The sequence below is a fragment of the Hyperolius riggenbachi genome, chromosome 10, assembly GCF_040937935.1.
Source record: "Hyperolius riggenbachi isolate aHypRig1 chromosome 10, aHypRig1.pri, whole genome shotgun sequence".
Classification (NCBI taxonomy): Eukaryota; Metazoa; Chordata; class Amphibia; order Anura; family Hyperoliidae; genus Hyperolius; species Hyperolius riggenbachi.
This window is the reverse complement of record NC_090655.1, coordinates 268,499,686-268,571,774: the sequence shown is the minus strand read 5'-3', so window position 1 is coordinate 268,571,774 and position 72,089 is coordinate 268,499,686. Positions and strand designations below refer to the sequence as shown.

At 48.7% G+C, this 72,089-nt stretch overlaps 2 protein-coding genes across 2 annotated transcripts; both read left to right on the top strand.

The window, feature by feature from the left end:
- Positions 1-4,658: 4,658 nt before the first annotated feature.
- Positions 4,659-20,577, top strand: LOC137535413 (oocyte zinc finger protein XlCOF22-like). Its single transcript, XM_068257248.1, has 5 exons — positions 4,659-4,729; positions 10,594-10,677; positions 10,935-11,032; positions 11,514-11,949; positions 19,072-20,577. Exons 2-5 carry the CDS (start codon positions 10,644-10,646, stop codon positions 20,181-20,183), a joined length of 1,680 nt encoding a protein of 559 aa, XP_068113349.1. The 5' UTR covers positions 4,659-4,729; positions 10,594-10,643; the 3' UTR covers positions 20,184-20,577.
- Positions 20,578-39,460: 18,883 nt separating this feature from the next.
- On the top strand, positions 39,461-61,329 carry LOC137537185 (uncharacterized). Its single transcript, XM_068259297.1, has 5 exons — positions 39,461-39,538; positions 50,420-50,498; positions 50,619-50,716; positions 50,829-52,434; positions 59,660-61,329. The coding sequence occupies exons 1-5, from the start codon at positions 39,461-39,463 to the stop codon at positions 60,769-60,771; spliced, it is 2,973 nt and encodes a 990-aa protein (XP_068115398.1). The 3' UTR covers positions 60,772-61,329.
- The last annotated feature ends 10,760 nt before the right edge of the window (positions 61,330-72,089 follow it).

Genomic DNA, 72,089 nt, shown 5'->3' with positions numbered 1-72,089 from the left:
AACCCCCTACGGCCTGGAACCGCTGCTGCCTGTCTCTCTGTGGTGGTTGGCGGGGGGGGGGGGGGCTTGGGTGCGGCTGGTGGTGGTACTGGCAGATGCTGCTGCTGCTGCTGAGCCTGAGACACCAGCAGGCTGTGGGACCTGCCTACTGCTGCCAATGCTTGCAGTGATGCGCCTCCTTGCAAAGCCCACAAGCGCATCCTCCTCCTCCTCCTCAGAGCTGCTGATGACGACATCCCCTGGAACTGGTGGCACCCAGTCTTTGTCTGTCACCGTGTCATCATCATCCTCCCCCTCCTGAAACATGTCCTGCTGGGATGATGACCCCCCAAACTCCTCTCCTGATGCATGGATGGGCTGCTTGACTGTCGCCACAGTCTTGCTGTCCAATCCCTCCTCCCCCAAAGTGCCCATCAGCATCTCCTCCTCAAAATCGCCAACAACAGCAGACAATACCCTGATGGTGTCTGGGGTCAAAAGACTGCTGAGTGACAGGTCGGCGACTGACGGTGAACTGGCCTCCTACCCAGGCCCTGCTGGGCGGCTGCTGCGAACAGGGGTGGTGGTGGTGGTGGTGAGGGTGGAGGCCTCGGATGCAGAGCTGATGGCGGGCTGCTCATCCTCCGTCATCAGTTGCACCACAGTGGCTGCATCCTTTTCCTCAATGGGACGTTTCCGACTCGGCTGGAGGAAAATAGGAGCAGGTGCTACACGCTGCTGCTGTGTCTCTGCAGCGTGAGTTGCAGATGCTCCTGCTGGGCGCCCAAGGCGTCCACGGCCAGTGGCTATAGGAGGAATGTTAGCCACTGCTGCTACTGCTGCGGAACTGTGCATGGTGGCGCGGCTTGCCACAATGCTGCTCCCTCTCCTCCTGATTCCCTTGCTGCCCTTCCCTTTGCCCAAACCGCGCTGGCTGCCACTTCCAGACATCTTAGATGTTTTGGGCGTAAACACAAAAGTTTTTTAAAAGGGCGGGTGAAAAAGTGGGGTACTTTAATGGAGTGGGTTGGTGGGTGAGGTGACACTAATCACTAAGTGATTAGATCGCTAAGTGATTAGTACAGTACAAATACAAAATACAATAATCGGTATTGGTAATCAGTAAGTGTGAACAGTGAACACAGTGAGTGTTTCCAATGGTACACTAACTAGAAATTACAATAATCAGTAGTAATCACAAGGAAATAGAGTGTGTGTACACTACAGACAGTGAGTGCACGCACACACACACACGCAGGAGCTAGCCTATGAACAGTGACTGAGTGTCCCTAGTACAGTAAGTAGTAACAGCCAGTAAGTACAACTAGAAATTACAATAATCAGTAGTAATCACAAGGAAATAGAGTGTGTGTACACTACAGACAGTGAGTGCACGCACACACACACACGCAGGAGCTAGCCTATGAACAGTGACTGAGTGTCCCTAGTACAGTAAGTAGTAACAGCCAGTAATTACAACTAGAAATTACAATAATCAGTAGTAATCACAAGGAAATAGAGTGTGTGTACACTACAGACAGTGAGTGCACGCACACACACACACGCAGGAGCTAGCCTATGAACAGTGACTGAGTGTCCCTAGTACAGTAAGTAGTAACAGCCAGTAAGTACAACTAGAAATTACAATAATCAGTAGTAATCACAAGGAAATAGAGTGTGTGTACACTACAGACAATGAGTGCACGCACACACACACACGCAGGAGCTAGCCTATGAACAGTGACTGAGTGTCCCTAGTACAGTAAGTAGTAACAGTCAGTAAGTACAACTAGAAATTACAATAATCAGTAGTAATCAGAAGGAAATAGAGTGTGTGTACACTACAGACAGTGCACGCACACGCAGGAGCTATGAACAAACAGTGACAGTGAGTGTCCTAGTACAGTTACAGTATAACTACGAAATACAATCACTCAGTAGTAAAGGACAGCAGAAATACTGGTATAGATGAGAAATAAACTAACAGAGGACAGGAGAGAACAGCTGCCCACACAGGCAGGCCCTGAGGCCTAAAGCTGTAAGCTTTCCTGCAGCAGCTGGCTGTCTCTATGTAACACAAAAGCTACTAACTAAAATACAATGTCTATCTAACTAACAACAATATAGGTGTATATAGGAGGTGTATGTGAGCAAAAACGCTAGGTGATTGACCACAATAAAGCACTTGCTAAGCCAAAGCACAAAGGAGCAGATCTCTCTCTGTACAAAGTCAGGCAAGGACGGAAAAACCTAAAGTGGCGGCCGCTATTTATAGGGTAGGGGCTGGCCAGGGTCCCTATCTGTGATTGGCTGCCGTCAGAGGGCCTGGGAGCCCTCTGATTGGCTCTAAGGACATCAATCTGGGCTATGACGCTATTCGAGCTCGGTATTCGAGCTCGAATAGCGCTGTTTGCTCGAATAGCGCGAATAGTGAATGGGCTATTCGAGTTTACTCAAATAGCCCATTCGAATAGCTGCAGCTATTCGGAGCTCGAATACCGAGCTCGAATAGCTGAAAAAGAGCTCGAATATTCGAGCTACTCGAATATTCGAGCTCTGTTGAGCACCACTGTTCAGATGTAAGTTTTGTTTTGTTTGAAAGCGCTGCCATGTCTCCCACTGTGCAAATTGAACATAAGTATACTAGTGGTTAGCTGCATTCACTGCTTCACATTCACTTTCAAAACTTTTAAATTAGCACATAATTTGCATTCAGGGCATGTATTTAGTTCATGAGGGGCTCTGCATTGCCTCTGTTGGCTTGCATTTCAGGTGCACCTTGGAGCGCTGTCATTTGTCTGTCAGTGTCTGAATCACACAACTGAAACAAGCATGCAGCGAATCTTGTCAGATTTATCATAGACATCTGATCTGCATGCTTGTCCAGGGTCTATGGCTTAAAGTATTAGAGTCAGAGGATTAGCAGGACAGCCAGGCAATCTGCATTATTTAAAAGGAAATAAGTAGACAAAAACAGACAATATTTAGGGGTGACAAACAGCAATAAGGCAATACAGGAATACATGCAAACCAGATTGCGCAGCACAGTAGGAGTACAAGGTAATGCTTAGTCAGTCACTGGATTGGAGCATGGAGATTAGGCAAGTCGAGTTCACTCAGATCCATAGGATGTGTATACAGTCAGTAATGGAGGTGCGTGAACAGGTAGGAGACATAAAGAGGAGGACCCTGCCCAAAGGCTTACAATCTAGAGGGAGAGGTGGGGACATGAAAGGTAGGGGACCAAAGTTCAGCTGCGGGTTTAGAGCACTAGCGAGGAAGGGGTAGGCCAGAGTAAAAAGGTGCATTTTGAGGGCCTTCTTGAAGATGTTGAAGGACGGGGAAACTGTAATGGGGGAGGTAGGGAGATCCATAGTGTTGGAGCAGCTCTTGAGAAGTCCTGAAGGCATGCACAGGCCTGGGTGATGTGGGGGGCAGTCAAGTGAAGTTCATTGCAGGAGCAGAGAGAGCGGCTAGGTGTGTACCTCTGGGTAAGACTGGAAATGTAGATTAGGCAGGTATTGTGGACAGATTTGTAGGTCAGACACAGAATCTTAACTACCTTAAGACCGCTCCACGCCCATGGCCATGACCACGGAGGCAGCCCCAGGACAGCCTAACGCAGATTGTTGTCAAGTTCTGGGGCTGCAGTTTGCAGGAGATCACGCGCAGGATGCGCGCGCATCTCCTGCTTTGGGGGCAGAGTGCCGCTCCGCCTTCAGTTTCCAAGCAGCGATCGCCACTCGGGAGACTGTTAGATGGTGTGATAGCCGTCTATTTAAATGTACAGCGCTGCGATGGGGACAGTCGTGTGACACAGCTGTCCCCTTCATAGGCTGGGCAGTGATCAGCTGTCATAGGCAGAAGCCTATGACAGCTGATCACCCTGATTGGCTGGCGGGGGGAGGCAGGGAGGGAGCAGGGGATTCAAAATTTAAAAAAAGCCATTTTTATTAAAAAAAATAATAATAATAAAATAAATATTTACTGTATATAAAATAAAATAAACAACTGTGGAGCGATCAGACCCCACCAACAGAGAGCTCTGTTGGTGGGGGAATCACTCGTGTGCTGTGTTGCGTGGCCCTCCAGCATGGCCTTAAAGCTGCAGTGGACACTGGACAATTAATTACAAAAATAGCCTGGTCTTTAGGGTGGTTTAGCACTGTGGTCCTGAAATGGTTAAATCTGATTGTGGACTGGATAGGAAGCCAGTTGAGGGATTCAACAAGGGAGCCGATGTGGTGGAGTGATGGGAGGAGTGGATAATTCTGGCTTCTGCATTCATGACGGACTGCAGGGGGGCAATTTCGGGTCATAGGGAGACCAGACAGAAGGGTGTTGCAGTAATCAAGGTGTAAAATTATGAGGGCATGGAGGAGGAGTTTGGTTGTGACAGAGGTCAGGAAAGGGTGGATATTGCAGATGTGACAGAGGTGGAAGTTGCAGGACTTTCTGAGGTTAGTATTTTTGTTATTCATTTTTATTGTTATAACTATATGTAATACGTCTATAGATGAGGCTGTTGTGTAACAACAGAAAATGATAACAGCAATCATAGTTATACAGTAATTATAATAATAATAATAGATTGCTGAGTGCAGGAGATTCTACAAACTGAGGCTGCAGTTAGTCTATTCTCCACTAGATGGTGATATCACACATAGGAAGTGATGTCACAGGGAAGAAGTGATGTACCGCAACAGGAAGAAAAGTTGCAGGAAGTGTGGAGAGCTCCTTGTTGGTAGAGGTAATTGTTGTTATATATTGGGCAGAGCAGAGGTTGGGGTGGACATACTTGTTATATATTGGGCAGAGCAGAGGTCGCGGTGACATACTTGTTATATATTGGGCAGAGCAGAGGTCGGGGTGGACATACTTGTTATATATTGGGCAGAGCAGAGGTCAGGGTGGACATACTTGTTATATATTGGGCAGAGCAGAGGTCAGGGTGGGCATACTTGTTATGTATTGGGCAGAGCAGAGGTTGGGGTGGACATACTTGTTATATATTGGGCAGAGCAGAGGTCGGGCTGGACATACTTCTTATATATTGTTATATATCAGCGCTGCGTAATATGTTGTCGCTTTATAAATACAATAAATAAATATATTGACAGTGTTCTCCCCAGAGCCTTTTAACTGGGCGGAGCACCCGGCTGGTCTCAGTCCCGGCCCGACTGATGTGATTACTACTCCCTGTCTACGGCATATTTGCCATCCTCCACACTCATTCAGCACTGTGCACAGCAGCTCTGGCACTGGAGCTGTCCTGCTGTCAACTCTCAACACACACCATACAATCTTGGTTGTTTAATCTTACCAATTTCATGTAGTATAAGAGCTTATCAAATCAATCATTCAATGTATTTTGAATCTGTTGGTCCTTATACTACATAGATTTGGTAAATCTGTTCAACCAAGATTGTATGGTGTGTGTTGAGCTTCACACTATCTCCACCCTCCTCCCTTAGCTTTTGACATTACAAGCCAGACCGCGGGAGCTTTGAAGGAGTCAGAGCTTACAGAGAAAGCTGAAAGAACATGGGCTTGCTGTGTTCCCCTCTGGTGAGTCACTGATCTGCCTGAGTAGTGCAGAGGACGGGCTCTCCTCCTCCTGCCAATCTTCCAATCATGCAGGAAATTTACCAGTATGTGTTTCAGCGTCACCCGATCAGAGGTCAGAGCACATAGAGAACAGTGTGGAGCAGCGCTTGTTCATGCCGGGGAGAGCAACAGCAGGGCAGATGGTTATCTGATAGCAGTTATGGTACTGAGACGGGTATTGGACAACTTTACAGCCACTACTGCTTCCCTTTCCCCACTGCTCTGCTGGAGATGTTACAGAGCTGTGAATCTAGCTGTCCTGGACATCAGTCTGCAGACTTCCTGTGGTGTACAGTGCAGTGTGCACTCACATGCATTTTTTTTCCTGCATTAGTCTGTTTCTCACTCTACATTTTACACATTTCGCTCTGTCTCACACACTTTCTCCCTCCTTTCTCTTTTTTTCTTTCCCCTTTCCCAGTCCTTTTCACACACACACACACTCTCTCTCTCTCTCTGTCCCTCAAAGACAATCTATATCAAATAAACTTAGCATGGACATACAACAAGCATGTCTACACTGGGTTTACTACCACAAAAGTCAGACAAAACTATTGTGAGACTTTTTGAATGACATAACAGAACAGTCTGTGGGGATGTGTGGTTTTGGGCCTAAATTAGTCACCCAGTCTACAGCCCCTTTCTGGTATTAATCCGGCGTTGGCAGCACTTTATCGGCTTGCCCATCAAAACAGCACCACTCAGTGCAAGATGCCTCTTTCTCCATTAGCATCATTTAATGTACTCCTCTACTCCTATCAGCAGTGCCTATCATGACTACCTCACCAGGTAACACCTAGCGTGATCCACCTACTCTTCTCTCCAGAGAGCAGCACCAAGCATGATCCTCCCTGTCCATTCTCACCTAGTAGTAGCAGGCAACATCACCCTCCTTCTCGACCCATGGTGGCCTTAATTTCCCACCCGGCCACTTTTTCATGCCACCCGGCTGGAAAAAAATTCTGGGGAGAACACTGTATTGAGCAGAGCAGAGGTCGGGGTGGACATACTTGTTATATATTGGGCAGAGCAGAGGTCGGGGTGGACATACTTGTTATATATTGAGCAGAGCAGAGGTCGGGTGGACATACTTGTTATATAATGGGCTGAGCAAAGGTCGGGTGGACATACTTGTCATATATTGGGCAGAGCAGAGGTCAGGGTGCACATACTTGTTATATATTGTGCAGATTTCTTTTAAAACAAACTGCGCCAGCCACAATACATAAGTCACAGTGATGATGTCTATGCTTAGTTCAAAGTTTCGCTCAATACAATTGTGAAAAATTATTAGTTGTGATAAATAAATAAAAAGTCTTTATCCTGAGTGTTCGCTTATCACAAAGCCTCAATGTCAATAAGTATGTATAAGTGACAGCGCTCCTCTTCATAACCTATAGACAAAACATAGATAAAAATTGCACATAGTGCATTACTGCTTTTTCAGATCATAAACACACATGCCCCCAAAGCCGTGCAAAAGTGACAACGCTGTGCTCCACTCGTGATGAACGGCAACCCCCTCACACCAGCAGCTCACCAGATGGACACCACCTCAAATCCAGGTGGGTCTAGCGCAGAGCCTTAGAGCGGCCAACTTCAAATACCAGCCTCCACAATAGATGTATCCACAGTAGAAAACAGATCCTCTTTAATGAACAGTTCCACTTGTAAAATACATAAAAACATACATAGCGTAATACAGTTGAGATAATCAGCAACGTCTGCGCAGTGTCAGCGCACTCACGTGATTTAAGAAGTTATCAGGCATCTCGGGCCTCATAGCCCAACAGTATTCAGCTGCTTATGGCGGTGCCGGCGTCCCGATCCTCCGCTCCCCGTAGCTGCTAACTTGCTTGGTCTGCGCGCCTCTTCCCTGCTGCCCAGTGACGTCAGTGCTCCTGGTCACGCCCTACGCGTTTCGTCCAATGGACTCATCAGGGACTGACGTCACAGGGGCACCAACGGTGCGGACAATTACGATAGGACGTGAGTCACGCTGCCCGTGCGGGGAGGAGCCCGCAGCATAAGAGGCGTTGGTGCCCCTGTGACGTCAGCCCCTGATGAGTCCATTTCAACGAAACGCGTAGGGCGTGACCAGGAGCACTGACGTCACTGGGCAGCAGGGAAGAGGCGCGCAGACCAAGCAAGTTAGCAGCTACGGGGAGCGGAGGATCGGGACGCCGGCACCGCCATAAGCAGCTGAATACTGTTGGGCTATGAGGCCCGAGATGCCTGATAACTTATTAAATCACGTGAGTGCGCTGACACTGCGCAGACGTTGCTGATTATCTCAACTGTATTACGCTATGTATGTTTTTATGTATTTTACAAGTGGAACTGTTCATTAAAGAGGATCTGTTTTCTACTGTGGATACATCTATTGTGGAGGCTGGTATTTGAAGTTGGCCGCTCTAAGGCTCTGCGCTAGACCCACCTGGATTTGAGGTGGTGTCCATCTGGTGAGCTGCTGGTGTGAGGGGGTTGCCGTTCATCACGAGTGGAGCACAGCGTTGTCACTTTTGCACGGCTTTGGGGGCATGTGTGTTTATGATCTGAAAAAGCAGTAATGCACTATGTGCAATTTTTATCTATGTTTTGTCTACAGGTTATGAAGAGGAGCGCTGTCACTTATACATATATATTGTGCAGAGCAGAGGTGGGGGTGGGCATACTTGTTATATATTGGGCAGAGCAGAGGTCGGGGGGGGGGACATACTTGTTATATATTGGGCTGAGCAAAGGTCGGTTGCACATACTTGTCATATATTGGGCAGAGCAGAGGTCAGGGTGCACATACTTGTTATATATTGTGCATAGCAGAGGTGGGGGTGGGCATACTTGTTATATATTAGGCAGTGCAGAGGTCGGGGGGGGGGGGGGGGGGACATACTTGTTATATATTGGGCAGAGCAGAGGTCAGGGTGGACATACTTGTTATATATTGGGCAGAGCAGAGGTCGAGGTGGACATATTTGTTATATATTGAGCAGAGCAGAGGTCAGGGTGCACATACTTGTTATATATTGGGCAGAGCAGAGGTCGAGGTGGACATATTTGTTATATATTGAGCAGAGCAGAGGTCAGGGTGCACATACTTGTTATATATTGGGCGGAGCAGAGGTCGGGGTGGACATACTTGTTATATATTGGGCAGAGCAGAGGTCGGGGTGGACATGCTTGTTATATATTGGGCAGAGCAGAGGTCGGGGTGGACATACTTGTTATATATTGGGCAGAGCAGAGGTCGGGGTGGACATACTTGTTATATATTGGGAAGAGCAGAGGTTGGGGTGGACATACTTGTTATATATTGGGCAGTGCAGAGGTCGGGGTGGACATACTTGTTATATATTGGGCAGAGCAGAGGTCGGGATGGACATACATTTTATATATTGGGCAGAGCAGAGGTCGGGGTGGAGATACTTGTTATATATTGGGCAGAGCAGAGCTTGGGGTGGACATACTTGTTATATATTGGGCAGAGCAGAGGTTGTGGTGGACATACTTGTCATATATTGGGCAGAGCAGAGGTCAGGATGGACATACTTGTTATATATTGGGCAGAGCAGAGGTCGAGGTGGACATACTTGTTATATATTGGGAAGAGCAGAGGTTGGGGTGGACATACTTGTTATATATTGGTCAGAGCAGAGGTTGGGGTGGACATACTTGTTATATATTGGTCAGAGCAGAGCTCGGGGTGGATATACTTGTTATATATTGGGCAGAGCAGAGCTTGGGGTGGACATACTTGTTATATATTCGGCAGAGTAGAGGTCGGGGTGGACATACTTGTTATATATTGGGAGAGCAGCGGTCAGGGTGGACATATTTGTTATATATTTGGGAGAGCAGCGGTCAGGGTGGACATATTTGTTATATATTGGGCAGAGCAGAGGTCGGGGTGGACATACTTGTTATATATTGGGCAGAGCAAAAGGGGTGGACATACTTGTTATTTATAGAGCAGAGGTCAGGGTGGACATACTTGTTATATATTGGGCAGAGCAGAGGTCGGGGTGGACATACTTGCTATATATTGGGCAGAGCAGAGGTCGGGGTGGACATACTTGTTATAGATTGGGCAGTGCAGAGGTCGTGGTGGACATACTTGTTATATATTGGGCAGAGCAGAGGCTGGGGTGGACATACTTGTTATATATTGGGCAGACCAGAGCTCGGGGTGGACATACTTGTTATATATTGGGCAGAGCAGAGGTCGGGGGGACATACTTGTTATATATTGGGCAGAGCAGAGGTGGGGGTGGACATACTTGTTATATATTGGGCAGAGCAGAGGTCGGGTGGACATACTTGTTATATATTGGACAGAGTAGAGGTCGGGGTGGACATACTTGTTATATATTGGGCAGGGCAGAGGTCGAGGTGGACATAGTTGTTATATATTGGGCAGAGCAGAGGTCGGGGTGGACATACTTGTTATATATTGGGCAGAGCAGAGGTCGGGGTGGACATACTTGTTATATATTGGGCAGAGCAGAGGTCGGGGAGGACATACTTGTTATATATTGGGCAGAGCAGAGGTCAGGGTGGACATACCTGTTATATATTGGGCAGAGCAGCGGATGGGGTGGTCATACTTGTGGGGGTGGTATAGTTGTCATCTCATCTTCCTAGTATTAATTCAGCTCAGTCATATGATGGAGACAGGATAGCATGTCCATCTAGTATAGCCATTTCCCCTCTGTGTCCCCCAACATCACCACTATACTCCAGTATGTAATGTCCCCCACCCCCACCCTCTGTGTCCCCAGCATTGCCAATATTCTCCAGTATGTAATGTAATTTTATGTGAGGGACACAACAAGCAGAAGATTCTGGAAGTCATCAGGAAGGTGATAGACCCTCTGACAGGAGAGGTGCTGGGAATTATGGAAATTATCCAGTAACAAGAAGGGGAGTGTCTGGGAGGTGACTGTATCATTGTTCTCCTGTTGGGTTCCTATACGGAGTCAGAATGTTACCGTCTATTTCTCCATGCAGGAGAGGCAGTATAGAGAAGGACAAGACCATGATGTAGAGACAAGGACACCATGATGGAGAATCAGCCACCCCTCACATCACCGGGTAAGTGGAGACAATCATTTCATACAAATGGAGACAGCAGTATGGAGGGTCCTCCTAGCTCCCCCCATAATCTGCTAAACACATAGAGACAATGCATTCAGTCAGTGTGTATGCTTTCTACGGATGTGTCCAGTAACAGAAACCCACCAGAGAGATGTACAGGTCCTCTATATTCCCAGGATTGTCCACCTAGATCCTCCATCATCTGATAGACATATAGGGACAATGTATCCAGTCATTGTGTGTGTTTCCTACAGATGGATCCAGTAACAGAGACCCACCAGAGAGATTTACAGGTCCTCCTTATTGTGAAGATTGTCCACAGGAAGACCACGCCATCCCTCACCATTATCAGGTAGGAAAAACAAAAGTTTGCTTTCTTAAAACAGAAAGAATTTGCGATAATTCAGGTTGGAGTGAGCTTGAGATGTCTCCCAGTGCAACACTGCTGAATATATGCAAATTAACCATTGTTACCTTTAGAAGCTAAACAGACCTCCAGAACCGCTGGAATGCAATGATGTGTCAGTTTGTTAATTTGTACAGAGCCAGAATAATCCAACATGCATACAGACTGTTTCGGATTGTTTGATCCTCATCAGTGCATGGCATGGATTAATTTGGCTCTATGGAGTAGGGCTTGTAACACCGAGAGGTACAGACTAATCAGCAAGCTCATGGTGAACCAGAACTCATTGGAGTGTGTAAGGGACTACATTATCAGGTAGATGGGGTTAAAAGTTCCCAGAGACCACAAGCTGTGTGACATTGTTTATTTCTGCATATGCTCTTATCTGTGTTCACAATTTAAATTATCTATCATTTCTTATAATCAGGGCGGAAATCTGATATGTATAAATGCTGGAGTTATAGAGGAAGAAGAAGAGACGTATGTGAGGAGTGATCAGCAGTCTGTGGAGGAGGGTGACATGATGAGGACAATTAAAAAGGAAGAAGAAGATGTGTATGTGAGGAGTGATCAGCAGTCTATGGAGGAGGGTGACATGATGAGGACAAATAAAGAGGAACAAGAAGAGACATATGTGAGGAGTGATCAGCAGTATAAGCAGGAGGGTGACATGATGAAGAAAATTAAGGAAGAAGAGGAGACATATGTGAGGAGTGATCAGCAGTCTATGGTGGAGGATGACATGATGAGGTCAATTAAGGAAGAAGAAGAGACGTATGTGAGGAGTGATCAGCTGTCTGCGGAGGTTGGAGATGTGATGGGGACAATTAAAGTGGAGGACTCTCTTGCAGAGGGCAGAGCAGGTGAGTCAACGTTCCAGACTTGCACCTGGAGCACAACTAAATTCCACTCTTTGCCCTTTCATGCTCCTGTAATGTGGAGCCAAAAAAAAATGAGTTTTACTCACCTGGGGCTTACCTCAGCCCCCTGCAGCTGATCGGTGCCCACGACGAGTCGCTCTGATGCTCCGGGTCCCGCTGGCGGCCACTTCCGGTTTCGCCGTCAGGACCCGTCAGGCTGGGGAACGCGGCTGATACTACGCGTTCCCAGCCAAAATAGCTCCCCTATGCGGCCATATGTCCGCATACGGGTGCCTATGCGGACATATGGCCGCATAGGGGTGCTATTTTGGCTGGGAACGCGTAGTATCAGCCGCGTTCCCCAGCCTGACGGGTCCTGACGGCGAAACCGGAAGTGGCTGCCAGCGGGACCCGGAGCATCAGAGCGACTCGTCGTGGGGACACCGATCAGCTGCAGGGGGCTGAGGTAAGCCCCAGGTGAGTAAAACTCATTTTTTTTTGGGACACTTAAGGTTCACTTTAAGCTATGGGAGTTCTGTGGAGTCACTTGTTGGCTCTTTATTCGTTCCCCCCACCACGATTGGTTCAGTTGACCGGCCATTTAGAGGCAAAGTTATGATGATGATTCTGCAGTAAGAAGAGGCCCCGCCCCCCTTACATATGTAGCCTGTGTAGAGCGGTCTCATGGGCTGTAAGGGAGAGAGTAATGCGCCCCCTACATGCAGCTTTCAGCCTGGCTCCCAGAGAGGATGAGGAAGTTTTGCAGGATATTCCACCCACCACCGCCAGGGAAATGTAAACTTTAAAAATATAAACTCTCACTACTTACTGTCACCAGCCAGCATCACCCACCACCTGCTGCTAAACCCACCACCTGTCACTGCTCATCAGCCAGTGCAGACCACCCAACTTTTACAGCCAGCAAAAAAGGGACACTAAGACCCACCGCCTGATGCATGTTGGAGCCGATCGGCTTCTATATAGGAATTGTTCATTGTAAACGATCAGCTACAACTGGCAGTTATTTGGGTACTGGGTTATGAGGTGAGGATTTGGCATTTAGAGGGTGGATAAGAACGTAAGGTAGGGGAGTTTCAGTTTAGGTACATACAGGGGAGGGGAGGCTATGCATTAGGGCACACAGGATTAGCAGAGGAAGAAATGAAGGGGCTTACAGGAGGTGCAGAGGAAGAAATGAAGGAGACATATAGGAGGTGCAGAGGAAGAAATGAAGGGGACATACAGGAGGTGCAGAGGAAGAAATGAAGGGGGCACACAGGAGGTGCAGAGGAAGAAATGAAGGGGGCACACAGGAGGTGCAGAGGAAGCACTGATGGGGGCACACAGGAGGTGTGGAGGAAAATATGAAGGGGGCACACAGGAATTGCAGAAGAGGCACTGTAGACGGCACACAGGAGGTGCAGAGAAACCACTGAAGGGTGCATACAGAAGGTGCAGAGGAAGAAATGAAGGAGCACACAGGAGGTAAAGAGGAAGCACTGATAGGGGGAACACACAGGAGGTGCGGTGGAAGACATGAAGGGAGCACACAGTTGGTTCAGAAGAAGAAATGAAGGGGTACACAGGAGCACAGGAGGTGTGAAGGAAGAAGTGAAGGGGTCAAACAGGAGGTGCAGAGGAAGACATGAAGGGGGCACACAGGAGGTACGGAGGAAGAAGTGAAGGGGGCACACAGGAGGTGCAGATGAAGAAGTGAAGGGGCCATACAGGAGATGCAGAGGAAGACATGAAGAGGGCACACAGGAGGTGCAGAGATAGAAATGTAGGGGACACAGGAGGTACAGAGGAAGAAATGAAGGGACACACAGGAGGTGCAGAGGAAGAAATAAAGGGGCACACTGGAGGTGCAGAGAAAGAAATGAAGGGGGCACACAGGAGGTGCATTGGTACAAATGAAGGGGGCACACAGGAGGTGCAGAAGAAGAAATGAAGGGGGCATACAAGAGGTGTGAAGGAAGAAATAAAGATATCACGCAAGAGGTGCAGAGGAAGACATGGAGGAGGTACACAGGAGATACAGAGAAAGAAATGAAGGGACACACATGAGGTGCAGAGGATGAAATAAAGGGGCACATTGGAGGTGCAGAGAAAGAAATGAAGGGGGCACACAGGAGGTGCAGTGGATGAAATGAAGGGGGCACACAGGAGGTGCAGTGGAAGAAATGAAGGGGGCACACAGGAGGTGCAGTGGATGAAATGAAGGGGACACACAGGAGGTGCAGAGGAAGAAATGAAGGGGGCACACAGGAGGTGCAGTGGAAGAAATGAAGGGGACACACAGGAGGTGCAGAGGAAGAAATGAAGGGGGCACACAGGAGGGTCAGTGGAAGAAATGAAGGGGACACACAGGAGGTACACAGGAAGAAATGAAGGGGGCGCACAGGAGGTGCAGAGGAAGAAATAAAGGGACACACTGGAGGTGCAGAGGAAGAAATGAAGAGGGCACACAGGAGGTGCAGTGGAAGAAATGAACGGGGCACACAGGAGGTGCAGAAGAAGAAATGCAGGAAGAAAGAAACACAGGAGGTACACAGGAAGAAATGAAGGGGGCGCACAGAAGGTGCAGAGGAAGAAATAAAGGGACACACTGGAGGTGCAGAGGAAGAAATGAAGAGGGCACACAGGAGGTGCAGTGGAAGAAATGAACGGGGCACACAGGAGGTGCAGAAGAAGAAATTAAGGCGATACATAGGAGGTGTGAAGAAAGAAAGAAAGGCGGCGCACAGGAGGTGCAGAGGAAGATATGAAGGGGGCACAGGAGGTGTAAAGGAAGAAGTGAAGGGGGCACACAGGAGGTGCAGAGGAAGAGATGAAGAGGGCACACAGGAGGTGCAGAGGAAGCAATAAAGGGGCACACTGGAGGTGCAGATGAAGAAATGAAGGTGGCACACAGGTGGTGCAGAGGAAGAAATGAAGGGGACACACAGGAGGTGCAAAGGAGGCACTGAAGGGGGGGAGGCACACAGCAGGTGGAGAGGAAGAAATGAAGGAGGTACACAGAAGGTGCAGAGGAGGCACTGATGGGGGCACACAGGAGGTGCAGAGGAAGAAATTAAGGGGGCACACAGGAGGTGCAGATGAGGCACTGAAGGGAGGGGGGCACAATGCAGGTGCAGAGGAAGAAATTAAGGTGGCACACAGGAGGTACAGAGGAGGCACTGAAGGGGGCACGCAGGAGGTGCAGAGGAAGAAATGAAGGGGGCACACAGGAGGTGGAAATAACTCTGACTTGTATGTAAATGTAATGCAGATTGTATGCACCTAATCACGTGTTAGGAATAGAAATGATCAATGAGATGCAAATTGTTCTAAAATTATGCTAATTTGTATGCAAATGTATGCAATTTGAAAATGGACCAATGAATTTAAACTCAGGTGTAAATTGATTGGTCCATTTTCAAGCTGCATACATTTGCATATAAATTTGCATCAACTCAGAAAAATGTGCATATCTGTTATCATCTGTGTCTGATGGTTATAATAGGACGTCTCTGATTCCCCAGCACATTCATTGCAGCTCTCATCACGTGGGTTATGTCATTCCATGTTCTGCTTTTTGTGTGCAGTATGTGGGGGGCATGACTGGGCCTCTCAGGATAAGGATTGCTGAACATTTCAGGGGAGCTGCTAAGACTTCTGGGAATATAATGTATGGAAACACTTTGCTGAAGTCCATAAAGCTTAAAGAGACACTGAAGCGAGAATAAATCTCGCTTCAGTGCTTATATTCAGCAGGGGCACATGTGCCCCTGCTAAAACGCCGCTATCCCGCGGCTAAACGGGGGTCTTTTACCCCCAAACCCACCCCCCGCAAAATCTACGACCAACTTGGTCGTAGATTTTGCTGCTCTTGAGGCAGGGCTAACGGCTGCAGCCCTGCCTCTAAGCGCCGTCTATCAGGTACAGACTAACCAGCAAGCTCATGGTGAACCAAAACTCATTGGAGTGTGTAAGGGACTACATCGCCGCCTCTCCCCCGCCCCTCTCAGTGAAGGAAGACTGAGAGGGGCGGGGAAGAGGCGGAGATACGCGCTGACAGACGCGCGTGAGGCAGGTCTGCGGCGGTTAGCCCTGCCTCTATGCGAAAGAGGGGATGCGCAGCACGGAGGGGGATTTGGGGGTGAAGGGACCCCCGTTTAGCGGCGCGATAGCGGCGGTTTAGCAGGGGCACGCATGCCGATGCTATGTATGAGGTCTGAAGCGAGATTCCTTCTCGCTTCAGACTCTCTTTAAATGGAGAGGTATAGAGGAAAGTATTCATGTGATATGTAGAGGAGATATTTATCTTAAGCTGTTGGTATGTGAGGCGATAGGTGTGGATTTTCTGCCTTTGTACACGAAGACCTCATGGTCTCAATGCATGCTGAGAGTTTTTAAATCTGATTTATTGATTTTATAGTGTTATTTCCCCCCCCCCCCCCCTCACTTTTAGGTTTGTTGATATGGATGTTAATTATTCCTCTCCATTTTCTCTGTGTGTGCCCAATTTCCTGTGGGAGGGGTTATAAACATGTATGTATTTCCTGTGGGAGGTTTTATAAAGGTGTATGTATTTCCTGTGGGAGGGGTTATAAACGTGTATGTATTTCCTGTCTATACATGTCAGGGTCAGGCTATGACTAAACACACATCACTTTGAGAGACACGTCAGCCATTTCTGTCTGTCCTGCTTTGACCATTTTATAAAGAGAGGAGTTTTATTGGAGCCATCGATGTGTTGTGGATTTGCTTCTACAGTTTGTGCAGATTACCAAGAGGAAAGGCTCCTTTTCCAGCCCCATTGTGGTGAATGGGGGTAGGAGCGGTACTACCTGGCTTTACACTTAGGTTGCTCAGTTGATGCCAAGGTGGGTGAGGTTAACTGGCTTAAAGGGAACCCATTGTGAGAGGGATATGGAGGCTGCCATATTTATTTCCCTGTAAACAATGCCAGTTGCCTGGCAGCCCTGTTAATCTTCTAGCATAAGTAGTGTCTGAGTCACAAACCTGGAACATGCATATGGCTAATCCAGTAACACCAGAGTCAGCTGAGTCAGTCCCTGATGTGCTGCATGCCTTTTCAGGGTCTATGGCTAAAAGTATTAGAGACACAGGATCAGGAGGACTGCCAGGCAACTGGTATTGTTTAAAAGGAAATACATATGGCAGCCACCATATACCTCTCACCTCATGGCCACATGGTGTCACTACATAAAATCTGTATCTCCTTCTCTATAGGATATTTGCTCCCTATTCCCACCCCTAGAGGGGGTGCTAGCTGCATTTGTTCTATGACACACCTTGGGGACCCTCATACATTGAGCTTTGCCAGTGTATTACATGTCAGCCCTTTGTAATGTTGGTAATAGGGATCAAACACTCCTAAGAGAAGCAGCAGCAGTAATTTTACATATAGACGCCATGTGGCCACCAGGCCTTACTGACTACATGGATCTGTCTTCCTTGCTACAACCTAACCATAAAACACACTGCTGACTATTCCAGCCAGATTCTCTGCTCTGCATTGCCTGACCTATATTCATCATGGGATATTATGTTAGTGGCTTGTATAATTACCTTCAATACATAAAAGGGGTGCTGGCACTGCAGCTTAACCAGTTCAGGACTAGTGATGGGCGAACACTTAAGTGTTCGGCATAGAGAAGGTTCAGGTGACGTCATTCAGCGCGGCTGCCCCCTCCCGCCACCAGGGGGTGCCGGTCCTCCCGAGAGCCGGCCGGCCCCTCCACAAGCCCCCCCGCGCCATGATACAGCGGGCGTGGGGGGGCTTGTGGAGGGGCCGGCCGGCTCTCGGGAGGACCGGCACCCCCTGGTGGCGGGAGGGGGCAGCCGCGCTGAATGACGTCACCCGAGCCTTCTCTATGCCGAACACTTAAGTGTTCGCCCATCACTATTCAGGACCATTGGCTTACACTCCCCTAGAGACCAGGCTATTTTTTTTACAATTTAATGCTCTGTAGCTTTAAGGGTTCACTGCAGGGCCACACAACTAAGTGTACAAGTAAATCCTCCTCCCCTTTTCTGCCCACCAGCAGAGATTTCTGTTGGTGGGCTCTGATCGCCCCCCCCCCCCCCCTCCTTCCCACCGACAGCCAATGACAGTGATCGGCTCTCATAGCCCCCAGTACAGCGCTGCCGTAGATCGCAGTGCTGTACGATGTAAATAGACAGCAAAACGCCATCTAACAGTCTCCTAGCAGCAATCGCCACTGGTAAACTGATGACAGAGCTGAGCTCCGTCTTTCAGGCGGGGATGCGTGCGCCGATGCGCGATCCCATGCAAAACCCCGCCCCAGGTACTTGATGCCTTTCGGCGTTAGACGGTCCTGGGGCTGCCACCTTCCCGATGCCTATCGGTGTTAGGCGGTTGGGAAAGGGTTAAAGAGCAGTGAGGGAAGGGGGAGTTTTCAGCACATCACCACCTGGTACCGTCTTAGGTGCAAGCCAGCGTGCTCTGACTGGAAGCTAAGTGTCTGTAAGGCCTACAATAGAGGAGAAAGAAGCCGGCACTGCTGAATGCTGGGTTATTCAATCATGCATATAAACGTAGTACAGGGACATGTCTTAAGTATTCATCATAAATGGCAGCCTCGGTAGCAGCACAGAAGCGTGAAATGGCCATCAGGCTTTTAGTGCTCGGCACCCACCATCACCCTCCTGCCCACCTACGTACCAGTATGTGCAATCTATGGTGAATACTTAAAGAGAACCCGAGGCAGCATACTGACATCCTAATAGGACCCAGAGGCATGTCATGTGCACAATGACATGCCTCTGGGTCATTGTATAGCTGCTGACACCCCCCCCCCCCCCTCCGCACTCTGCTGTCCCCACTTAAAAGATCACCAGGCTACTGACAATCTGCTTGTCACTAGCCTGCTATGTTTATGTGAGGCTTGTCAATCAGCTCCACAGCATCTTCCCCTCAATAACACGCTCCTCCTGCCACTCCCTGCCTCTGTTAGCTTCCTCCAATAGGAAGCCAATAAATAAAGGAAGTTGTACAGCAGTGCCGACCATCCTCTTTCCTTTCATCCCCTAATGATAATTGTTCCTCCCCTCAGAATTCTCTAACAGGAAGTGATGATGTTTTTCTATTTGCAGCACAGAGTCCCGGCATCAGGAACCTCTCAGAGACTCGTCTCTCTGTATCCACAGACTGTACAACGGATGGTGATGTCACTGGACAAGAGTCTCCTGCGGATATCCTGGTGACCCCAAATATTCCCCCAGACTCCCCTCACCTGTCTAACCCTGAGGGGCCTCATATCCAGCACAGCTCTCCCCCTACTGGAGGGTCTTATTCCTGGAAATGTTATGCATGGAAATCCAGTCTTGTCACACATGAGAGATCTCACACTGGTGAGAAGCCCTATTCATGTGCTGAGTGTAGGAAATGTTTTGGATGTAAATCACTGCTTGTCAATCATGAGAGAATACACACTGGTGAGAAGCCCTATTCATGTGCTGAGTGTGGCAAATGTTTTGGGCAGAAAACAAATCTTGTCAATCATGAGAGAACTCACACTGGTGAGAAGCCCTATTCATGTGCTGAGTGTGGGAAATGTTTTGGACGTAAATCACTGCTTGTCAATCATGAGAGAATACACACTGGTGAGAAGCCCTATTCATGTGCTGAGTGTGGGAAATGTTTTGGGCATAAACTAAGTCTTGTCACTCATGAGAGAACACACACTGGCGTAAAGCCCTATTCGTGTGCTGAGTGTGGCAAATGTTTTGGGCAGAAATCAAATCTTGTCAAACATGAGAGATCTCACACAGGTGAGAAGCCCTGTTCATGTGCTGAGTGTGGGAAATGTTTTGGGTGTAAAGCGGATCTTGTCAGACATGAGAGATCTCACACTGGTGAGAAGCCCTATTCATGTGCTGAGTGTGGAAAATGTTTCGGGTTTAAAAGAAGTCTTGAAAATCATGAGAGATCTCACACTGGTGAGAAGCCCTATTCGTGTGCTGAGTGTGGGAAATGTTTTGGGCAGAAATCAAATCTTGTCAGTCATGAGAGATCTCACACTGGTGAGAAGCCCTATTCATGTGCTGAGTGTGGCAAATGTTTTGGGCAGAAATCAAATCTTGTCAGTCATGAGAGATCTCACACTGGTGAGAAGCCCTATTCATGTGCTGTGTGTGGAAAATGTTTTGGGTTTAAAAGAAGTCTTGAAAATCATGAGAGAACACACACTGGTGTGAAGCCCTAGTCGTGTGCTGAGTGTGGGAAATGTTTTGGGCTTAAAAGAAGTCTTGAAAATCATGAGAGAACACACACTGGTGAGAAGCCCTATTCGTGTGCTGAGCGTGGCAAATGTTTTGGGAATAAAGCAGATCTTGTCAATCATGAGAGAATACACACTGGTGAGAAGCCCTATTCATGTGCTGAGTGTGGGAAATGTTTTGTACAGAAATCACATCTTGTCAGACATGAAAGATCTCACAGTGGTAAGAGTGTGGTAGAGGTAGTCCTCAGTTAACCAACCAGATAGGGACTGTAGGCTCATTCTTAACCTGAATCTGTTCTTAAGTCGAAACAGTGTATGAAACGCCCCGACTATTGCTCCGCCCCATCGATGACGTCACGGCGAGTGCCGGATTGCGGCGATTTAAATGTTTTAAAGTACATTTACAGTGATCTAAAGACGCCATGTGTGTGTGGGGAGGTGAGCAGATACATACCGCACACCTCCCATGTCCTGGCGCCACCCTCTGCAAAACACCTCCGTGTCGCTTAACAGATCCGCGCCCTCTGACGCAGGCCAGGAGGTGACCTGGCATACTGAGCATGTGCAGCGCAGTACAGTATCCGGGTCAGAGGGCGCGGATCTGTTTGGCGACACGGAGGTGTTTTGCAGAGGGTGACGCCAGGACATGAGAGGTGTGCGGTATGGATCTGCTCACCTCCCCCCACACACAAATGGCGTCTTTAGATCACTGTAAATGTACTTTAAAACATTTAAATCGCCGCAATCCGGCACTCGCAGTGACGTCATCGATGGGGCGGAGCAATCATCGGGGCGTACGTATCGGCGGGGCGTTCCTAAACCGAGGACTACCTGTAAATGTTTTTTCTGGAAGTCACATTTTATCTCACATGAGATATCTAATATTGGGGAGAAGCCCTATTCATGCCTGAGTGGGGGAAATGTTTTGTAGCAGAATCAAGCCTTTTTTGTATATGAAAACCCACACTGGTGAGAAGCCCTATTCATGTGCTGAGTGTGGAAAATATTTTGGTAGTAAACCAAACCTTGTTGTACATGAAAAATCTCATACTGATGAGAAGCCCTAATCGTGCTGACTGGGGGAAATATTTTAGGCATAAATCACTGGACCTTAAGGGGTGTTTTTTTTACAAAGTCTCTTATTTCTTGCAAAGTGTATAAGGAAGTATATTTACACAGAATCCTGAGGACTTTTTCCAGTTAATTTAAAGTGTTAACGTCCCTGAGCTGAAATGACATAATGAGGTAGACATGGATATACATAGTACCCAGCTTAGTTTGAACTTTTTATTTTTTCCCATTGTAAGGGTTAATAAACCAAGTGTTTTATCTATGCAAATGAGTCTGGATCAGCAGCCACGGCTCTCCTGAAGAGTACATAAAAGCCAAAACACTTCTATCTGGCTGAACAAACACATCTGACAACAAGAAAGTGCTGAATGATAAGTATTTGGTTTTCATTTGAGTTGAATAAAAAAAGTTGTTGTGTCACTATGGCTGCTGTGCATAATTCAGAATGTAACCTGTTAACTGGAAATAAGAATGTGAGACTCCAGGAAAGTTCTATATAACATTGTTATTTAGCTACTGTGAGCTGCAGATGTGGGAATATTAGAAGCTCCCATTCATCCAGACTGAACTGAGGAAAGGAGATTTCCCTCTCTCTGTGTCTTTGTTTTATATTCAGGAAACATGAAGAGATTTCAGCTGAATGCACAAAGTCCAGTAAGATAAGAAGAGAGGGAATTATCTCCCAGCAATGTTACGCTGGACACACACAGGACTGATATTCAGAGAGATTGGATCGCTGTGACGGGATCTTCCAGGGATCTCCCGATTTCTCTAAAATATATATTCCCTCTCAGCGTTTATTCATCAGGACAGCTATTTTGTAAACATCCATACAGTTTGCCATTGTGCAGCGAATGTGTTATAATGAGTAGAGATGGGGGGGTGACAACTCCACACAGCCCTGTTCCCTCTGTGCACAGCTGCAGTTCCGTTCCCCGGCCACTGGGAGTCCCCAGAATGCCTTCCTCACTGTGCACAAAGTAACAAATTGGATTGGTTGGAGTGTCCCTACACAATATAGTCTCAATTGTATGGATAACCGATACATTCTGCAATCTTGTCATGAGATATATGTTATGCTGCCACCACCTCTTTTTGATGAGGAGTAAGAGGGCCCCTATAGCTTCCTATTCCTATAAGAGAGAGGTCACTGCAGCGACCTAACTAGAGATATCACAATACAGCAATCTGGCAATGTCTCCTCAGAAGGCAGGACTCTCTACTGGAGTATGTGTAGTTTGGACAATTGGAGTAAAGTGTCGTTTTTGGGGGCTTCTCAGTAGAGTGAGTACTGTATTAACTGGCAAACAAGTGTACTCATTGTAATATAGTCACAGTTCAGTTAGGCACCTGCAGTAGGCGCTGTCACACAGTAATTTAGTGATATTTGTGGTGTTCTAGTAGGTTGATTCTGCTTCAGCGTATCGGCTGTAGCTGAACCAGGGTTACATGGTGCCCATGCGGCAAAAACGTGTGCAGCCAAATGATCAGTAGCCCCACGTGAGCTTATTCTAGTGTCCATATTTCTGTAACCTGATGGGGGTCGATCTCTAGCACCACAGCAGCTGCTTGAAGCCAGAGGGCATATACATTGCTGTGTGCTGGTGGAAGCGGCCTGTAGCATTGGCTATGTGCCCAGATTGCTGGAAGCTGGAGGGGTGATGTCATAGCTGCTGCAGAGTGCTGCAAGGCTCTACAGTAGGTGGGCTGTGGTTGGGAGCTGCTGGGATCGGGCACCCAGATTGCTGGAAGCTGGAGGGGTGATCTCATTGTCAGTGCAGAGTGCTGCAAGGCTCTACAGTGGCTGCTAGAAGTAGGGGTGGTGGGCTGCGGCTGTGAGCAGCTGGAATCAGGTGCCCAGATTGCTGGAAGCTGGAGGGGGATCTCCTAACCGATGCAATGTGTACAGCAAGGCTCTACAGTGGCTGCTAGATGCCGGGGTGGTGGGCTGTGGCTGTGAGCTGCTGGAATCAGGTGCCCAGATTGCTGGAAGCTGGAGGGGGATCTCCTAACCGATGCAATGTGTACAGCAAGGCTCTACAGTGGCTGCTAGAAGCTGGGGGGGGGGGGGGGGGGGGGCTGCGGCTGTGAGCTTCTGGGTGTCCAGATTGCTGGAAGCTGGAGTGGGATCTCATAAGTGAGGATCATTTGAAAACTTTGCATGTTTAAAAGGGCGCAGCTACTCCTTCCATTATAATTTAGCGGTAATTCACATTTTTGGGCGCCAGCCGTAACATTTCTGAATGACGGCTACTGTGGCCACCACGCTGAGATCTCCGAGTGACAATCTGATGTCTACTGCATTCTACAATTTCCTCCACGGCTTCAACTTAAATCCCCACGGCAGCGGTAACATTTATGAGTGCCGATCGGATGATACACTAGAGATTCTAATGCGATAATTTAGTTATAGGCTGCAGTACTTACAGCAGTTTCTTCATAAATTTCATAAAATGCACAAATGTTTACACCATAAATACTGTTTGTAGTATTGCCGGTCACAATTTATTCATCAGTTCCATAGCGGTTACAAATTTTATTAACATGAGTAGTTCACATCCCGAGCATTTCTTTTTTTTTTTAATTATCTTTTTTTATTTTCATTTTCAGAGAAAAAAAAGACATAGGAAAAACATTAAACATATATCAACATGAAAAGTACAACAACAGCAATTATGCTACTAAAACATCAGTAAAAGAGCAACAGCAGTAGTGCTAAAGTAACATATAATATACATACTATCTATCTTTTAAACATTAACAAGTCAAATAGGATGTATACTTTATCCAGAGGTGTTGTTTAAAGAGACTCCGTAACAAAAATTGCATCCTGTTTTTTATCATCCTACAAGTTCCAAAAGCTATTCTAATGTGTTCTGGCTTTCTGCAGCACTTTCTACTATCACAGTCTCTGTAATAAATCAACTTATCTCTCTCTTGTCAGACTTGTCAGCTTGTGTCTGGAAGGCTGCCAAGTTCTTCAGTGTTGTGGTTCTGCTATGAACTCCCCCTTCCAGGCCCCTCTATGCACACTGCCTGTGTGTTATTTAGATTAGAGCAGCTTCTCTCTTCTCTTTTACAAGCTGGATAAATTGTCCTCTGAGCTGGCTGGGCTTTCACATAGTGAGGAATTACAGACAAGGGCAAAGCTGTTTGCAGGAAGAAAAGAGCAGCCTGAAACTTCAGTGCATGAGAGACGCAGGGGGAAAGAAACACACAAATGATCTCTTGAGATTCAAAAGGAAGGCTGTATACAGCCTGCTTGTGTATGGATGTATTTTCTATGTGTGGACATACTGTACATCAACCTACTTCCTGTTTTGGTGGCCATTTTGTTTGTTTATAAACAAACTTTTTAAAACTGTTTTTAACCACTTTTAATGCGGCGGGGAGCGGCGAAATTGTGACAGAGGGTAATAGGAGATGTCCCCTAACGCACTGGTATGTTTACTTTTGTGTGATTTTAACAATACAGATTCTCTTTAAGGCCTTCCATTTGGACCAGGGATCCCAAACTGCATCAAACTGGGAGGTGGATTACCGTATTGTTGAAGTGATTTTCTCCAGCACATATATCTATTGTATTTTGTTTATCAGCACGTCCCTGGAAGGTGGGAGAGACTTCCAAGTTTTGGCCAGAAGTGCTTTAGCAGCATTGCAAATTTGTCCCAGACGTTTGTTCTGATGTTTGGAAAGTTGAGGGTGGGGCCTATGGAATAACGCTGACCATGGGTCTGGGTGCCCTTGTATTTCGAACACCTCTGATAGAAGCCTGTAACACATTTTCCATAAATCTGCTACTAGGGGGCAAGACCACCAACAGTGAACTTGGTCAGCAATGGACGTGCAACCCCAAAAACAGTTGGATGGTAATAATCCGCATTTAAACAACTGGGCAGGGGTCCTATACCAATCATATAAAATATTATAGTTCCGTTCCTTAGTTGTTATGTTTCTGGATGAGGTGGCCATACCCAGGAAAATAGTCTCCTGCATCCCAAGAAGCACCAGGACTGTCCTGCCAATTTATCATAGCTTTAGAGATCGTGTCACTTTTAGAGTACCAGAGATCATGATATAAAGAGGAGATGAACCCTTCGGAGAGTGGGTGAGATAATGCCAACTTTTCTAAGCCGGAGTTAGCTGGACGTAAACCTCTTGAGCACCGAGATTGTAAAAAATGTCTAGTCTGTAAATATCTGAAAGCTTCTGAGTCTGGTAAGTTAAATTTCTCTTGTATTTGCGACCAGGACAATGGGAGGCCATCCCCCATTAGATCTCCTATATAACTAATACACCTAGATTTCCAAGCTCCCTAGGCTAACCCACATATTCCCGGAGGAAAGTCTATATTGCAAAATAGTGACTCTAAGCTAGAGAGTGGGCTCAGTTGGTCTAACATTTTGACGAGGGTACGTTTAAACATAAGGGATTCGTGTATGGAAAACGGGAGATCATCTGATCCTAAGCAAGGTCTAGAGGTCCACAGAAGATTGTTAATTGGGAAAGGGGAAATTATTTCTTGTTCTAAATCTACCCACCTAACTGACCCCCTAGGAGAGGACCACTGTAGCAGTTGTGCCAGCCTAGCAGCATAATAGTAGTGGATAATGCTTGGGGCACCTAGACCTCCCTGAAGTGTGTGTCGAGCTAGGTGTGCGTATTCAATTCTGGGCCTCCTACTCCCCAAATAAAGTGACTGCACATTGTATTCGTCAAATCAGTGCATACCTTTCACTTCATCCCCCGATATGGACAAAACGGACAAAACAGGTAGAGGAAGAGGTAGAGGCAGACCCAGAGGAAGGCCACCTGGCAGGTCTGTGCGAGGCCGTGTTGATGTGATTTCGTGTGGCCCTGGGCCAAAGTACAGTGCTCAGAACAAGGCACGTCCTATCACTTCCCAAGATTGTCAGGACGTGGTTGACTATTTAACACAGAACACCTCATCTCCTGCAGCCACCAGCGCTACTACAGGCACCACATCCGCTGCATTTGACACTTCACAGGAGTTATTTGGTGTGGAAATCACTGATTCACAGCCAATACTGCTACAACAAGATGAAGGAGCTAAGCAAGTTACACCACCTCATACGTCTGAGTTAGGTGGCGATACTATGGACGTAACATGTGAGGAGGGGGATGATGAAGTACCTGGTGTTGGTGCAGTTTTGGAGGTGTCTGAGGAAAGCGAAGCTGGGCAGGAGGATTATGATGACGATTATACGGATGCCAGGTATGTTCCCAATAGAGGAGATGACCGGGGGGACAGTTCAGAGGGGGAGTCAGAGAGGAGTAGGAGGAGATGAGTCCCTGAAAGAAGCAGAGGGAGCTCGTCCTCAGAAACAGCTGGTGGCAGTGTCCGGTGCCATGTATCGCCAGCTATGGACAGCGTCAGCTGCTAATGCCACCATAGTGCCATCACCCTAGGGAGGCTCAGCGGTGTGGAATTTTTTTAATGTGTGTGCCTCAGATCGGAGCAAAGCCAACTGTTGTCTCTGCCTGCAAAAATTGAGCCGTGGAAAGGCCAACACTCACTAGGGACAAGTGCCTTACGAAGGCACCTGGAGAAAAGGCACAAACAGCAATGGGAAGAACACCTGGGGAAAAGCAGCACCCAAAAGACAAGCCACCCTCCGCCTCCGCTTCCTCCTTCAGGTTCAGCATCTTCAGCCGCTTTCTCCCTTGCACCTTCACAGCCACCCTCCTCCACTCCGCCTCTGCCCTTGAGCGGTTCCTGCTCCTCTGCCCACAGCAGCCAGGTGTTCGTGAAGGAAGTCTTTGAGCTGGAGAAGCCAATTTCTGCCAGTCACCCACTTGCCTGGCATCTGACAGCTGGCGTGGCGGAACTATTAACTCGCCAGCTATTACCATACAAGCTGGTGGACTCTGAGGCTTTCCGTAAATTTGTGGCCATTGGGACACTGCAGTGGAAGATTCCAGGCCACAATTATTTTTCTAAAAAGGCCATACCCAAACTGTATCTTGAAGTTGAGAGGTAAGTGGTGTCATCTCTAGTCGAAGAGCGTTGGGTCAAGGGTCCACCTGACCACGGATGCCTTGTCTGCCAAGCATGGGCAGGGCGGCTACATTACGTACACAGCCCATTGGGTCAACCTGGTGAACGATGGCAAGCAGGGAGTACGTGGCTGCGCAGCGGACCAACTTGTGACACCTCCACGGCTTGCAGGCAGGCCTCCTGTCACCTCCTCTCCTTCTCCTCCTGCTACATCCTCTTTGCTGTCATCCTCCTCCTTGTCTGAGTGGCAGTTTAACTCTAGTGGTGCTGCCATCTCCTCCTCTCCAGCTACACAGCCCCATCTCCAGTTACGACTGTGTCACGCCATCTTAGACATGCCTTGCCTCAAAGCGGAGAGTCACACTGGTTCAGCTCTCTTGGCTGCTCTTAACAAAGAGGTGGAGCAATGGCTGACCCCGCCCCAGCTGGATATCGGCAACGTGGTGAATCTCCTTTCCGCTTTGAATTTGGGAAAGCTGACACATGTACCCTGCATGGCAAATGTGCTGAATCTGGTCATTCAAAGATTTGTGTCAAAGTACCCAGGCTTAGAGAACGTCCTGAAGCAGCCAGGAAGCTGTGTGGGCATTTCAGGCGGTCTTACACGGCCATGGCACGCTTTGCGGACATTCAGCGGAGAAACAACTTGCCGGTGAGACGCTTGATATGCAATAGCCTGACTCGCTGGAATTCGACCCTGCTCATGTTCTCTCGCCTGCTAGAACAGGAGAAAGCCGTCACCCAGTACATGTACAATTACAGTAGAAGGACACAATCTGGGAAGATGGGGATGTTCTGGCTACCGAACTGGACACTGATGCGAAATGCATGCAGGCCCTTTGAGGAGGTGACCAACCTGGTGAGTCGCGCTGAAGGCACTATCAGCAACTTGATCCCCTACGCTTACTTCCTGGACCGTGCCGTGCGTAGAATGGTGGATCAAGCTGTGGAGGAGCTTAAAGAGGAACAGTTAGGGCAGGAAGATTCATGGGAGCGATTTTCATCAGACCCAGATGTTTCCTCAACACCTGCGGCAGCACAGAGGGGGCAGGAGGAGGAGGAAGAGGAGTTGTGTGGGGAAGAAGAGGAGTCAGACTCGGAGGATGATGAGGAAGGTGTTTATGTGGAGGAGGAAGAGGCAGCGGCAGAAGAACAACCGCAACAGCCATCGCAGGAGGCTTGTGCTGCTCCACGTTCCCGTGGTATTGTTCATGGCTGGGGGGAGGAAGAGGACTTACGTGACGTCACTGAGGAAGAGCAAGAGGAGATGGATAGTACATCTGCATCCGAATTTGTACAGATGGCCTCTTTCATGCTGTCCAGCCTGTTGAGGGACCCCCGTATAAGAAAACTCATGGGGAATGACCTGTACTGGGTGTCCACGCTACTAGACCCTCGGTACAGGCACAAAGTGGCGGACCTGTTACCAACTCACCTGAAGGCGAAATGGATGCAGCACATGCAGAAGAAGCTGGCAATTATGCTTTACAATGCGTTTAAGGGTGATGTGACAGCACTAAAGGTACCACTGCCAGTAATCCTCCTCCCATGTCCACGCAGGCAAGGACAGAGTGCTCCAGCGATCTCATGGTGAGGTCGGACATGCGGACATTCTTTAGTCCAACGCCTCGCCGTAACCCTTCGGGATCCGCCCTCCACCAATGCCTGGACCAGCAGGTAGCTGACTACCTGGCCTTAACTGTGGATGTAGACACTGTGAGCAGCAACGATGAACCCTTGGACTACTGGGTGCGCAGGCTTAACTGGTGGCCAGAGCTGTCCCAATTTGCCATCCAACTTCTCTCTTGCCCTGTCAGAAAGGACCTTCAGTGCAGCTGAAGGCATTTTTACTGAGAAGAGAAGTCGCCTAAGTCAGAAAAGTGTTCAGTACCTCACCTTTATCAAAATGAATGATGCATGGATCCCGGATGGCTACTGCCCGCCCAAAGAGCCCAAAGAATAAGTCAGTCCCCACACACAGCATCTCTGCCTGCACGCCGTGTGACTGCTGGCTGCCTGCCCCAAGACTAAGTCGCTTCCCACACGGCACCACTGCCCGCTGGCCGCTTGACTGCATTCTCTGCCACCACCAACAGGGTCTAGGACTCCAGGCTGATTCCTGAATTATTTAGGCCGCTGCTAGCAGCGGCTGCTATAATAATTTTTCTGGGGTGTCTACATGCCTGCCTAATATTTCTGGCTGAACTGTGGGTGGCTGCAACAACAAAACAAAAGGCATGTACATGTCCCAATCCCCCTTCATGATCATTACCTTGCCGCGGTGAAGGGGCTTGCGTATCACAATGAAGCAATGACCGCCGGCTATATGAGTGTCTCGGGGGTTGGCACACCAAATATAATAAGGTCGTTGCTTCATTGTGGTCAGACCAAATTTAATGGACAGTCTCTGTTCTGTCATTCAGCTACATCAGCCGGGAGACCATATGGGCTGTAAAGCCAGCCACCATCACCTGCACTCTCGTCATGGTGCGCACCAGTCCAGCATGGCCGTCACTACACAAACGGCTGTTTGCAGTCACTGCATACCTTTCACTGCATCTGTGACTGCACATTGTATTATACCTGGCAGTCAGTGCATACCTTTCACTTGAATGGACTTGCCCTCCAGAACAGATTCTCCTGAAAGGCAAGTGGTATCGTCATTGTCCGCCATAAGAGATTCTCGTTAAAGGATTTAAAGTTGATTCATTTCACATACACATCAGGGCCTCGAAAGTCCTCCTGTATAGTTATTTTTGGTCACTACCTCGGGACGTGCATGACTGCCTGCTGCCCTCCTTGCCTGGATTTGTGGTGTTAGCCGTTTCTTAGGCTACAACTCCGGACCGGAATCAGACCAGGAAGGATTCCCCGGCCATTACCCATGGTCAGTGGTCACAATGGCAGACTTGACCTCCATAACAGATTCTCGTTAAGGGATTTAAAGTTGATTCATTACAGCAGGGCCTCGAAAAAGTCCTGGTCGTCGGTTCTCTCTTTTACTTTTACAGTCAGGACCAGTATATCCCCTGCCGTGCCTGCTGCCTTCCTTGTGGTAGCCATTTCTTAGGTTCCAACTCCGGAACGGAATCGAAGCAGGATTCCTTGGCCTGTTTGTTACTCGCCGTGGACACCATGGTACTGAGAAAGTACCAAAGAAAGTTTCACACAGTTGAATAAATGGCAGATTTGCCATCCATAACACATACTTGGCAAATGCTTTCGACTTGGTTTGTCTTACGCTGGGTCAAGGGTCCATCTGACCACAGATTCCTGGTCTGCAAAGTGTGGTCAGGGCAGGTACAGGACTTATACAGCATAAGTCTCAGGCTCCCACTTCGGACCGGAATCGAACCCTGATTCCCCGGCCATTACCCTTGGTCACAATGGCAGACTTGCCCTCCATAATAGATTCTCGTTGCAGGTACTGAACAGCAAGTAGAAAGTGTAATTTAAAAAAAATAGATGTAAGCTTTAACAATGGTAGAGAAAGAACCATGGAAAGTTGATAAGGCAGTCAGACATTACCTAACCTGACATCACTGAGTGAGGAAGAGCAATCTCGCCATGGAGCGCACTGCGCAGTAGTCCAGCACGGCCATCACTACACAAACAGCTGTTTGTGGTGCGTTACACAGTGAGTTTGGTGTGTCAGTGTGAAGCAGTACTCTAATTGCACTCTAATTACACTACCTGTCTGATGTATACACATGCAAGAAGTTTTAAAGCACTTTAGGTCTGTAATTTAGCATTTAATGTGATTTCTGCCCTTAAAACGCTGCTTTGCGTCAAATCCAGATTTTTCCCCAGGACTTTTGGCATGTATCCCACTCCGCCATGCCCCCCTCCAGGTGTTAGACCCCTTGAAACATCTTTTCCATCACTTTTCTGGCCAGCATAAGTGTTTCTACTTTTCCAAGTTCACCTCCCCATTTAAGTCAATTGCGGTTCGCGACAGTGCGTGCGAACCGAACCTTCCGCGGAAGTTCGCAAACCGAAAATTGTAGGTTCGGGCAGTAGCGTTCCTACCTAAGGGCGCAGGGGGGCGTGGCGCACCGGGTGCCAGACAGCCAGGGGTGTGTCGCCACGTCCCCCCTACACCTGACTAAGGAGGGGAAGAGCAGCACTAGGAGGAGGGGTGACAGCAGGGATAGCGGCGGGGAGGGAGGAAATATCCCCCCCCCCCTCACCTGGGTCCCCCTCCTTTTGCCTCTCTTCTCCCACCAAAAATGCGGGCAGCGGGCCGGGGGCAGTGGGCAGCGAGCAGGCTGGCGTGGAGAATACTCACGTTACTTCCGCGTATCAGCCTGGAACGCTGCGTCGCCATCACGTGCCTCTTCTGCGCCTCCAATCAAGACTTATGCTGTTGTGTGCTTGCAAGAGTCGAATGACTCTTGGACAATGTCTACAGCATAACTTACCTGGTGCGACTTATCATACAATGGTATATTTATTTCTTCAAGACAGACAAACAAAAATGACAGCGCTCACAGGCTGCAACTGGCTTATAAACCATCAGGGGCGTGTACAGACCCTCAGGGGCTAAATACACGCCTTGGATCCAAATCAGATGCAAAATTATGCAAATTAAGTGCAAATTTATGTGCTAGTCCCTAATCTAAAATTTGAATGCAGATTGGATGCAGGCTACCACAAGTATACTTAGAACATTTTACATAGAGAAGAGGGTGTAGGCAGCGCTTCCAAATACAGAAGGCTGCACCTGAGTTGATTAAGCTGCGGAGAAGTGCAGAGCTCCAATGGACCATATTACACAACATGCATTCAAACAGGTACAGCAATGGAGGGCGTTAGCTTCAGCGAATAATGTGTGCACAAATCATTTCCTACTAGACTTCCCCCCCGGCGTTGACGTGCCCCCTCGGGGAAGACGTAATGTATTTATGCCTATATATTTTATATGTATTTATTTTTATAATACTGTGCAATAGATATAGGATAAGGCCATTGAATAAGATAATATATGGGCTTTTTAATGGGATCTGTGCAATATGTATAATGGACACTTGATGGCAGCAGAGTGTCTGCCAGATTTATACTTACAAGTCAATGTTATTTTAATGTTATTTTACAGTCAGATGAGAACTATTTTTATTTCTATTATGCTGTAATAGCATTTACATCTGATTATGAATATACTCCACTGCCGCTGTCACCAACCCACAATGCGACGCAATTTGTGTATTGCATCTGCATGCGGCCTTTCTTCCGCATTGGGCAGCGCTGTTTACATCGATGGAGCGCAGTTGACGTCACCGGATCCAGTATGGCCGACACCCGGAAATAGCTTGTAATGCGATCGGCGTCTGGGAGGTGACAGCAGGCAGGTTGGAGAGAGGTAATTATGTTTTTCTTATATATTTGTGCCCTAGCCCGCTCGCTCTCGTATCCCCTGATGACGGCGGAAGGCCGAATCTAGTCAGGACGGGAGCGGGCCGGACACCACTGATCCGTTTTATGGCTCAGAGTACCACAAGGGTGGGAAGCGAGGTTTCCAGGAGAGGGTCCTATAGAGGCATGGGACCCTCCTGATGTGAGTGTTCTGATTTATACCTATTGTGTCGTGTTTAATAAAAAGATTGGTTTTACTTTCACTGAGAGAAACTTCTCCCTGCTTCCTTTTTTTTGAGTGCATATATTGCACGATAGGACTGCAGAGTAAAAGAGCATATCTCTGGAGGTGGATGGGAGTGCATGCAAGCACACAACAGCATAAGTCTTGGCGCTGTGTTATTCCATGAAGGTTTACAGTTGTGCCATGCTCCTTCCATATCTGAATGATTGCTTGAACAGTGCTCCGTGGGATGTTCGAGGCTTTCGAAATCTTTTTGTAGCCTAAGCCTGCTTTAAATTTCTCAATAACTTGATCCCTGACCTGTCTTGTGTGTTCTTTGGACTTCACGGTGTTGTTGCTCCCAGGGGCGTCGCTAGCCCTATTTTGGGGGGGCACGTGCCCCTAATCTGTCCTGGGGTGCCACGGATCTCCGCCCGGCCGCCCCCTCTGTCAGCGGCTCCGTCCAGCCGCCGCCGCCGCGTCACTCAGACCTCAGGATCAGGCGGCGAGCCGGCGACCAATCGTGCGGGCGCTAGGACCCAGCGCCCGCACTAATATGCGGAAGTGACATCACTTCCGCATATCGAGCGGGTGCGTCCGGTGCCCGCTGGTACTGGTCGGGTCGCCGCTGATCATGAGGTCTGCTGCGAGGTAAGGAGGGGGGAGCGGCGGCGGCTGGAGGGGGGCCTCCCTGTCACTCACTCACTCCCTAGGGGGCCTCCCTGTCACTCACTCCCTAAAGGGGCTCCCTGGCACTCACTCACTCCCTAAAGGGGCTCCCTGGCACTCACTCCCTAAAGGGGCTCCCTGGCACTCACTCACTCCCTAAAAGGGCTCCCTGGCACTCACTCACTCCCTAGGGGGCCTCCCTGTCACTCACTCACTCCCTAGGGGGCCTCCCTGTCACTCACTCCCTAAAGGGCCTCCCTGTCACTCACTCACTCACTCCCTAAAGGGGCTCCCTGGCACTCACTCACTCCCTAAAGGGGCTCCCTGGCACTCACTCACTCCCTAAAGGGGCTCCCTGGCACTCACTCACTACCTAAAGGGGCTCCCTGTCACTCACTCACTTCCTAAAGGGGCTCCCTGGCACTCACTCACTCCCTAAAGGGGCTCCCTGGCACTCACTCACTGCCTAAAGGGGCTCCCTGGCACTCACTCACTGCCTAAAGGGGCTCCCTGGCACTCACTCACTGCCTAAAGGGGCTCCCTGGCACTCACTCACTCCCTAAAGGGGCTCCCTGGCACTCACTCACTCCCTAAAGGGCCTCCCTGTCACTCACTCACTCCCTAAAGGGCCTCCCTGGCACTCACTCACTCCCTAAAGGGGCTCCCTGGCACTCACTCACTGCCTGAAGGGGCTCCCTGGCACTCACTCACTGCCTAAAGGGGCTCCCTGGCACTCACTCACTGCCTAAAGGGGCTCCCTGTCACTCACTCACTTCCTAAAGGGTCTCCCTGGCACTCACTTCCTAAAGGGGCTCCCTGGCACTCACTCCCTAAAGGGGCTCCCTGGCACTCACTCACTGCCTAAAGGGGCTCCCTGGCACTCACTCACTGCCTAAAGGGGCTCCCTGGCACTCACTCACTCCCTAAAGGAGCTCCCTGGCACTCACTCACTACCTAAAGGGGCTCCCTGGCACTCACTCACTGCCTAAAGGGGCTCCCTGGCACTCACTCACTGCCTAAAGGGCCTCCCTGTCACTCACTCCCTAAAGGGCCTCCCTGTCACTCACTCACTCCCTAAAGGGGCTCCCTGTCACTCACTCACTCCCTAAAGGGTCTCCCTGTCACTCACTCACTCCCTAAAGGGGCTCCCTGTCACTCACTCCCTAAAGGGGCTCCCTGTCACTCACTCACTCCCTAAAGGGGCTCCCTGTCACTCACTCACTTCCTAAAGGGGCTCCCTGTCACTCACTCCCTAAAGGGGCTCCCTGGCACTCACTCCCTAAAGGGGCTCCCTGGCACTCACTCCCTAAAGGGGCTCCCTGGCACTCACTCCCTAAAGGGGCTCCCTGGCACTCACTCACTGCCTAAAGGGGCTCCCTGGCACTCTCTCCCTAAAGGGGCTCCCTGGCACTCACTCACTGCCTAAAGGGGCTCCCTGTCACTCACTCACTACCTAAAGGGGCTCCCTGTCACTCACTCACTGCCTATAGGGGCTCCCTGTCACTCACTCACTGCCTAAAGGGGCTCCCTGTCACTCACTCACTGCCTAAAGGGCTCCCTGTCACTCACTCACTGCCTGAAGGGGCTTCCTGGCACTCACTCACTACCTAAAGGGCCTCCTTGTCACTCACTCACTGCCTGAAGGGGCTCCCTGGCACTCACTCACTGCCTGAAGAGGCTCCCTGGCACTCACTCACTGCCTGAAGGGGCTCCCTGGCACTCACTCACTGCCAAAAGGGGATCCCTGGCACTCACTCACTGCCTGAAGGAGCTCCCTGGCACTCACTCACTACCTAAAGGGGCTCCCTGTCACTCACTATCGGGGTCCCTGTCACTCACTACCTAACTGGAGGTGCCTGTCACTCACTAGCTAACCTGGGGGTCCCTGTCACTCACTACCTAACTTGGGGGGCTATCATATTAAGGGGGCATTCTGCCTATTTATGTGAAATGCTGTCTATTTATGTGCCTCATGACTGCTGAATTTGTCTTGTTGAGAGCCTTATGATTTGTTGGGGGCCTCAAGATTGCTGAATTTGTCTTGTTGGGGGCCTCATGATTTGTTGGGGGCCTTATGATTGCTGAATTTGTCTTGTTGGGGGTCACATGATTGCTAAATGCGAGACTATGGGAAAAGCTGAATCCTTATCATATGAGACAATAGCATTAAACCTACTTTTTTAGCTTTTTAAAACAGAAAATAAAACTGGGAGGTTCTAAAAAATTGAATACATTTTTCAGGAGTAGGATGGATGAAATTGTTTATCTTCACAGTTTATTTTCAACTTGGATTTTCCATAATGTTCATGTATGAGTTAAAACGTTTGTACAGTATTTAGTTTAAATTGCTTTTGCCACTTTGCGATAGATACGTGACTTTTGGGTTGCAGTTTGGGCACTCGGCCTCCAAAAGGTTCGCCACCACTGTCATAATCTAATGTCCCACCATTGCTAGGTTCATGTAAATTTGTCTCCACCCGTTACCACACCTATATTCTGGTCCATGGCCCACCCATTTTTCGGTGCGGCGCGATAAGCACGCCGCACAACGTGATCCTCATATTTTTGGCACGCTAGCTGCAGTGTGCTGAATTCTGCTGCCTACAGTATGTACAGTATACGCTGTTCTCTAGTGCCTGCACTGTGTGCTGATTTACCTCCAGTGTGTACAGTGTAAGGTGTTACTCTGTGCCTTTACTGATTGTAAACCAGCTATATTGTATGCTGATCCCTGCTACTTTCAGTATGTACAGTATTAGCTGTAAAGCCTGGTACACACATACAATTTTGATTAGCCAATTTTAGTTCTGTTCATAAAATTCATTGTCTGTTGGCCCACTTACTGCACGGGGTGGTAACATTGGGGGTCAGTGATTGACCAATCAAAATTGTATGTGCGTATACATCTTTGATCTATGCCTATACTGATTGTAAATTATCCAAATAAAGGACAGGGGGCTCCATCCAATATTTCGATGGGCAAGCCCGTTATCTGTAGCTTACACCCCTGCTAAGTTCATGTACATTTGGCCCCACCCATGGCCACGCCCACTCACCTCATGGCCACGCCCATACCTCCCCGCCTGGTGCCCACAGGTGCCCCCGATCTCCAAGGACCCTAGAAACGCCCCTGGTTGCTCCCAATATTCTCTTAGACAACCTCTGAGGCCGTCACAGAGCAGCTGTCTTTGTTAGAGATGGGCCGAACCTCCGATTTTAGGTTCACGAACCGGGTTCGCGAACTTTCGCGGAAGGTTCGGTTCGCGTAAAAGTTCGCGAACCGCAATAGACTTCAATGGGGAGGTGAACTTTCAAAGTTTTAAAAAATTCTATCAACTGGAAAAATGATAGAAAACATGTTTCAAAAGCTCTAATACCTGGAGCCACACCTAATTGAGTGAAATACACATCACTGCTGGAGGACCCGCCCTCCTTCAAGCAAGGTCCTTTATACCATTTGCCTACCTACACTAATTAGTTATGGGACAGCTGCTACAGAGATTTTAATTGCCCTCCTCCCTCCACACCCTTCTACCTATTCCCTCCTACCGGAGGGAGGAGGGTCTCTTCTGCCAGGGAATTATACTATTTTAAAAACCAGTATACATCATACCATAGCTGGGAATCAAACCCAGATCTCACTGTGTGGTGGGCACGTCACCCTAAGCACTGTACCACTACAGAAGTAAGTGAAGCTAGCCTAAAATTTAACATTTATGCTCAATGCAATAGAACCATTAGGTTGCTTAAAGGAGAACTGTAGTGAGAGGTATATGGAGGCTGCCATATTGATTTCCTTTTAAGCTATACCAGTTGCCTGGCAGCCCTGCTGATCTATTTGGCTGCAGTAGTGGGAATCACACCAGAAACAAGCATGCAGCTAATCTTGTCAGATCTTACAAAAATGTCAAACACCAGATCTGCTGCATGCTTGTTCAGGGTCTAGGGCTAAAAGTATTGGAGGCAGAGGATCTGCAGGATAGCCAGGTAACTGGTATTGCTTAAAAGGAAATCAATATGGTAGCCTCCATATACCTTTCATTACAGTTCTCCTTTAAAGGGAACCTTAACTGAGAGTGATATGGATGTTTCCTGTAAACAATACCAGTTGCCTGGCAGTCCAGCTGAGCTTTGTGACTGCAATAGTGGCTGAATCACACCCTGAAACAAGCATGCAGCTAATCCAGTCTGACTTCAGTAAGAGCACCTGATCTGCATGCTTGTTCAGGGGCTGTGGCTAAAAGTATTAGAGACACAGGATCAGCAGGCGATTCAGGCAACTGGTATTATTTTAAAAGGAAAAATCCATATCCTTCTCCGTTTAGGTTCCCTTTAAGGATTTGTAGCATAAAAGCCAACTCACATTGGCTGGGATTTGAACCTGGGTCTCACTGTATGGTGGACAAGCACACTAACCACTATACCAACTGAAGCTGGCCTGAAATTGCTGGCCTAAAATTTACTATTTATGCTCAATACAAGAGAAAAAGTAGACAAGACAAATAACATTTATATCACACTTTTCTCCTGGCGGACTCAAAGGACCAGAGCTGCAGCCACTAGGGCATGCTCTATAGGCAGTAGCAGTGTTGGGAAGACTTGCCTAAGGTCTCCTACTGAATAGGTGCTGGCTTACTGAACAGACAGAGCTGAGATTTGAACTCTGGTCTCCTTTGTCAGAGGCAGCTCCCTTATCCATTACACCATGCAGCCCCCAAAGTTCGCGTGGAACCGTTCGCCGGCGAACCGTTCGGCCCATCTCTCTTTGTACTGACATTAGATTACACACAGGTGTACTCTATTTAGTCATTAGCACTCATCAGGCAATGTCTATAGGCAACTGACTGCACTCAGATCAAAGGGGGCCGAATAATTATGCACACACCACTTTGCAGTTATTTATTTGTAAAAAAATGTTTGGAATCATGTAGGATTTTCGTTCCACTTCTCACGTGTACACCACTTTGTGTTGGTCTTTCATGTGGAATTCCAATAAAATTGATGCATGTTTGTGTCAGTAATATGACAAAATGTGGAAAACTTCAAGGGGGCTGAATACTTTTGCAACCCACTGTACTCCTTCTTGTTATTGCCTTAGGTTCTATGTCTACTTCAGGGAGGTAAGTCCACCACTGCCACCCTAGAAAATGTTCAAGTTTTAACATAGTTTTTATCCTGCTGGCGCCACTGTTTCCTTTTCTGCGTTACCTGTGTCCACCCCTGGTGGAGAGGGATGTTTTTCCCCTTATTTTCCGATCTACAGAAAGTGACATAAATCCTGAGTGGGGACAGGTCTTCATCTCCTCACCTGCTTTTACAGTGGTTGCATATACGGTGACCCTGGTTTGTGAGTATATTTGTTTACTTACGTTCTATTACCCATTGTTTTACATACTACACCATATTGGGCTCTCAGTTTCCTCTTTTTGTATCTTGTCAATATGCAGGAACTAAGTCTGATGAAGGTTTATTAACTGAAAGCTTACTTTTTATTGATCTCTAAGTTAGCCAATAAATGGTACCGTCCTCATTCAAAGCTTCATATTTAAAATAGAAATCCTAGTCCAAAATATTTCACCAGTAATTCTGCCTCTTCCTCTGAGTCTGCTGCAAGAAACTGACACTTCCAGTAACTATGGCGACCCATCCCTATGGCAGCTCTACACATTCAGCAACCATCTGGGGACTACTAATGATTTACAGTATATTATTGTTAGTATTCTTGTTATGCATTATTATTGTTATTATTATATGTGATACATTCTGTAGATGAGACTGTTGTGTAGCAACAGAAAATGATAACAATAATAATAATAATAATAGATTGCTGGGTGCAGGAGAGTCCACAAACAGAGGCTGCAGTTAGTCTATTCACCACTAGATGGCGATATCACACATAGGAACTGATATCACAGAAAGGACGTGATGTCACGGGCAGGAAGTGGTTGTACCACAGCAGGAAGAGAAGTTGCACGAGGTGGAGAGTTCACACGGCTGGAAGAGGTAATTGTGTGATTATTGTTATATATTGGGCAGAGCAGAGGTCGGGAAGGTCATACTTGTTATATATTGGGCAGGGCAGAGGTCGGGGTGGAAATACTTGTTATATATTGGGCAGAGGTCGGGGTGGACATACTTGTTATATATTGAGCAGAGGTCGGGGTGGACATACTTGTTATATATTGGGCAGAGCAGAGGTCAGGGTGGACATACTTGTTATATATTGGGCAGAGCAGAGGTCGGGGTGGACACACTTGTTATATATCGGGCAGAGCAGAGGTCGGGGTGGTCATACTTGTTATATATTGGGCAGAGCAGAGGTCGGGGTGGACATACTTGTTATATATTGGGCAGAGCAGAGGTCGGGGTGGTCATACTTGTTATATATAGGGTTGCCAGGTGTCCGGTTTTACACCGGACAGTCCGGTTTTTGGCCCCTGTGTCCGGTGTAAAAAGGCATGTTAAACCGGACAATTAAGATGTCCGGTTTTATGCCGTTTCCGCCGGCTGTCAGTATTGACAGCCGCCTGTAGCAGGAGGAGAGCAGCGCAGTGGAGGGAAAGCGGTGGGCAGCGGCGGAGAAGGGGGCAATCTCCCCCCCTTCTCTCACCTTGGATGCTTTCCGTCCCTCGCTGTCTCCTCCGATCTGTGTGTGGTGCTTGGCAGCGGGCGGGACTTACCTTCCGTGTCGCTCCAAGCGCCGGCCGGAAGTTCTGGTCCGCAGCCGCTGTCTGGTCTGGATCAGACCAGAGTAGTGGCAACTCATCCCGCGCCGGCGACGAGACGGAGGAGACACGGAAGGTAAGTTCCGCCCCTCTGCCAGCCACCGCACGCACACACCGATCGGAGGAGAGACAGCGAGGGAGGGAGAGGACCCTAAGGTGAGCGAAGGGGGGGGGGGAGATGGCCCCCTTCTTCACCGCTCTCACTCTTCTCTGCTCCCCTCCTGGGGGGGGGGGGGGGGGCACCTGGCTAACTATTCTGGGGACATATACACCCTGGCTACATATACTGGGCAAATATACACCCTGGCTACATATATTGGGGACATATACACCCTGGCTACATATACTGGGCAAATATACACCCTGGCTACATATATTGGGGACATATACACCCTGGCTACATATACTGGGGACATATACACCCTGGCTACATATACTGGGCCCATATACACCCTGGCTACATATACTGGGCCCATATACACCCTGGCTACATATACTGGGCCCATATACACCCTGGCTACATATACTGGGGACATATACACCCTGGCTACATATACTGGGCCCATATACACCCTGGCTACATATACTGGGCCCATATACACCCTGGCTACATATACTGGGCCCATATACACCCTGGCTAAATATACTGGGGACATATACACCCTGGCTACATTTACTGGGGACATATACACCCTGGCTACATATACTGGGCCCATATACACCCTGGCTACATATACTGGGCATATATACCCCCTGACTACATATACTGGGCCCATATACACCCTGGCTACATATACTGGGCCCATATACACCCTGGCTACATATACTGGGCCCATATACACCCTGGCTACATATACTGGGCCCATATACACCCTGGCTACATATACTGAGCCCATATACCGCTGGCTATATATACTGGGGACATATTCCCCTGCCTACATATACTGGGGACATATACCTCTGGCTACATATACTGGGCACATATATCCCTGGCTACATATACTGGGGACAACTGGCTGTTTGTCATTATGTGCAGTTACTGGTGAAAAGCTGTCTCTTATTATGTGCATTTACTGGTGAAAAGCTGTCTCTTATGTGCATTTACTGGTGAAAAGCTGTCTCTTATGTGCATTTACTGGTGAAAAGCTGTCTCATGTGCATTTACTGGTGAAAAGCTGTCTCTTATGTGCATTTACTGGTGAAAAGCTGTCTCTTATGTGTATTTAGTGGTGAAAAGATGTCTCTTATGTGCATTTAGTGGTGAAAAGATGTCTCTTATGTGCATTTAGTGGTGAAAAGATGTCTCTTATGTGCATTTAGTGGTGAAAAGCTGTCTCTTATGTGCATTTACTGGTGAAAAGCTGTCTCTTATTATGTGCATTTACTGGTGAAAAGCTGTCTCTTATTATGTGCATTTACTGGTGAAAAGCGGTCTCTTATTATGTGCATTTACTGGTGAAAAGTGGTCTCTTATGTGCATGTACTGGTGAGGACAGTTAGTGACATGGCTATGTACTCTGTAATGTGCTGCAGAAGATGTCAGTGCGATATAAATACTGTAAAAAACATTTTTTAAAAAGCCCATTGCTTAGCCCCACTCTACATAAAAGTGTGCTTCTGACTCCGCCCCTAACTCCACCCCTAACTCCACCCCCTGTCCGGTTTTCTCCATCAGCCGACCTGGCAACCCTAGTTATATATCGGGCAGAGCAGAGGTCGGGGTGGACATACTTGTTATATATTAGGCAGAGCAGAGGTCGGGGTGGTCATACTTGTTATATATTGTGCAGAGCAGAGGTCGGGGTGGACATACTTGTTATATATTGTGCAGAGCAGAGGTCGGGGTGGTCATACTTGTTATATATAGGGCAGAGCAGAGGTCGGGGAGGACTTACTTGTTATATATTGGGCAGAGCGAGGTCGGGGTGGACATACTTGTTATATATTGGGCAGAGCGAGGTCGGGATGGGCATACTTGTTATATATTAGGCAGAGCAGAGGTCGGGGTGGACATACTTGTTATATATTAGGCAGAGCAGGCGCGGAGCTAGGGGGGGTCGGGGTAGGACAAGTGCCCCCGGGCGCCGGGTCCCCAAGGGCGCCCAGCTGAGCTGCGTTTTTTTTTTTTATTTCTTTTGGGGAGGGGAGCAGCGCAGAGAAGAGGGAGAGCTGTGCGGACAGTGAAGAAGGGGGCCATCTCCCCCCCCCTTCCCTCACCTTAGGGCTCTCCATCCCTCCCTCGCTGTCCCCTCCATTATTGTCCGGGTGGCTGGCAGCGGCGGGCGAAACTCACCTCCGTCTCGCTCCAGCGCCGGAAGTTCGGGTGCCACAGCAGCTGCTCTGTTCTGGACCAGACTTAGTAGCGGCAAATCCATCCGGTGCTGCGACGAGACGGAGGTAAGTTCCGCCTGCTGCTGCCAGCCACCCGGACATTAATGGAGGGGACAGCGAGGGAGGGAGAGCACCCTAAGGTGAGGGAAGGGGGGAAGATGGCCCCCTTCTCCACCGTCCGCACAGCTCTCCCTCTTCTCTGCGCTGCTCCCGTCCTGCTGGGGTGGGGGGGGGACACCTGGCTACCTACTCTGGAGACATATAACCCTGACTACATATACTGTGCACATATACCCCTGGCTACATATACTGGGCACATATACCCCCTGGCTACATATACTGGGCACATATACCCCCTGGCTGCATATACTGGGCACATATACCCTCTGGCTGCATATACTGTGCACATATACCCCTGGCTACATATACTGGGCACATATACCCCTGGCTACATATACCCCCTGGCTACATATACTGGGCACATATACCCCCTGGCTGCATATACTGGGCACATATACCCTCTGGCTGCATATACTGGGCACATATACCCTCTGGCTGCATATACTGGGCACATATACCCTCTGGCTGCATATACTGGGCACATATACCCCTGGCTGCATATACTGGGCACATATACCCCTGGCTACATATACCCCTGGCTACATATACTGGGCACATATACCCCTGGCTACATATACTGGGCACATATACCCCTGGCTACATATACTGGGCACATATACCCCTGGCTACATATACTGGGCACATATACCCCTGGCTACATATACTGGGCACATATACCCCTGGCTACATATACTGGGCACATATACCTCCTGGCTACATATACTGGGCACATATACCCCCTGGCTGCATATACTGGGCACATATACCCCCTGGCTGCATATACTGGGCACATATACCCCCTGGCTGCATATATTGGGCACATATACCCTCTGGCTGCATATATTGGGCACATATACCCTCTGGCTGCATATACTGGGCACATATACCCTCTGGCTGCATATACTGGGCACATATACTGGGCACATATACCCTCTGGCTGCATATACTGGGCACATATACCCCTGGCTACATAAACTGGGCACATATACCCCTGGCTACATATACTGGGCACATATACCCCTGACTATATATACTAGGCACATATTATACCCCTGGCTACATATCATGGGCACATATACCCCTGACTATATATACTGGGCACATATTATACCCCTGGCTACATATACTGGGCACATATACCCCTGGCTACATATACTGGGCACATATACCCCTGGCTACATATACTGGGCATATATACCACTGGCTACATATACTGGGCACATATAACCCTGACTACATATACTGGGCACATATACACCTGGCTACATATACTGGGCACATATACCCCTGACTATATATACTGGGCACATATTATACCCCTGGCTACATATACTGGGCATACAGTGGCTTGCAAAAGTATTCACCCCCCCTTGAAGTTTTCCACATTTTGTCATATTACTGCCACAAACATGAATCAATTTTATTGGAATTCCACATGAAAGACCAACACAAAGTGGTGTACACATGAGAAGTGGAACGAAAATCATACATGATTCCAAACATTTTTTACAAATAAATAACTGCAAAGTGGTGTGTGCATAATTATTCGGCCCCCTTTGATCTGAGTGCAGTCAGTTGCCTATAGACATTGCCTGATGAGTGCTAATGACTAAATAGAGTGCACCTGTGTGTAATCTAATGTCAGTAAAAATACAGCTGCTCTGTGAGGGCCTCAGAGGTTGTCTAAGAGAATATTGGGAGCCACAACACCATGAAGTCCAAAAAACACACAAGACAGGTCAGGGATCAAGTTATTGAGAAATTTAAAGCAGGCTTAGGCTACAAAAAGATTTCCAAAGCCTTCCAAAGACCAAGGAGCACTGTTCAAGCGATCATTCAGAAATGGAAGGAGTATGGCACAACTGTAAACCTACCAAGACAAGGCCATCCACCTAAACTCACAGGCCGAACAAGGAGAGCGCTGATCAGAAATGCAGTCAAGAGGCCCATGGTGACTCTGGACGAGCTGCAGAGATCTACAGCTCAGGTGGGAGACTCTGTCCATAGGACAACTATTAGTCATGCACTGTACAAAGTTGGCCTTTATGGAAGAGTGGCAAGAAGAAAGGCATTGTTAACAGAAAGCATAAGAAGTCCCGTTTGCAGTTTGCCACAAGCCATGTGGGGGACACAGCAACCATGTGGAAGAAGGTGCTCTGGTCAGATGGGATCAAAATTGAACTTTTTGGCCAAAATGCAAAACGCTATGTGTGGCGGAAAACTAACACTGCACATCACTCTGAACACACCATCCCCACTGTCAAATATGGTGGTGGCAGCATCATGCTCAGGGGGTGAATCTCTTCAGCAGGGACAGGGAAGCTGGTCAGAGTTGATGGGAAGATGGATGGAGCCAAATACAGGGCAAACTTGGAAGAAAACCTCTTGGAGACTGCAAAAGACTTGAGACTGGGGAGGAGGTTCACCTTCCAGCAGGACAATGACCCTAAACATAAAGCCAGGGCAACAATGGAATGGTTTAAAACAAAACATATCTATGTGTTAGAATGGCCCAGTCAAAGTCCAGATCTAAATCTGTGGCAAGATCTGAAAACTGCTGTTCACAAACGCTGTCCATCTAATCTGACTGAGCTGGAGCTGTTTTGCAAAGACGAATGGGCAAGGATTTCAGTCTCTAGATGTGCAAAGCTGGTAGAGACATACCCTAAAAGACTGGCAGCTGTAATTGCAGCAAAAGGTGGTTCTACAAAGTATTGACCCAGGGGGCCGAATAATTACGCACACCCCACTTTGCAGTTATTTATTTGTAAAAAATGTTTGGAATGATGTATGATTTTCGATCCACTTCTCACATGTACACCACTCTGTATTGGTCTTTCACGTGGAATTCCAATAAAATTGATGCATGTTTGTGGCAGTAATGTGACAAAATGTGGAAAACTTCAAGGGGGACGAATACTTTTGCAACCCACTGTATATACCCCTGGCTACATATACTGGGCACATATACCCCTGGCTACATATACTGGGCACATATACCCCTGGCTACATATACTGGGCACATATTATACCCCTGGCTACATATACTGGGCATATATACCCCTGGCTACATATACCCCTGGCTACATATACTGGGCACATATAACCCTGACTACATATACTGTGCACATATACCCTTGACTACATATACTGGGCATATATACCCCTGGCTACATATCCCCCTGACTACATATACTGGGCACATATACCCCTGGCTACATATACTGGCCATATATACCCCTGGCTACATATACTGGGCACATATAACCCTGACTACATATACTGGGCACATATACACCTGGCTACATATACTGGGCACATATACACCTGGCTACATATACTGGGCACATATACCCCTGACTATATATACTGGGCACATATACCCCTGACTATATATACTGGGCACATATTATACCCCTGGCTACATATACTGGGCACATATACCCCTGGCTACATATACTGGGCACATATACCCCTGGCTACATATACTGGGCACATATACCCCTGGCTACATATACTGGGCGCATATTATACCCCTGGCTACATATACTGGGCGCATATTATACCCCTGGCTACATATACTGGGCACATATACCCCTGGCTACATATACTGGGCACATATAACCCTGACTACATATACTGGGCACATATACACCTGGCTACATATACTGGGCACATATACCCCTGGCTACCTGTTCTGTGGACATTTCTACCACTGGCCACCTGTTCTGGGGACATCTATACCGCTGGCCACCTATTCTGGGGACATCTATACCGCTGGCCACCTATTCTGGGGACATCTATACCGCTGGCCACCTATTCTGGGGACATCTATACTGCTGGCCACCTATTCTGGGGACACCTATAGACCTGGGGCTACCTATTTTTGGGGAACCACTGCTGTCAGATTGAGTGTATTTTGGGGAACTGCTGCCAGGTGAGAGGTGTCTACCATATTAAGAGGGCATTCTGCCTATTTATGTGAAATGCTGTCTATTTATGTGCCTCATGACTGCTGAATTTGTCTTGTTGGGGGCCTCATGGTTACTGAGTTTGTCTTGTTGAGGGCCTCATGATTTGTTGGGGGCCTCAAGATCGCTGAATTTGTCTTTTTGGGGGCCTCATGATTGCTGAATTTGTCTTGTTGGGGGCCTCATGATTGCTAAATTTGTCTTGTTGGGAGCCTCATGATTGCTGAGTTGGTCATGTTGGGGGCCTCATATTTGCTCATGATTGCTGAATTTGTCTTGATGGGGGGGGCTCATGATTGCTGAATTTGTCTTGGAACATGCTGGAAGGTACATACTGAGGGAGGGTGGGTGAGCGTGAGCCTGCTAACCTCCATGCAAATTTGGCTCCACCCATAACCACGCCCACATTTATTATGTGGTCACGCCCCTTTCTTGGCGGGGCGCAGCCTTCACCTTAGGGGGCGCATTGATAGTCTTTGCCCCCGGGTGCTGAAAGCCCTAGCTACGCCTCTGGAGCAGAGGTCGGGGTGGACATACTTGTTGTATATTGGGCAGAGCAGAGGTCGGGGTGGACATATTTGTTATATATCGGGCAGAGCAGAGGTCGGGGTGGTCATACTTGTTATATATTGGGCAGAGCAGAGGTCGGGGTGGACATACTTGTTATATATTGGGCAGAGCAGAGGACGGGGTGGACATACTTGTTATATATTGGGCAGAGCAGAGGTCGGGGTGGACATACTTGTTATATATTGGGCAGAGCAGAGGTCGGGGTGGACATACTTGTTATATATTGGGCAGAGCAGAGGTCGGGGTGGATATACTTGTTATATATTGGGCAGAGCAGAGGTCGGGGTGGACATACTTCTTATATATTGGACAGAGCAGAGGTCGGGATGGACATACTTGTTATATATTGGGCACGGCAGAGGTCGGGGTGGACATACTTGTTATATATCGGGCAGAGAAGAGGTCGGGGTGGACATACTTGTTATATATTGGGCAGAGCAGAGGTCGGGGTGGGCATACTTGTTATATATTGTTCAGAGCAGAGGTCGGGGTGGTCATACTTGTTATATATTGGGCAGAGCAGAAGTCGGGGTGGTCAAACTTGTTATATATTGGGCAGAGCAGAGGTCGGGGTGGGTATACTTGTTATATATTGGGCAGAGCAGAGGTCGGGGTGGACAGACTTGTTATATATTGGGCAGAGCAGAGGTCGGGGTGGACATACTTGTTATATTTTGGGCAGAGCAGAGGTCGGGGTGGACATACTTGTTATATATTGGGCAGAGTAGAGGTCGGGGTGGACATACTTGTTATATATTGGGCAGAGCAGAGGTCGGGGTGGACATACTTGTTATATATTGGGCAGAGCGAGGTCGGGGTGGACATACTTGTTATATATTGGGCAGAGCAGAGGTCGGGATGGGCATACTTGTTATATATTGGGCAGAGCAGAGGTCGGGGTGGACATACTTGTTATATATTGGGCAGAGCAGAGGTCGGGATGGACATACTTGTTATATATTGGGCACGGCAGAGGTCGGGGTGGACATACTTGTTATATATTGGGCAGAGCAGAGGTCAGGGTGGACATACTTGTTATATATTGGGCAGAACAGAAGTCAGGGTGGACATACTTGTTATATATTGGGCAGAGCAGAGGTCGGGGTGGACATGCTTGTTATATATTGTGCAGAGCAGAGGTCGGGGTGGTCATACTTGTTATATATTGGGCAGAGCAGAAGTTGGGGTGGACATACTTGTTATATTTTGGGCAGAGCAGAGGTCGGGGTGGACATGCTTGCTATATATTAGGCAGAGCAGAGGTCGGGGTGGACATACTTGTTATATATTGGGCAGAGCAGAGGTCGGGGTGGACATACTTGTTATATATTGGGCAGAGCAGAGGTCGGGGTGGACATGCTTGCTATATATTAGGCAGAGCAGAGGTCGGGGTGGACATACTTGTTATATATTGGGCAGAGCAGAGGTCGGGGTGGACATGCTTGCTATATATTAGGCAGAGCAGAGGTCGGGGTGGACATACTTGTTATATATTGGGCAGAGCAGAGGTCGGGGTGGACATACTTGTTATATATTGGGCAGAGCAGAGGTCGGGGTGGACATGCTTGCTATATATTAGACAGAGCAGAGGTCGGGGTGGACATACTTGTTATATATTGGGCAGAGCAGAGGTCGGGATGGACATACTTGTTATGTATTGGGCACGGCAGAGGTCGGGGTGGACATACTTGTTATATTTTGGGCAGAGCAGAGGTCGGGGTGGACATACTTGTTATATATTGGGCAGAGCAGAGGTCAGGGTGGACATACTTGTTATATATTGGGCAGAGCAGAGGTCAGGGTGGACATACTTGTTATATATTGGGCAGAGCAGAGGTCAGGGTGGACTTACTTGTTATATATTGGGCAGAGCAGAGGTCAGGGTGGACATACTTGTTATATATTGGGCAGAGCAGAGGTCAGGGTGGACATACTTGTTATATATTGGGCAGAGCAGAGGTCAGGGTGGACATACTTGTTATATATTGGGCAGAGCGAGGTCGGGGTGGACATACTTGTTATATTGGGCAGTGCAGAGGTCGGGGTGGACATACTTGATATATATTGGGCAGAGCAGAGGTCAGGGTGGACATACTTGTTATATATTGGGCAGAGCAGAGGTCAGGGTGGACATACTTGTTATATATTGGGCAGAACAGAGGTCAGGGTGGACATACTTGTTATATATTGGGCAGAGCAGAGGTCGGGGTGGACATACTTGATATATATTGGGCAGAGCAGAGGTCGTGGTGGACATACTTGTTATATATTGGGCAGAGCAGAGGTCAGGGTGGACATACTTGTTATATATTGGGCAGAGCAGAGGTTGGGATGGACATACTTGTTATATATTGGGCAGAGCTGAGGTCGGGGTGGACATACTTGTTATATATTGGGCAGAGCAGAGGTCGGGTGGACATCAGGGGTGCAGCAATAGCCATAGCAGCTGCTATGGGGCCCTGGAGGATAGGGGGCCCTGTTAGTACTTAATGTATTCACCATTAACTTTCTTGTGTTCCTCCACCCTCTGACTTTGTCTCAGTGCCCATGAACTTTGTGCAGTGTTAATTGCATGAGAATGTAAATTGCCCAATTAACTCATATCCATAGGCTAGGGGCAGGTGGCATTGATTAAGAGTGCCTACAGCTAAGGCCCTCATAAAAGTTTTGCTATAGAGCCCCATGATCTCTGTCCCACAACCCAGTAATGCCATTTGTTTACCATTATAGCCCTGTCCTTCCTGTGTCCCCCAGCATTGCCATTATCCTCCAGTATGTAATGTCCCCCACCCCAGTAATGCCATTTCTTTCCCATTATAGCCATGTCCCCCTGTGTCCCCCAGCATTGCCATTATCCCCCAGTATGTAATGTCCCCCACCCCAGTAATGCCATTTCTTTCCCAGTATAGCCATGCCCCCCACCCTCTGTGTCCCCCAGCATTGCCAATATCCTCCAGTATGTAGGGTAATTTTATCTGAGGGACACAACAAGCAGAAGATTCTGGAAGTCATCGGGAAGGTGATAGAGCCTCTGACAGGAGAGGTGCTGGGAATTATGGAAATTATCCAGTAACAAGAAGGGGTGTGTCTGGGAGGTGACTGTATCATTGTTCTCCTGTTGGGTTCCTATAGGGTGTCAGAATGTCACCGTCTATTTCTCCATGCAGGAGTGGCAGTATAGAGAAGGACACAAGGACCTCTACAAGGACACCATGATGGAGAATCAGCCGCCACTCACATCACCGGGTAAGAGGCTTTCATTTCTTACAAAAGGAGAGAGCAGTATGGAGGCTCCTCCTAGCTCCCCCCATAATCTGCTAAACACATAGAGACAATGTATTCAGTCAGTGTGTCTGTTTCCTGCAGATGTATCCAGTAACAGAAACCCACCAGAGAGATGTACAGGTCCTCTTTATTGTGAGGATTGTCCACATGAAGACCGCGTCATACCTCACCATTATCAGGTAGATGGGCCTAAAAGTCCCCAGAGACCACAAGCTGTGTGACATTGTTCATTTCTGCATATGCTGTTATCTGTGTTCACAATTTAAATTATCTCTCATTTCTTCTACTCAGGGCGGAAATCTGATATGTGTAAATACTGGAGTTACAGAGGAAGAAGAAGAGACTTATGTGAGGAGTGATCAGCAGTCTGTGGAGAAGGGTGACATGATGAGGATATGTAAAGAGGAAGAAGAAGAGACGTATGTGAGGAGTGATCAGCAGTCTATGAAGGAGGGTGACATGATGAGGACAATTAAAGAGGAAGAAGAGACGTATGTGAGGCGTGATCAGCAGTCTGTGGAGGAGGGTGACATGATGAGGATATGTAAAGAGGAAGAAGAAGAGACGTATGTGAGGAGTGATCAGCAGTCTATGGAGAAGGGTGACATGATGAGGATATGTAAAGAGGAAGAAGAGACATATGTGAGGAGTGATCAGCAGTCTATGGAGGAGGGTGACATGATGAGGACAATTAAAGAGGAAGAAGAAGAGACGTATGTGAGGAGTGATCAGCAGTCTGTGGAGGAGGGTGACATGATGAGGATATGTAAAGAGGAAGAAGAGACATATGTGAGGAGTGATCAGCAGTCTATGAAGGAGGGTGACATGATGAGGACAATTAAAGAGGAAGAAGAGACGTATGTGAGGCGTGATCAGCAGTCTGTGGAGGAGGGTGACATGATGAGGATATGTAAAGAGGAAGAAGAAGAGACGTATGTGAGGAGTGATCAGCAGTCTATGGAGAAGGGTGACATGATGAGGATATGTAAAGAGGAAGAAGAGACATATGTGAGGAGTGATCAGCAGTCTATGGAGGAGGGTGACATGATGAGGACAATTAAAGAGGAAGAAGAAGAGACGTATGTGAGGAGTGATCAGCAGTCTGTGGAGGAGGGTGACATGATGAGGATATGTAAAGAGGAAGAAGAAGAGACGTATGTGAGGAGTGATCAGCAGTCTATGGAGAAGGGTGACATGATGAGGATATGTAAAGAGGAAGAAGAGACATATGTGAGGAGTGATCAGCAGTCTATGGAGGAGGGTGACATGATGAGGACAATTAAAGAGCAAGAAGAAGAGACGTATGTGAGGAGTGATCAACAGTCTGTGGAGGAGGGTGACATGATGAGGACAAGTAAAGAGGAAGAAGAGACATATGTGAGGAGTGATCAGCAGTCTATGGAGGAGGGTGACATGATGAGGACAAGTAAAGAGGAAGAAGAGACATATGTGAGGGGTGATCAGCAGTCTATGGAGAAGGGTGACATGATGAGGACAGTTAAAGAGGAAGAAGAAAAGACATATGTGAGGAGTGATCAGCGGTCTATGAAGGAGGGTGTCATGATAAGGACAATGAAAGAGGAGGAAGAAGAGACGTATGTGAGGAGTGATCAGTCTGCAAAGGATGGTGACATGATGAGGACAATTAAAAAGGAGGAAGAGACGTACGTGAGGAGTGATCAGAAGTCTGTAGAGGAGGGTGACATGATGAGGAAAATTAAAGAGGAAGAAAAAGAGATGTATGTGAGGAGAGATCAGCAGTCTATGGAGGAGGGTGACATGATGAGGTCAATTAAGGAAGAAGAGACGTATGTGAGGAGTGATCAGCAGTCTGCGGAGGTTGGAGATGTGATGGGGACAATTAAAGTGGAAGACACTCTTGCAGAGGGCAGTGCAGGTGAGTCAATGCTGTTTTTAGGCACAGCCATTCCAGACTTGCACCTGGAGCGCCACCAAGTTCCACTCTTTGCCCTTTCATGCTCCTGTAATGTGGAGCCTTTAAGCTATTGGAGCTCTGGGGAGTCACTTGTTGGCTGTTTACTCCCCCCCACCCCCATATGATTGGTTTATTTGGCCAGCTATTAAGAGGGAAAGTTATGATTATTCTGCAGTTAAAAGAGGCCCCGCCCCTTACATATGTAGTTAGTGTAGAGTGGTCTCATGGGCTGTGAGTGAAGAAATGGAGGGAGAAATGTGCCCCCTGCAGGCAGCTTTCAGCCTGACTCCCAGAGAGGATGAGGATGTTCTGCCAATCATTCCACCCACTACCACCAGGGAAATGTAAACTTTAAAAATATAAACTCTCACTACTTACTGTCACCAGCCAGCATCACCCACCATCTGCTGCTAAACCCACCACCTGTCACTGCCCATCAGCCAGTGCAGACCGCCAAACTTTTGCAGCCAGCAAAGGGACACAAAAACCTACCACCTGATGTATGCTGGAGCCGATCGGCTTCTATATAGGAATTAGTCATTGTAGACGATCAGCTACAAGTGTCAGTCATTTGGGTCCCGGGTTATGAGGTGAGGTTTTGGTATTTAGAGGGTGGATAAGGGCATTGGGTGGAAGAGTTTCAGTTTAGGTACATGTAGGGCAGAGGAGGCTAGGCATTAGGGCACACAGGATTAGCAAAGGGAGGAATGAAGGGGGCACACAGGAGGTGTGGAGGAAGAAATGAAGGGGGCACACGGGAGGTGCAGAGGAAGAAATGAAGGGGGCACACAGGAGATGCAGAGGAAGAAATTAAGGGGGCTCACAGGACATGAAGAGGATGCACTGTAGGGGGCACACATGAGCTGTGATGGAACAAAATGAAGGGGGGACACAGGAGGAGCAGAGGAAGAAATGAAGGGGGCACAGAAGAGGTGCGGAGGAAGAAATGAAGAGGGTGCACAGGAGGTGCAGAAGAAGAAATGAAGGGGGCACACAAAAGGTGTAGAGGAAAAAATTACAGGGGCACACAGGAGGTGCAGAGGAAGAAATGAAGGGGGCACACAGGAGGTGCAGAGGAAGAAATGAAGGGGGGCACATAGGAAGTGTAGAGGAAAAATGAAGGGGGCACACAGGAGGTGCAGAAGAAGAAATGAAGGGGGCACACAGGAGGTGCGGAGGAAGACGTGAAGGGGGCACACAGGAGGTGCCGGGGAAGAAATTACGGGAGCACACAGGAGGTGCAGAGAAAGAAATGAAGGGGGCACACAGGAGGTACAGGGGTAGAAATGAAGGGGGCACACATGAGTTGCGGAGGAAGAAATGAAGAAGGCACACAGGAGGTGCAGAAGAAGAAATTAAGGGGGCTCACAGGACATGAGGAGGATGCACTGTAGGGGGCACACATGAGCTGTGATGGAACAAATGAAGGGGGCACACAAGAGTTCAAGAGGAAGAAATTAAGGGGGCGCACAGGAGGTGCAGAGGAAGACATGAAGGAGGCACACAGGAGGTGCAGAGGAAGACATGAAGGGGGCACACAGGAGGTGCAGAAAAAGAAATGATGGGGGCACACAGGAGGTGTAGAGGAAGAAATGAAGGGGACACACAGGAGGTGCAGAGAAAGGAGTGAAGGGACACACAGGAGGTGCAGAGGAAGAAATGAAGGGGACACACAGAAGGTGCAGAGGAAGACATGAAGGGGACACACAGGAGGTGCAGAGAAAGGAGTGAAGGGACACACAGGAGGTGCAGAGGAAGAAATGAAGGGGACACACAGGAGGTGCAGAGAAAGGAGTGAAGGGACACACAGGAGTTGCGGAGAAAGAAATGAAGGGGACACACAGGAGGTGCGGAGGAAGAAATAAAGGAGGCACACAAGAGGTGCAGAGGAAGGAATGAAGGGGCACACAGGAGGTGCAGAGGAGGCACTGAAGGGGGACACGAGGTGCAGAGGAAGAATTGAAGGGGGCACACAGGAAGTGTGGAAAAAAAATGAAGGGGGCTCACAGGATGTGCGGAGGAAAAAATGAAGGGGGCACACAGAAGGTGCGCAGGAAAAAATGTAGGGGACACACAGGTGTGGAGGAAGAAATGAAGGGGGCACACAGGAGGTACAGAGGAAGAATTGAAGGGGGCACATTGGAGGTTCGGAGGAAGACATGAAGGTGGCACACAGGATATGTGGAGGAAAGAAATGAAGGGGGCACACAGGAGGTGCAGAGGAAGGAATGAAGGGGGCACACAGGAGGTGCGGAGGAAGAAATGAAGGGGGCACACAGAAGGTACAGAGGAAGAAATGAAGGGGGCACACAGGAGGTACAGAGGAAGAAATGAAGGAGGCACATTGGAGGTGCGTAGATAGAATTGAAGGGAGCACACCGGAGGTGCAGAGGAAGACATGAAGGAGGCACACAGGAGGTGCAGAGGAGGCACTGAAGGGGGACACAAGCGGTGCAGAGGAAGAATTGAAGGGGGCACACAGGAAGTGTGGAAAAAGAAATGAAGGGGGCACACAGGAGGTGCGGAGAAAAAAATGAAGGGGGCACACAGGAGGTACAGAGGAAGAAATGAAGGGGGCACACAGGAGGTACAGAGGAAGAAATGAAGGAGGCACATTGGAGGTGCGTAGATAGAATTGAAGGGAGCACACAGGAGGTGCAGAGAATGACATGAAGGGGGCACACAGGAGGTGCAGAGGAAAGAAGGAAGGGGGAATACAGGAGGTGCAGATGAGGAAATGAAGGGGCACACAGGAGGTGCAGATGAGGAAATGAAGGGGCACACAGGAGGTGCAGAGGAAGACATGAAGGGAGCACACAGGAGGTGCAGAGGAAGAAATGAAGGGGGCACACAGGAAATGCAGAGGAAGGAATGATGGGGCACACAGGAGGTTCAGAGGAAGAAATGAAGGGGAGCACACAGGAGGTGCAGAGAAAGGAATGAAGGGACTTACAGGAGGTGCAGAGGAAAAAATGAAGGGGCACACAGGAGGTGCAGAGGAACAAATGAAGGGGACACACAGGAGGTGCGGAGGAAGAAATAAAGGAGGCACACAGGAGGTGCAGAGGAAAGAATGAAGGGGCACACAGGAGGTGCAGAGGAGGCACTGAAGGGGGGACACAAGCGGTGCAGAGGAAGAATTGAAGGGGGCACACAGGAAGTGTGGAAAAAGAAATGAAGGGGGCACACAGAAGGTACGGAGGAAAAAATGTAGGGGACACACAGGAGGTGTGGAGGAAGAAATGAAGGGGGCACACAGGAGGTACAGAGGAAGAAATGAAGGGGGCACACAGGAGGTGCGGAGCAAGAAATTAAGGGGACACACAGGCGGTGCAGAGGAAGAATTGAAGGGGGCACATTGGAGGTTCGGAGGAAGACAATAAGGTGGCACACAGGATGTGTGGAGGAAAGTAATGAAGGGGGCATACAGGAAATGCAGAGGAAGGAATGAAGGGGGCACACAGGAGGTGCGGAGGAAGAAATGAAGGGGGCACACAGAAGGTACAGAGGAAGAAATGAAGGGGGCACACAGGAGGTACAGAGGAAGAAATGAAGGAGGCACATTGGAGGTGCGTAGATAGAATTGAAGGGAGCACACCGGAGGTGCAGAGGAAGACATGAAGGAGGCACACAGGAGGTGCAGAGGAGGCACTGAAGGGGGACACAAGCGGTGCAGAGGAAGAATTGAAGGGGGCACACAGGAAGTGTGGAAAAAGAAATGAAGGGAGCACACAGGAGGTACAGAGGAAGACATGAATGGGGCACACAGGAGGTGCGTAGATAGAATTGAAGGGAGCACACCGGAGGTGCAGAGGAAGACATGAAGGGGGCACACAGGAGGTGTGGAGGAAGAAATAAAGGGGGCACACAGGTGGTGCAGAGGAAGAATTGAAGGGGGCACATTGGACGTTCGGAGGAAGACATGAAGGTGGCACACAGGATGTGTGGAGTAAAAAAATGAAGGGGGCACACAGGAGGTGCAGAGGAAGGAATGAAGGGGGCACACAGGAGGTGCGGAGGAAGAAATTAAGGGGGCACACAGAAGGTACAGAGAAAGAAATGAAGGGGGCACACAACAGGTACAGAGGAAGAAATTATGGGGCACACCGGAGGTGCAGAGCAAGAAATTAAGGGGACACACATTCGGTGCAGAGGAAGAATTGAAGGGGGCACATAGGAGGTTCGGAGGAAGACATGAAGGTGGCACACAGGATGTGTGAAGGAAGGAATGAAGGGGCACACAGGAGGTGCAGAGGAGGCACTGAAGGGGGACACAAGAGGTGCAGAGGAAGAATTGAAGGGGGCACACAGGAAGTGTGGAAAAAGAAATGAAGGGGGCACACAGGAGGTGCGGAGGAAAAAATGAAGGGGGCACACAGGAGGTGCGGAGCAAGAAATTAAGGGGACGCACAGGCGGTGCAGAGGAAGAATTGAAGGGGGCACATTGGAGGTTCGGAGGAAGACAATAAGGTGGCACACAGGATGTGTGGAGGAAAGTAATGAAGGGGGCATACAGGGGTGCAGAGGAAGGAATGAAGGGGGCACACAGGAGGTGCAGAGGAAGGAATGAAGGGGCATACAGGAGGTGCGAAGGAAGAAATGAAGGGGGCACACAGAAGGTACAGAGGAAGAAATGAAGGGGGCACACAGGAGATACAGAGGAAGACCTGAAGGGGGCACACAGGAGGTGTGGAGGAAGAAATAAAGGGGGCACACAGGAGGTGCAGAGGAAAGAAGGAAGGGGGCATACAGGAGGTGCGGATGAGGAAATGAAGGGGCACACAGGAGGTGCAGAGTAAGACATGAAGGAGACACACAGGAGGTGCAGAGAAAGGAAAGAAGGGACACACAGGAGGTGCAGAGGAAGACATGAAGGGGGCACACAGGAGGTGCAGAGGAAGAAATGAAGGGGGCACATAGGAGGTACAGAGGAAGACATGAAGGGGGCACACAGAAGGGTACAGAGGAAGACATGAAGGGGGCACACAGGAGGTGCAGAGGAAGACATGAAGGGGGCACACAGGAGGTACAGAGGAAGAACTGAAGGGGTACTCAAAAGGTGCAGAGGAAGAATTGAAGGGGGAACACAGGAGGTGCAGAGAAAAAAATGAAGGGGGCACACAGCAGGTGTGGAGGAAAAAATGATGGGGGCACACTGGAGGTGCGGAGGAAAAAATGAAGGGGACACACAGGAGGTGTGGAGGAAGAATTGAAGGGGGCACATAGGAGGTTCGGAGGAAGACATGAAGGGGGCACACAGGAGGTGCAGAGAAGGAAATGAAGGGGGCATACAGGAGGTGAAGAGGAGGACATGAAGGGGGCACACAGGAGGTGCAGAGGAAGAAATGAAGGGGACACACAGGAGGTGCAGAGGAAAAAATGAAGGGGCACTCAGGAGGTACAGAGGAAGGAGTAAAGGGGGTACACAAGAGGTACAGTGGAAGGATTGAAGGGGGCACACAGGAGGTGCAGAGGAAGAAGTGAAGGGGGCACACAGGAGGTACAGTGGAAGAAATGAAGGGGTCACACAGGAAGTGCAGAGGAAAAAATTAAGGGGGCACAAAGGAGGTGCAGAGGAACAAATGAAGGGGGCACACTGGAGGTACAGAGGATTGAATGAAGTTGCACACAGGAGGTGCAGAGGAAAAAATGAATTGGGCACACAGGAGGTGCAGAGGAAGAAATGAGGGAGGCACACAGGAGGTGGAGAGGAAGGAATGAAGGGGGAAGAAAAGAATTGAAGGGGGCACACAGGAGGTGCAAAGGAAGAAATGAAGGGGGCACACAGGAGTTGCAGAGGAAGAAATGAAGGGGACACACAGGAGGTACAGAGGAAGGGGACACACAGGAGGTACAGAGGAAGGAATGAAGGGGGCACACAGGAGGTACAGAGGAAGAAATGAAAGGGGCATACAGGAGGTGCAGTGGAAGAAATGAAGCGGACACACAGGAGGTACAGAGGAAGGAATGAAGGGGGGCACACAGGAGGTACAGAGGAAGGAATGAAGGGGGCACACAGGAGGTACAGAGGAAGGAATGAAGGGGGCACACAGGAGGTGCAGAGGAAGGAATGAGTGGGTACACAGGAGGTGCAGATAACTGTATGCACATGTAATGCAGAGTGTATGCAGCGAGTCACATTTGTCAGGAAATGGATTTCTGAATGCAGAATTTGAAGTTACATAAAATTTGCATGCAAGTTACAGTCATGTGATTCTCCACAGCAATCCCGCACAGCTCTTGTACTTGAAATTGACTTTATTGTGTTCAATGCAAAATATACAAAAGTCCCATTATAATGCTGCTCCGGTGGCTGCAGCCGCTGTTTCCAGTCTTCCTGGCTCTTGTTCAGCCACGCAGCACACTGTGATCTGAGGCTGATACTCGGGTGACTCTCTGCACGCTCATACACCCTGGTCATGTGACTGCTGCCCTGTCTTTCTTTTGGATATAGTGATGTGATTGGCCGCCTGTAATGAGCACAACCTTCTGCAGTTCTCTGTCAGGCTGATAACTAGTGATGGGCAGAGACATGCTGATAAATCTGAGATGCTGCAAATGATATGCAAAGTTATGCAGCTGCTTCATCTGGCTTATTTCCAAGCTGCATAAACTTTGCATCAACTTGGAATTATCAGCAGCTTACTGACCATCTCTAATGATATATGTATTGTATTGTATAGCCTCAGAAGAAGCACTGTCATCAGGCTCCCAGCACCCTCCATTATCCCCCCCCCTCTCTCCCCCCCGCATCGGTACGTGTTTAGTCTCTTCTTATGGGCTGTGAGGTGATGTAACACACAGCCTACTTGTCTGCACATTGCCAAATAAAGGAAGCTGAACAGAAGTGCCAGCTTAGTGACGGGCTTCCGAGTAGCTCCTCAGATTTTATATGGTAATGAATGCAGGTATAACAGCGGGAGACGGGGGTTACTTACCCAGAAGCCCTATTTGTATCATTCCCCCCACATACGACGTAGGTGACGCATTCCACGACACTACCGCACTTCCTGGCTTCAAGCCGAAAGGAGAACCTGCAGAAAGGAGAACATGCAGTAGTGAGTCGTGAAGCTGCTCGTATTCCCCTCCCTGGTGCCCGCCACACCCTATTCTTTCTTCTCTAATTATAATTGCTCCTCCCCTCAGAATTCTCTAACAGGAAGTGATGATGTTTCTCTATTTGCAGGATGGAGTCCCGGCATCAGGAACCTCTCAGAGACTCGTCTCTCTGTATCCACAGACTGTACAACGGATGGTGATGTCACTGGACAAGAGTCGCCTGCAGATATCCTGGTTAACCCAAATATTCCCTCAGACTCCCCTCACCTGTCTAACCCTGAGGGGCCTCCTACCCAGCACAGCTCTCCCCCTGCTGGAGGGTCTTATTCCTGTTCCACTTGTGGGAAATGTTTTGTTTGGAAATCACATCTTGTCAGACATGAGAGATCTCACACTGGTGAGAAGCCCTATTCATGTGCTGAGTGTGGGAAATGTTTTGGGCGTAAAATAAGTCTTCACATACATGAACGAACTCACACTGGGGAGAAGCCTTATTCATGCAATGAGTGTGGGAAATGTTTTAGAGACAAAGTATGTTTTGCCAGACATGAGAAAACTCACACTGGTGATAAGTTATATTCATGTGCTGAGTGTGGGAAAAGTTTTGGGTGGAAATCACTGCTTGTCAGTCATGAGAGAACGCATACTGGTGAAAAACCATATTCATGTGCTGAGTGTGGGAAATGTTTTGGCTTGAAAAGAACTCTTGTTAGACATGAGAGATGTCACACTGGCGAGAAACCCTATTCATGTGCTGAGTGTGGGAAATGTTTTGGATACAAAAGAGACCTTGTCAGACATGAGAGAACACACACGCGTAGTGAGCCATATTCATGTGCTGAGTGTGGGAAATGTTTTGGGCAGAAAAGAAATCTTGTCACACATGAGAGATGTCACACTGGTGAGAAGCCCTATTCATGTGCTGAGTGTGGGAAATGTTTTGGGCATAAAGGAAATCTTGTCACACATGAGAGATGTCACACTGGTGAGAAGCCCTATTCATGTGCTGAGTGTGGGAAAAGTTTTGGGCATAAAAGCAATCTTGTCACACATGAGAGATGTCACACTGGTGAGAAGCTTTATACATGTGCTGAGTGTGGGAAACGTTTTGGACGTAAAACATATCTTGCCAGACATGAGAGAACTCACACTGATGAGAAGCTGTGTGTGGGAAATATTTTCAGTAGTAAATCAAGCCTTATTATGCATGAAAGATCTCATACTGGTGAGATGCCCTAATTTTGCTGTGTGTGGGAAATATCACAGGAGGACTTGGGTAAGACTTTGAGCTTCTCTGGGGAACAGGTAGTGACATTAATATGTACTCTGTAGAATACTGTGGGATTATTAATAATTTACAGGAGAGTTGAAGTTAATACTTTGCTTCACAGGCACAGCACAGGTTACTGATGAGAGTGCTGAGAATAGGGAGAGAGTGAGAGGAAGACTGGGGTGGACAGCTGCCATATATGCTGTATAGGTTACTGACCTGTCACAGCACTGCAGCACCCTGCCAACCATCCTGTAGAGGATATTCTGCCCACGTGCTCCTCCAGCCACCCGTACATAAACACGTGACCTTCTGTGCCGGGACCCTCCCCTCCCTGTGCTCAGGACTGGCTGAGAGAAGAGATGCTCTCTTCCTGCAGCATACAGATCTCTCCACTTGCGCTTTCTACGTGCCTATATTTCTATGAAGATAAACTGGCCAGGACCACGGCACCCTGCATCCGTCCTCCTGTGCTGTCCCAACTCTGCCCATGTACCACACGTGCGCTGGCCAAAATGCAGGGACACAGGAGGAGGACGCAGGGACACAGGAGGAGGACGCGGGGACACAGGAGGAGGACGTGGGGACACAGGAGGACGTAGGGACACAGGAGGGCACAAGGACAGAGGAGGACGCAGGGACAGAGGAGGATGCAGGGACACAGGAGGATGCGGGGACACAGGAGGAGGCAGGGACACAGGAGGACGCGGGGACACAGGAGGATGCAGGGACACAGGAGGACGCAGGGACACAGGAGGACGCGGGGACACAGGAGGATGCAGGGACACAGGAGGAGGCAGAGACACAGGAGGACACAGGACACGGGTTTTGTTATATAGGATAGATTTTTATCTCTCCACCATTTATATGATCCATCTAAAGGGCAAATATCGGATCCTGGGGGTGTCCATTATTTTCCAAAGATGATGGGAGTTGGAGAACCATTTATATTTATTTCTATAGAGTGTCCACATCATATATGAGTGGTTAATCACAAAGGACATTTAATCTGTTTGGCAATGCATCTGTTTGAAGGCCACATAACATCAGACCATTGATTTTGGGAGATTTGATCTGATTCTATTTTAACCCAAAGGGGGGTTCTTCTTTTGTGTTCACCAAAGATAATTGGGAAATCTGTGCAGCAATGTAATATGGCATCATATTGGGAAGTGCCGGACCGCCAGCTTGCCTGAGTCTGAACCTCATGTCTCTTTATCCTCATGTCTTTTATTATTACCCTTTAAGAGAGGGAAGCCTCAGGATCCTATTGAGGCTCCCCTCGCTTGTCCTAAGCCCCCCTTTACATAGGAGCTCCTCTTCCTTAATCATGGCTGTGCGAGCCTGCATGGGCAATAGCATGGGGCCCGCTGCTCCAGCTTACAGGGCATGCGTGGGTGGCACGATCTAGGAAGAGGAGCTGTGCGGCTCCAATGAGATTAATGACAATTCCTTTTCATTAATCTTTTGGGGGCTGCGCTCAGCTCAGAGTAGCAAGGGAAGCTAGTAGGTCAATACATCCCGGTGGGAGGTCTCACTGGATCCAGGTCCTCTCCCTGCCCCGGCAAGTGCAAAGTTCCGGAGCATTGCAAGGAGACCTGAAAGTGATCCTTTTGATCTGAGATGAGGGGGGAGGGGGGGTAGTTGCTACAAATCTTACACGTCTGTTCTCTGGCCCATCTCCTGCATCTGACCTGATATTTCTGCCATTGCAGTTGCCAGCTCTAAACATCTTCTGCATTTTATCAAAGAAAGCATCTTTATGTGAGATAGAAGCTGAGCTCCCACCTGTATCAGAGCTTTTCTGTTATGTTGAGATCCGAGCTCCAGTCTTTTCATTGTTATTCCTCCAGAGATTCTGTAACTTCATAATTTAGTGATTTTGTACTCTAATCCTTTCTGAAATATAACATTGTATCTACTATTATTGGTGTATTCTCTTTATTTTACAGACCTGTTTATTGAATAAAGACATTATGCCTGTCCCAGAATTCCTTGCTTCTTGTGTAATCACAGTAATTATTCCTCTTCTCCACGGGGGTCACGCTGGGGTCACTGTGAGGAAGAGGACCATGAATAATATATGGGGAGTGTATGGGAATGTGGACATGGGGATGCTGGGGACAGAGGCTCCTCCTGTGCGGGGGATAGATAGGGGTGCCCTCTATCACCCCTATTATTGGCTCCAGCCATGGCACCCCTGGCATTAGAGGAGCTGATGCTGCTGATACAGGGACAGTGTATTGTAATATAGTGCTGTGTCAGTGACTCCACTTTCACTGACTGCTACACAGCCCTATATCACACTACAGCCTTTCTAACACTGTCCCTGTATCAGCAGCAGCAGCTCCTCCCCTACACTGACTGCTACACAGCTCTATATCACACTACAGCCTCTCTAACACTGTCCCTGTATCAGCAGCATCAGCTCCTCCCCCTACACTGACTGCTACACAGCACTATATCACACTACAGCCTCTCTAACACTGTCCCTGTATCAGCAGCAGCTCCTCTCCCTACACTGACTGCTACACAGCACTATATCACACTACAGCCTCTCTAACACTGTCCCTGTATCAGTAGCAGCAGCAGCTCCTCTCCCTACACTGACTGCTACACAGCACTTTATCACACTACAGCCTCTCTAACACTGTCCCTGTATCAGCAGCAGCAGCAGCTCCTCCCCCTTCACTGACTGCTACACAGCACTATATCACACTACAACCTCTCTAACACTGTCCCTGTATCAGCAGCAGCTCCTCTCCCTACAGTGACTGCTACACAGCAGTATATCACACTACAGCCTCTCTAACACTGTCCCTGTATCAGCAGCAGCTCCTCTCCCTACACTGACTGCTACACAGCACTATATCACACTACAGCCTCTCTAACCCTGTATCTGCAGCAGCAGCTCCTCCCCCTACACTGACTGCTACACAGCACTATATCACACTGCAGCCTCTCTAACACTGTCCCTGTATCTGCAGCAGCTCCTCTCCCTACACTGACTGCTACACAGCACTATATCACACTACAGCCTCTCTAACACTGTCCCTGTATCAGCAGCAGCTCCTCCCCCTACACTGACTGCTACACAGTACTATATCACACTACAGCCTCTCTAACACTGACCCTGTATCAGCAGCAGCAGCAGCTCCTCCCCCTACACTGACTGCAACACAGCACTATATCACACTACAGCCTCTCTAACACTGTCCCTGTATCAGCAGCAGCAGCAGCTCCTCCCCCTACACTGACTGCTACACAGCACTATATCACACTACAGCATCTCTAACACTGTCCCTGTATCAGCAGCAGCAGCTCCTCCCCCTACACTGACTGCTACACAGCACTATATCACACTACAGCCTCTCTAACACTGTCCCTGTATCAGCAGCAGCTCCTCTCCCTACACTGACTGCTACACAGCACTATATCACACTACAGCATCTCTAACACTGTCCCTGTATCAGCAGCAGCAGCTCCTCTCCCTACACTGACTGCTACACAGCACTATATCACACTGCAGCCTCTCTAACACTGTCCCTGTATCAGCAGCAGCTCCTCTCCCTACACTGACTGCTACACAGCACTATATCACACTACAGCCTCTCTAACCCTGTATCTGCAGCAGCAGCTCCTCCCCCTACACTGACTGCTACACAGCACTATATCACACTGCAGCCTCTCTAACACTGTCCCTGTATCTGCAGCAGCTCCTCTCCCTACACTGACTGCTACACAGCACTATATCACACTACAGCCTCTCTAACACTGTCCCTGTATCAGCAGCAGCAGCTCCTCCCCCTACACTGACTGCTACACAGCACTATATCACACTACAGCCTCTCTAACACTGTCCTTGTATCAGCAGCAGCTCCTCCCCATACACTGACTGCTACACAGCACTATATGCACAGATCGGACCAAAGCCATCTGTTCGCTCTGCCAACAAAAATTGAGCCGTGGAAAGGCCAACACTCACGTAGGGACAAGTGCCTTACGAAGGCACCTGCAGAAAAGGCACAAACAGCAATGGGATGGCCACCTGAGCAAAAGCAGCAGCAGCACACAAAAGAAAAGTCACCCTCCTTCTCCTCTTCCTCCTTCAGGTGCATCATCTGCTTCTGCCGCTTTCTCCCTTGCACCTTCACAGGCACCCTCCTCCACTCCGCCTCTGCCCTTGAGCGGTTCCTGCTCCTCTGCCCACAGCAGCAGTTAGGTGTCCGTGAAGGAAATGTTTGAGCGGAAGAAGCCAATTTTGGCCAGTCACCCCCTTGCCCGGCGTCTGACAGCTGGCGTGGCGGAACTGTTAGCTCGGCAGCTGTTACCATACCGGCTGGTGGACTCTGAGGCCTTCCGTAAATTTGTGGCCATCGGAACACCGCAGTGGAAGATGCCAGGCCGCACTTATTTTTCGAGAAAGGCCATACCCCAACTGCACCGTGAAGTTAAGAGGCAAGTGGTGTCATCTCTTGCGAAGAGCGTTGGGTCAAGGGTACACCTGACCATGGATGCCTGGTCTGCCAAGCATGGGCAGGGCCGCTACATTACGTACACAGCCCATTGGGTGAACCTGGTGGTGAACGATGGCAAGCAGGGCGCAGCGGACCAAATTGTGACACCTCCACGGCTTGCAGGCAGGCCTCCTGCCACCTCCTCTCCTCCTGCTACATGCTCTTCGCTGTCCTCCTCCTCCTTGGCTGAGTGGCAGTTCTCCTCTCCAGCTACACAGCCCTAGCTCCGCAGGGCCTATGCTGCATGCCAGGTACGACGGTGTCACGCCATCTTAGACATGGCTTGTCTCAAAGCGGAGAGTCACACTGGAGCAGCTCTCCTGGCTGCTCTTAAGAAACAGGTGGATGAGTGGCTGACCCCGCACCACCTGGAGATAGGCAACGTGGTGTGCGACAACGGCAGCAATCTGCTTGCCGCTTTGCATATGGGGAAGCTGACACACATACCCTGCATGGCACATGTCATGAATCTAGTTGTTCAAAGATTTGTGGCAAAGTACCCTGGCTTAGCGGATGTCCTGAAGCAGGCCAGGAATGTCTGTGGGCATTTGAGGCGGTCTTACACAGCCATGGCACGCTTTGCGGAAATTCAGCGGAAAAACAACATGCCGGTGAGACGCCTCATTTGCGATAGCCCGACTCGCTGGAATTCGACCCTGCTCATGTTCTCCCGCCTGCTAGAACAGAAGAAAGCCATCACCCAGTACCTCTACAACTACAGTAGAATGAAACAGTCTGGGAAGATGGGGATGTTCTGGCCCGACAACTGGACACTGATGAAAAATGCATGCAGGCACATGCGGCCGTTTGAGGAGGTGACCAACCTGGTGAGCCGCAGTGAGGGCACCATCAGCGACTTAATTCCCTACGCTTACTTCTTGGAGCGTGCTGTGCGTAGAGTGGCGGATGAAGCTGCGAATGAGCGTGACCAGGAACCGTTACGGCAGGAACAGGCATGGGACCAATTTTCATCAGACCCAGCTGTTTCCTCAACACCTGTGGCAGCACAGAGGGGGGAGGAGGAGGAAGAAGAGAGGTCGTGTGCAGAAGACGAGTCAGACTCAGAGGATGATGAGCAAGGTGTTTCTTTGGGGGAGGAGGAGGAGGGGACAGCGGCAGGAGAACAACCGCAGCAGGCGTCGCAGGGGGCTTGTGCTGCTCAACCTTCCCGTGGTATTGTTCGCGGCTGGGGGGAGGAGGTTGACTTACGTGACGTCACTGAGGAAGAGCAAGAGGAGATGGAGGGTACTGGATCCGACTTTGTGCAGATGTCGTCTTTTATGCTGTCCTGCCTGTTGAGGGACCCCCGTATAAAAAACCTCAAGGGGAATGAGCTGTACAGGGTGGCCACACTACTAGACCCTCGGTACAGGCACAAAGTGGCGGACCTGTTACCAACTCACCTGAAGGTGGAAAGGATGCAGCACATGCAGAACCAGCTGTCAACTATGCTTTACAATGCCTTTAAGGGTGATGTGACAGCACAACGCCAGCAAGGTACCACTGCCACTAATCCTCCTCCCGTGTCCACGCAGTCAAAGACAGGACGCTCCAGCGATCTCATGGTGATGTCGGACATGCGGACGTTTTTTAGTCCAACGCCTCGCCGTAGCCCTTCCGGATCCACCCTCCACCAACGCCTGGAACGGCAGGTAGCCGACTACCTGGCCTTAAGTGTGGATGTAGACACTGCTGTGAACAGCGATGAGGAACCCTTGAACTACTGGGTGCGCAGGCTTGACCTGTGGCCAGAGCTGTCCCAATTTGCCATCCAACTTCTCTCCTGCCCTGCCGCAAGCGTCCTGTCAGAAAGGACCTTCAGCGCAGCTGGAGGCATTGTCACAGAGAAGAGAAGTCGCCTAAGTCACAAAAGTGTTAAGTACCTCACCTTTATCAAAATGAATGAGGCATGGATCCCAGAGGGCTGCTGCCCGCCCCAAGACTAAGTCAGTCCCCGCACACACAGCATCTCTGCCTGCACGCCGTGTGACTGGCTGCCTGGCCTGCCCCAAGAAGACTAAGTCGCTCCCAGTCCCTCCACACAGCATGTCTGCCTGCAGGCCGCTTCACTACCTTCTCCGCCACCACCAACAGGGTCCGGGACTCCAGGCGGATTGCTGAATTTTTTAGGCCGCTGCTAGCAGCGGCCGCTGTAATAATTTTTCGGGTGCGTGTACATGACTGCCTAATTTTTCTGGCTGCACTGCGGGCAGCTGCAACAACAAAAGGAAAGGCATGTACATGCGCCCATTCCCCTTCGTGATCATTACCTTGCCGTGGTGAAGGGGCTTGCGTATCACAATGAAGCAATGACCGGCGCCTAGATGAGTGTCTCGGGGGGCACACAAAAGATAATAAGGTCGTTGCTTCATTGTGGTCAGACCAAATTTGATCAGCTGGACAGTCACTGTTCTGTCATTCAGCTACATCAGCCAGGCCGACCATATGGGCTGTAAAGCCACCAAAACCTGCACTCTCGCCATGGTGCGCACCAGTCCAGCACGGCCGTCACTACACAAACAGCTGTTTGCGGTGCGTTACACGGTGAGTTTGGTGTGTCAGTGTGAAGCAGTACCTTAATTACACTACCTGATTGATGTATACACATGCAAGATGTTTTAAAGCACTTTAGGCCTGTCATTTAGCATTCAATGTGATTTCTGCCCTTAAAACGCTGCTTTGCGTCAAATCCAGATTTTTCCCGGGGACTTTTGGCATCTATCCCACTCCGCCATGCCCCCCTCCAGGTGTTAGACCCCTTGAAACATCTTTTCCATCACTTTTGTGGCCAGCATAATTTTTTTTTTTTTTTCAAAGTTCGCATCCCCATTGAAGTCTATTGCGGTTCGCGAACTTTACCGCGAACCGAACCTTCCGCGAAAGTTCGCGAACCTAAAATCGGAGGTTCGGCCCAACTCTAGTCGTTACCACACAGACAGATACAGTACAGATTCAGAAGGCAGATGCGGAGTCTAATAAACAAGCAGGGTTCGGCAACAGGGTATCAGAAATATCGAGGTACAGAATCAGGAGGCAGATGCAGAGTCTTAGGGCGAGCCGGGGTTCGGCAACAGAATATCAGAATAGCAAGGTACAGGATCAGAGTTCAGAAGAATAGTCAGGCAAGCAAAAGGTCATAACAGATAATCACAATCAAACTAGTACTTTAGACTATCAACAGAATCTAGCTAAGTGTAGGATTACAGCTCCAGCTGGTCCTGGCACACTATAGGATCTGGCTCAGGTCTGAGTGCTACCACGTAGTGATCGCAACGCCAGACAACCAGCAACTGAACAGCCAGCAGTATATACTGTATACTAAAACACTCTCCAGCACCTCCCTAAGTGCTGGACCAATGAGAAGAAGCAGAGTTGTCAGCTGACCGGCTTGGTCAGCTGACCCTTTTCTGACTGTTATATAAGTTCTGCCTCTCTGCGCGCACGCGCGTCATTCTGAACCTTGGTGGACTATCAGTCCCAGCCACACCAGTACTGTCTTGCAATGTGCTCGCTGACCTGTGCGCGGGGTTGGTCGCACTGCCATCAGCACCGGCGGCGGCCTCCCCGCGCTGGGTCAGACTGTACGCAACAGGCCCATGCGCGCTAACCGCCGCGTCAGACGCGGCGGTTTTTCCGCGTTCCGCCATGCCATGCGCGGAAAGAGCCGCCTCCCGCTTACTTATAGCGGCGGCTCTTCCGCGTTTCTTCACACAGCCTCTCTAACACTGTCCCTGTATCAGCAGCAGCAGCTCCTCCCCCTACACTGACTGCTACACAGCACTATATCACACTACAGCCTCTCTAACACTGTCCCTGTATCAGCAGCAGCTCCTCCCCCTACACTGACTGCTACACAGCACTATATCACACTACAGCCTCTCTAACACTGTCCCTGTATCTGCAGCAGCAGCTCCTCCCCTACACTGACTGCTACACAGCACTATATCACACTACAGCCTCTCTAACACTGTCCCTGTATCAGCAGCAGCATCAGCTCCTCTCCCTACACTGACTGCTACACAGCACTATATCACACTACAGCCTCTCTAACACTGTCCCTGTATCAGCAGCAGCTCCTCCCCCTACACTGACTGCTACACAGCACTATATCACACTACAGCCTCTCTAACACTGTCCCTGTATCAGCAGCAGCAGCTCCTCCCCCTACACTGACTGCTACACTGCACTATATCACACTACAGCATCTCTAACACTGTCCCTGTATCAGCAGCAGCAGCAGCTCCTCTCCCTACACTGACTGCTACACAGCACTATATCACACTACAGCCTCTCTAACACTGTCCCTGTATCAGCAGCAGCAGCTCATCTCCCTACTCTGACTGCTACACAGCACTATATCACACTGCAGCCTCTCTAACACTGTCCCTGTATCAGCAGCAGCTCCTCTTCCTACTCTGACTGCTGCACTACACTATATCACACTACAGCCTCTCTAACACTGTCTCTGTATCTGCAGCAGCTCCTCCCCCTACACTGACTGCTACACAGCTCTATATCACACTACAGTCTCTCTAACACTGTCCCTGTATCAGCAGCAGCAGAAGCTCCTCTCCCTACACTGACTGCTACACAGCACTATATCACACTACAGCCTCTCTAACACTGTCCCTGTATCAGCAGCAACTCCTCTCCCTACACTGACTGCTACACAGCACTATATCACACTACAGCCTCTCTATCACTGTCCCTGTATAAGCAGCAGCTCCTCCTCTCCCAACACTGACTGCTACACAGCACTATATCACACTACAGCAGTGGTGCTCGGATACCCCTTTTTATTATTCGAGTTTGGTCGAATTCGAATAGTAAATTATTCGTGGTCGGTCGAATATTCGAATCGAATTTTTTTTACTATTCGATTCGACCTCGGACTTCGAGCTCACTATTCGAGTCGGTATTCGAGCTCATTATTCGAGCTGACTATTCGAATTGGCCTTAAATAGCTTCCAAGTTTGTTTTGAGGGTGAATGATGCAAGAAACATCTTTTTTTCCAAGTAACAACAGCAAGTGATTATGTGGGGATGTTCCTTAAAAAAAAAAAAGGTGGAAAGAGTTGTGTCCAGAATTTTGTTCAGTACTGTATATACTTCTTCTTCTTCTTCTTCTTCTATATCTTCTTCTTCTTCTTCTATATCTTCTTCTTCTTCTTCTATATCTTCTTCTTCTTCTTCTTCTATATCTTCTTCTTCTTCTTCTATATTGTCGTCTTCTTCTTCTTCTTCTTCTTCTTCTTCATCTTCTATATCTTCTTCTTCTTCTTCTATATCTTCTTCTTCTATATCTTCTTCTTCTTCTTCTATATCTTCTTCTTCTATATCTTCTTCTTCTTCTTCTATATCTTCTTCTTCTATATCTTCTTCTTCTTCTTCTTCTTCTTCTATATTGTCTTCTTCTTCTTCTTCATCTTCTTCTTCTTCATCTTCTTCTTCTTCTTCATCTCCTTCTCCTTCTTCTTCTTCTTCTTCTTCTTCATCTCCTTCTCCTTCTTCTTCTCCTTCTCCTTCTCCTTCTCCTTCTCCTTCTTCTTCTTCTTCTTCTTCATCTCCTTCTTCTTCTTCTTCTTCTTCTTCTTCATCTCCTTCTTCTTCATCTCCTTCTTCTTCATCTCCTTCTTCTTCATCTCCTTCTTCTTCATCTCCTTCTTCTTCATCTCCTTCTTCTTCTTCTTCTTCTTCTTCTTCTTCTTCATCTCCTTCTTCTTCTTCTTCTTCTTCTTCTTCATCTCCTTCTTCTTCATCTCCTTCTTCTTCTTCTTCTTCTTCTCCTTCTCCTTCTCCTTCTTCTCCTTCTTCTCCTTCTTCTCCTTCTTCTCCTTCTTCTCCTTCTTCTCCTTCTTCTCCTTCTTCTCCTTCTTCTCCATCTTCTTCTTCTTCTATATCGTCTTCTTCTATATCTATATTGTCTTCTTCTTCGTCTTCTTCTTCATCTTCTTCTTCATCTTCTTCTTCTTCACCTTCTTCTTCTTCACCTTCTTCTTCTTCACCTTCTTCTTCTTCATCATCTTCTCCTTCTCCTTCTTCTTCTTCTTCTTTTTCTATATCGTCTTCTTCTTCTTCACTTATTTCTCTTTTATATTTTTTTTTTAAAGAAATGCAGCTATTTTTGAGCGTAATAAATAGCTGGTGGCGCATGGTGGAAGCGCCATTGTATGTGCTCCCTGGCAGTGGAAACACACAGACAGCAGGAGGTAAATTCAGCAGCAGCAGCAGGAGGAGGAGGATGATTGTGTGGCAGCAGGCAGTCAATGAGGCAGGCAGCGAGACGAGACATAATAGGCTGTGGTACCTAGCGGTGGTACCAGGCCGTAAATACACAGCATGAGGTTCCAGACAGCGGTCGTGAAGCCCACATCATGTCCAATACACAACTGGGACAACACAGTTTTCAACCCGGACACCTCTAAAAATAATATCACACAGTATTAATAAAAAGTATATATAATTTTTTTGTTTTTTTAAAGAAATGCAGCTATTTTTGAGCGTAACAAATAACTGGCTGGTGGCGCACGCATGTTGGAAGCGCCATTGTATGTGCTCCCTGGCAGTGGAAACACACAGACAGCAGGAGGTAAATTCAGCAACAGGAGGAGGAGGATGAGTGTGTGGCAGCAGGCAGTCAATGAGGCAGGCAGCGTGACATAATAGCCCTGGTACCTAGCGGTGATACCAGGGCTGTAAATAAACACAGCAGGCAGGAGGTCCCAGACAGCGGTCGTGCAGCCCACATCGTGTCCAATACACAACTGGGA

What these genes read in the sequence shown, in the direction of transcription:
- LOC137535413 (XM_068257248.1), top strand. Translation starts at nt 10,644, where the DNA reads ATGATGGAGAATCAGCCACCCCTCACATCACCGG. An exon ending in CCATCCCTCACCATTATCAG is followed by an intron (nt 11,033 to 11,513) that starts GTAGGAAAAACA and finishes TCTTATAATCAG; the next exon opens with GGCGGAAATCTGATATGTAT. An exon ending in TCTTGCAGAGGGCAGAGCAG is followed by an intron (nt 11,950 to 19,071) that starts GTGAGTCAACGT and finishes TTCTATTTGCAG; the next exon opens with CACAGAGTCCCGGCATCAGG.
- LOC137537185 (XM_068259297.1), top strand. Translation starts at nt 39,461, where the DNA reads ATGTCACGGGCAGGAAGTGGTTGTACCACAGCAGGAAGAGAAGTTGCA. An exon ending in AGTTCACACGGCTGGAAGAG is followed by an intron (nt 39,539 to 50,419) that starts GTAATTGTGTGA and finishes TTCTCCATGCAG; the next exon opens with GAGTGGCAGTATAGAGAAGG. An exon ending in TCTTGCAGAGGGCAGTGCAG is followed by an intron (nt 52,435 to 59,659) that starts GTGAGTCAATGC and finishes CTCTATTTGCAG; the next exon opens with GATGGAGTCCCGGCATCAGG.